The sequence below is a fragment of the Ovis aries genome, chromosome 14, assembly GCF_016772045.2.
Source record: "Ovis aries strain OAR_USU_Benz2616 breed Rambouillet chromosome 14, ARS-UI_Ramb_v3.0, whole genome shotgun sequence".
Classification (NCBI taxonomy): Eukaryota; Metazoa; Chordata; class Mammalia; order Artiodactyla; family Bovidae; genus Ovis; species Ovis aries.
The window spans coordinates 50,395,129-50,465,565 of record NC_056067.1 but is presented as its reverse complement, the minus strand read 5'-3'; the positions used below and the strand labels follow the sequence as shown (position 1 = coordinate 50,465,565).

The 70,437-nt window shown below is 47.8% G+C and overlaps 2 protein-coding genes and 1 long non-coding RNA gene across 26 annotated transcripts; 1 reads left to right on the top strand and 2 right to left on the bottom strand.

Moving 5' to 3' along the window:
- Nucleotides 1–135: 135 nt before the first annotated feature.
- Nucleotides 136–2,739, bottom strand: CXCL17 (C-X-C motif chemokine ligand 17). The gene is given in 3 exon segments (XM_060397851.1): nt 136–248; nt 1,315–1,458; nt 2,715–2,739. Coding segments are annotated over 3 exon segments (282 nt in total).
- A 28,514-nt stretch (nt 2,740–31,253) lies between these two features.
- LOC121816377 (uncharacterized) lies at nt 31,254–47,344 on the top strand. The gene is made up of 2 exons (XR_006055966.2): nt 31,254–32,360; nt 32,846–47,344. It is a non-coding gene; the product is annotated as an uncharacterized LOC121816377 (long non-coding RNA).
- Nucleotides 46,261–63,263, bottom strand: CEACAM1 (CEA cell adhesion molecule 1). 24 transcript variants are annotated; one of them, XR_009596348.1, is made up of 10 exons: nt 63,089–63,263; nt 61,840–62,199; nt 56,995–57,273; nt 55,428–55,706; nt 50,961–51,090; nt 50,197–50,249; nt 49,500–49,531; nt 48,912–49,396; nt 48,479–48,542; nt 48,257–48,389 (listed from the first exon to the last, which is right to left on the bottom strand). XR_009596348.1 is itself a non-coding variant. In XM_042230964.2 (9 exons), the coding sequence occupies exons 1-8, from the start codon at nt 63,150–63,152 to the stop codon at nt 49,022–49,024; spliced, it is 1,215 nt and encodes a 404-aa protein (XP_042086898.1). In that variant the 5' UTR covers nt 63,153–63,263; the 3' UTR covers nt 46,261–48,542; nt 49,008–49,021. The 24 variants fall into 24 exon arrangements, 12 of the variants coding, with proteins under 12 accessions (XP_042086898.1, XP_060254614.1, XP_027834179.1 ...); XR_006055959.2 differs by having other exon boundaries at nt 49,008–49,039; XR_009596347.1 differs by having other exon boundaries at nt 46,261–48,542.
- Between the last annotated feature and the right edge of the window lie 7,174 nt (nt 63,264–70,437).

The following is a 70,437-nucleotide window of genomic DNA, read 5'->3' as shown; positions in this document are numbered from 1 at the left end:
TCTGAGAATACTAGAATGGTTTAGGGACTAGGGACTGTGGTGGGGAACCTGAGGTGGAAGAAGAGCATCTTCTAGGTGCGCTCATGGCCTTGTTAACTGAGAATGTTTCATTGGGAGGGTGGGGTCTCAGAGCGCCTATAAAGGCAGAGCAAAGCTTGCCAGCTGACATTGTCTGAGAAATCGCTGTCAGGCTCTGGAGGGCTTGGTTGGCTTCCTGTGGTGTCTTTGGTGAAAAGAAAAGGGAGAGACTGCTTTTAACATTTTTAGAATTTAATTTTAATGACAGCTTTAAAAATGTTAAAAGTAAGACTTATCTAGTAGAAAAGTTAAAGTAAAGCTTATTTATTTTAAACAGAATAGTTTGTTCTCCATACCTTTTTGTATGTAAACATAATAGTTTAGTTAAATGAGCTTGTGCTATACATATTGTGCTTTGCAGCCCTGCCAGGCTTCCCTGTCCATGGGATTCTCCAGGTAAGAATACTGGAATGGGTTGCCATGCCCTCCTCCAGGGGGTCTTCCCCGCCCAGGGATCGAACCCACATCTCACGTCTCCTGCATTGGCAGGCAGGCTCTACTTCTGGAGCCACCTGGGAAGGCTGTTTTGCTCTGTGCCTTTAACGAATCTTATTACACTATGTTATATATCTATAGAAATCTATACAACTTATGTGTATAGTTTGGGACTTTCCTTGTGGTCCAGTGGATAAGAATCCTCCTTGCAAGGCAGGGGACTCTGTCTGATCCCTGCTTCGGGAACTAAGACCCCGCATGTTGCAGAGCAACTAAACCCATGCTGCAACTGCTGAAGCCCACCTGCTCTGGAGCCGGTGTGCACAACTAGAGAGTCCATTTGCCAAAATGAAAGTTCCCACGTGACGCAATGAAGATCCCGTGTGCTGCAACTAAGACCTGCTGCAGCCAAAAAAAAAAAAAAAAAAAAAAGAAGACCTAGGTGTCTGCCTTTTAGTGGCTGCTTTACTTCAAACTAAGCCGTTTTTCCTCTTTGTTTCAGTCTTGCCTGTGAGTAAAATTAGGCTGAGGATGGGGTCCAGGAACCTCTTGGAAGGCAGCGCTGGGTTGTCAGGGAAAAGGGTAAGGGAGAGGGGGCCAGCCAGACCTTCCGCCAGCTCCCCTGGACCCTGGAGGAGTCTGGCTCTTACATGAGACTCAGGAAGAAATGAGTGGCGGGCTGAGGGAGAGGGCAGGGGGCGAGGGCAGCTCAGGTAATATCTGCTTTGCTCTCAGAGGGATTCAGGGGAGTAGGTGGGGATCTCGATGGTGCACTCTCGTTGTCAATATTTTGTTACTGACTTTTGCACTCGCATTCTTGGCCTCCTTCTCGGAGCCACCTCCCAGAAGCCTGGTGTTGGTCCCTCTGGCCTCTGGCAACCCCTGTAGGAAGGAAACGGGTCACTTCCAGGCACTGGAAAGGGAAGGCGCCAAGAGACTTGGTTCCTGATCACTGTGCCTCTGGGTCAGCGCAGCTCCATTGCTCTTCCTTTTTACTCAGGGATCTAGGGTACTTCAAGAGAGGAGTATTTTATATGTATCTTATTTATTTAAGCCATAACATCTGGCTTGTAGGATCTTAGTTCCCCAATCTGGAATTGAACCCAGGCCCTTGGCAGTGAAAGTGCAGAGTCCTAGCCCCTGGACTGCCAGGAAATTCTCTATTTCAGTTTTAAAATTGTATAGTTCATTTACAGTGTTGTGTTAATTTCCAGCCTACAGCAAAGTGATACAGCTTTATACCTACACACACACAAATATATTCTTTTTCGTCTTCTTTTCCATTATGATGTATTACAGGCTATTGAATCTAACAGGTCCCTGTGCTATACTGCAGCACATTTTTGTCTGTCTGTTTTATATATAATGGTTTATGTCTTCTAATCCCCAACTCCTAATTTCTCCCCCCCACCGCCTTTTCCCTTTGGTGACCCTAAGTTTGCTTTCTATGTCTGTGAGCCTGTTTCTGGTTTGTAAATAAATTCACTGTGTCATTGGATTCCACATATAAGTGACATCATACCATGTCTGTCTTTCTCTTTATGACTTACTTCACTTAGTAAATGACAGTCTGTGGGTCCATCCATGTTGCTGCAAATGGCATTATTTCATTTCTTTTTAACGGGTGAGTAATATTCCTTTGTATATATGTATCACATCTTCTTTACCCATTCATCTGTGGAAGGGCATTTAGGTTGCTTCCATGTCCTGGCTATTATAAATAGCACATGTATCTTTTTAAATTCTAGTTTTGTCCAGATAGATGCCCAGGAGTGGGATTGCTAGATCATATGGCAACTCTATTTTTAGTGTTTTGAGGAACCTCCATACTGTTTTCCACTGTGGCTGTACCAATTAACATTCCCACCAACAGTGTAGGAGGGTACCATTTTCTTCACACCCAAGAGAGGAGTATTTTAAATGGATAAGGGATTGAAGTTTAAAATATGACTTAGAGAAAAGCTTACCTAGAAGTAGGTGGAAAAAGAATGATTTCTGGATGGAAAAATAGAGGTTAATCAAGACCTTACATTCTCCCCCTATTAAGATTCCCTCCTACATACTTTAAAATCCTGAAGACTTAAGGAATGAGAGCAAGAAGTAGATTATTCCATTAACCAGTCAGGAACTTCACCTGACCTCCATGTTTTGTTGTATTTGAATCCATAGTCCCAGTTCAACTGTTAGAAGTTGGTATTTACCTTTGTTCCTCTGGAACAAATCCATTCCTCCTTTTGTCTCTATTCAAGTCTGTCTTATCACCTGATGCTGTCTTAAATGCCCATCTTGTAAGACCTAAAATATTTTTTATGACAACCAAGGTGATGTTTTCTAGGTATTCTGGAGCTGCAATTGGGTCCAGATGATGCTTCCTCTGTCCAGGAGTTGTTCATATTTCCTGCCAGACTGAATTATACTTTCACATGGTTTTCTACTATATTTGAATATGGTAGCTGAAGCTGAAGCTCCAGTACTTTGGCCACCTGATGCAAAGAGCCAACTCAATGGAAAAGACCCTGATACTAGGAAAGATCGAAGGCAAAAGAAGATGATTAGGAGAAGATGAAGGCAGAGGATGAGATGGTTAGATAGCATCACCAACTCAATGGACATGCTGCTGCTGCTGCTGCTGCTAAGATGCTTCAGTCGTGTCCGACTCTGTGCGACCCCATAGACAGCAGCCCACCAGGCTCCTCCGTCCCTGGGATTCTCCAGGCAAGAATAGTGGAGTGGGTTGCCATTTCCTTCTCCAGTGCATGAAAGTGAAAAGTTAAAGTGAAGTTGCTCAGGCGTGTCCAACTCTTAGTGACCTCATGGACTCCAGCCTACCAGGCTCCTCCATCCATGGGATTTTCCAGGCAAGAGTACTGGAGTGGGGTGCCATGGCCTTCTCCCTCAGTGGACATAAATTTGAGCAAACCCTGGGAAATAGTGAAGGACAGGGAAGCCTGGTGTGTTGCAGTCCATGGGGTCGTAAAGAGCTGGACTCCACTTCACAACTAAACAACTATCATTGTACAATTACACTTAAAGTTTGTTGTTTGAAATGTGTTATGTATTGAATTCTGTCCCCCTAAAATTCATTGAAGCCATAACCCTTAGTAACTCAGAAAGTCTGTATTTGAGGATAGGGCCTTTTAAAGAGATGATTAAGTTAAAATGAGACCCTTATGGTGGGCTCTATTCCAATCTGACTGGAGTTCTTATAAGGAGAAGAGATTTGGGCACACAAAGAGACACCAGGCATGTCCATGCACAGAGGAACAACCAGTGAGGAAACAGCAAGGAGTTGGCTGTCTGTAAGCCAAGGAGAGTGTCCTCGGAAGAAACCAAAGTTGCTGACCCTTTGATCTTGAGCTTTCCAGTCTTCAGAATTGTGAGGAAATAAGTTGTTGTTTTAAGCCTGACAGTCTGTGGTATTTTGTTATGGGCAGGTCTAACAAACTAAAAATCTTTCTCCCTCACTAGATGCTGAACCAGTGACTCAGTAGTCACTCAGCTACATGGCTGCTGACACACGGTAGGCGTGTGGTAAATGTCTGATAAGCAGATGGACACGTTGTCCAGAGAGGGCCCTTAGAGTAGCCTCTGGTTCAGTCCAGCTCTGTTTTCCAGACTTGTGCCCTTTCTGCCACACAGATGGAGGGTGTTACATCATTTCTCCAAGTGCTGGTTTCCAAGTGTTTTCACGTGCTGTTTTGAGTGGTGTTAATTTCAACAGGCATGGCCCCTGCCATCTAAACTTTTCTAATATTTTATTCTTGCCTGACCTTTACTTCTGGTTCCAGAGACAACCCACAGAATATTAGAGTCAGAGGTAATCTTGGAGATCAGGAGTGGAACCCTTTCACTGAGGAGTTTTTCATTTTTAACGTGACGTAACTATATTAGAGAAAATTTGTAAAGTCCAAATAAAAATCTTTACTCTTGCCAACCATTGGAATTTTAGTTTGCATATGATTTTTTATTTTTATTTTTTAAATATAAAGAATGTGATAGCCGCACTATGTGAACATTTTCCTTTTTATTCACTTTGTAAGCTTGTTCCTGTGCTGTCTTACAACGTTGATCACAGACTTTCTAAAATAAAAAATTTCTTTTCATTTGGCTTCACTGGTTGGTCTTCGTTTCAGCATGGTGGGATCTTTGATCTTCGTTGTGGCACGTGGGATCTTTTTTTATTTACCAACTTTTAGTTGTGGGGTCTAGTTCTCTGACCAGGGATGGAATCCCAGCCCTCTGCATTGGGATTGTGGAGTGTTAGCCACTGGACCACCAGGGAAGTCCCCAAAACAAACATTTTAAATGACTACATAACACTCGCAAGTACATGCGCTTCAGATTACCCAGTTGCTCTCTCACTGCTGAATATTTAGATTGTTTTATCTTTAGATATTGATAAATTTCTTTGTAACTGTTTTCCGCATGTTGGATTTCTGTCTTAGGGAACACAAGTGGAATTACTGGGTCCAAAGTTAAGAACAGTTTTATTTTTCTAGATATCTTTACCAAGTTGCTTTTAAAAAAGTTATATTAACTAAACCACTGTCTCTTCTTTTCAGGTGAGGAAACTGAGACCTTGAGAGAGCAAATGAAATGCCCAAGTTCATAAAGGTAATGGTGACTCATCTGGTGCTAAAACCTAGATCCAAGGCTCTTAGTCTGTTGTTCTTTCTGCAGCCCTGTATGACCCTAATTTCATGGTGTAACTGAAAATGACACTGTTAGTACAGTATCATGTCCCCCAAAGTTCAGACATTATTACACCACCTTAATTTTTGCTATAGCTTAGACCACCTCTACTATTATTTATTTCATATTAATACTTTTTTCTTTAAATAAATTTAATTTACATCACATCTTCATTCTATGCAATATTTTCTATGAGATTCTGGGTTTGATACATGCTTAGATCTTTTTCTCAGATGTATTAAAAATAAACATATCACTATTAAAGTAGAAGTTTATTTATGTTTTACCTAAAATCAGTTTTGGAAAATATTGATATGGTGGAATAAGCATGGACCTTGTATCCAGACATTCCTGAGGTCAACTGCTTGCTCTGTCAGTTAGCTATGTGGTCTTGGAGAAGTCACTTAGCTTCTTTGATCATTGATTCTATGGTTTGTAGAGTGTCTATCAGTATCCACCTTGCAGTGATGTTAGGAATAAAGAAGCTACTGTGGGCCCAGTGCCCAAGTAGATGTTGAATACACTGTGGTTATTATAGTGGGCATTATTGCAGACTTCCAGTCATTTCCCAAAAGGAGTGTCTATACTGGCTTATTCCTGCTAACTTGTATGTATAAAGAAGTTGCTTCCACATGTTAGGTTTTGCAGTAGATCTGTTATTACTTTTACCTCTCTATCCTCTACTTATTAGCATTGTGATTTTGGACAAGTTTGCTTAACTTTTCTGTGATCTATTTACATAATTTGTAAAACCAGGCTAAAAAAGTACATTGGTGTGTGTATGCACACATCTGTCCACCAGAGGGCCTAGACCTAAGAGCCCTAGTGCGTGCGCTCAGGCATGTCTTGACTCTGCAATCCCATGGACTGTAGCCTGCCAGGCTCCTCTGTCCAGGAGACTTCCCAGGCAAGAATACTGGAGTGGGTTGCTATTTCCTTCTCCAGAAGATCTTTGTGACCTAGTGATCGAACCCACGTCTCCTGCATTGGCAGATTCTTTACCATCTGAACTACCAGGGAAGTCAATGGCTCTGGTCAGTTCAGTCGCTCAGTCGTGTCCGAGTCTTTGCGACCCCATGAACTGCAGCACACCAGGCCTCCCTGTCCATCACCAACTCCCGGAGTTCACCCAAGCTCACGTGCATCGAGTTGGTGATGCCATCCAGCAATCTCATCCTCTGTTGTCCCCTTCTCCTCCTGCCCCGAGTCCCTCCCAGCATCAGAGTCTTTTCCAGTGAGTCAATTCTTCACATGAGGTGGCCAAAGTATTGGAATTTCAGCTTTAGCATCAGTCCTTCCAAAGAACACCCAGGGCTGATCTTCAGAATAGACTGGTTGGACCTCCTTGCAGTCCAAGGGACTCTCAAGAATCTTCTCCAACACCACAGTTCAAAAGCATCAATTCTTCGGCCCTCAGCTTTCTTCACAGTCCGACTCTCACATCCATACATGACCACTGGAAAAACCATAGCCTTGGCTAGGCGGACCTTTGTTGGCAAAGTAATGTCTCTGCTTTTCAATATGCTATCTAGGTTGGTCATAACTTTCCTTCCAAGGAGTAAGCATCTTTTAATTTCATGACTGCAGTCACCATCTGCAGTGATTTTGGAGCCCCCCAAAATAAAGTCTGACACTATTTCCACATGTTTAGCCCTGGTAGCCATGGGCAATACCTAGTGCCCAAGATTTGTGAATATCATTCTCCCGTGAAAGGAACCAGGGCTCTGTGGAGAAATGGCTGACTCCAGGGCTGCAGAAGGGAAGTACAAGATGACACTGGAACATCTTGAGGTGTTACTGAAAGGTGTGGGGTCCAGCTGCTTGCCGCTCAAAAGGCCAATAAACAGGCCAGGTTGGTGGAAAGGAAAATTTGCTTTATTTCAGATGCTGGCAACTAAGGCGGAGGGTGGCAGACATCTGTCCAAAGGCTGACTCCCCACCCCCCGTCCTGGGAACCAGTGGGACAAGAAGTTTTATAGACAGAAAGTGGGGGGTACTACATGTAGAAAGAGCACAGTCATCTCTGACAGTCATCTTCAAACTGGTCATCAGTGGTCTGACCAGCATCATCTTGGTTGTTATAGGTATGGTTAATCTTCAGTTCCAGGGTTGGTTGGTTCTCATTTCTTTGAGGCCAGTTCTCAGAGTCGTGGCAGCTCATGTCATAGACCGGTCATCATGCCGTGAACTTCTCCACCTGATGTTCTGCTGTCTATAAGACAGCTCACAGGATATGGCGCAGGATATTATCTATAGCCCTTGAGAAAGAACTGAAGGTCCTTGACTCTGCTTAATGACTACATTATTATTAGTCTCCTTTGACTGTTTTCCTTTGTTTCCACATTTCTCACTTCTCTAATTAAACCTATTCTTTGACTAAAGTTTTCCACAGACAAAAGACAGGCAGAGGACACGGTGGGTGGTGTGGGGCAAGGACCATAGCGTCCTGCTCCATTTCAGTGTGAGAAAGTCAGGAACTGCTAAAGAAATGATATGTCCCGAAAGACCCCGAAGCCACCTGGATGGGGCTCAGTGGCCAGCTCTGGGACAATAGGAGCAACGTTGTATATAAGAATGGTAATGGATTATAATCCACAAATACCCCTGAGTCTTTACTTATATAAGTACATAATTTAATACCTAAATAAATGGGAGAGAAGCAATAGCTCTCTCTCTCTCTCTCTTGTATTCAACTCATGGTTTTAAAGCAACGATTTTTGAAAAGACCATAACGTAAGGGGTTGCCTACTACATCACTGACTACACATTATTTCTGCCAGGATGTAGAGACACTGGATAAAGAGATGCTGTGAAGGGATATGTGGTGCAGGAACAGCTCTTCCTCACAGGGGAATGTTAATTGATAAACATAGAAGGAATGATGGAAATGGAAAGTCGCTGATTTGCTAAAACCTGAGTAATACCTGTTGTAGGCAAGAATCACCCATGGATTTTAAAAATTAATGGGCATAAGTATGACGAGAAGAAACAGGTTATTTGGACAGTCTCAAACTATCTCTCCACAGGATACTTATTAACCATAGTGAGAAACACTGCCTTTATGGACACCACCTCAACCAGGCTCAGACTCAGCATCCCCATCACGAGAGGCATTGTTACCCTGGGCCTTCTGACGTGCTGCACCAAGAAGGCAAGCATCCTTTCTGCGGTGTCAGTGCCCAACACGCATACTCTGAACGTAGTCACGACGAAACGTCACATAAGCCCAAGTGGAGGCACATTCTACAAAATAACTGACAGTACTCTTCCAAAGTGTCAAGGTCTTGAAAGATAAGGGAGCCTGAGAAAGTGCCTTAGACAGGAGACCAGGAGAGATGACAACTTTCTTCACTGTGGGATCCAGGATTGGATTCTGAGCAGGAAAGGGACATCAGTGGATGATTAGCAAATTCTGAAAATGCGTCCGTTAGCTGATAGCATGTGTCACTGCTAATTTTCCAGTTTCCATAACTGTATTACGGTTATGTGTGGCGTTATTTGAAAACAACTGTGTAGAGTTTGGATCTATTGGAACTCTGATCGTTTTTACAACATTTTTTTTTTAAGTTTGAAAAGTGAAAAGATAAAAATAAAGAAGTACACTAGATATCTGTGCGGACACAATGAGTTAATATGTGTAAAGTGCTTAGGAGAAGCCTGCCACAAAGATTAACACATGGAAGCTACTATTATATGTAACACTACAATTAATAAGTAACCTTACAAAGAATTATTCTATTATTGTAAGTGATAATAACTGTCGTCATGTCTCAGCTATTTCTTTTTTCCCCTCTTCCCTGGGAAAAGCATATTAAGCATGTATGTGGTTATTTTGGGGCTTCCCTGGTGGCGCAGCAGTAAAGACTCTGCCAGCAATGCAGGAGGTGCAGATGACAAGGATTTGGTCCTGGTTCAGGATGATCCCCTGGAGGAATGCATGGCTACCCACTCTAGTATTCTTGCCTGGAGAATTCCATGGACAGAGGAGCCTGGTGGGCTACAGTCCAGAGCGTCACAAAGAGTCGGTCATGACTGAAAGGACTTGACACACGTATGCACGTGGTTACTTTAAGAGATAAAGCAAGATAAGATTTTATTCGGAGTATTTCTGAGCAGGAATATTGTGTACTGTTATTTCTTCTTGCCAGACTTGGTCCAGCATTGCAAACTACCCTTGTCTGAGAAACCAGTGAGCCCAGCCGCCAACCCCGGTTTCCTGTGGTTTATAATTGCGCCACCTGGCGGCTCAGTGTTGTTGTTCAGTCGATCAGTCCTATCCGACTCTTTGAGACCCCATGGACTGCAGCTCGCCAGGTTTCCCTGTCCTTCGCCATCTGGAGTTTGCTCAAACTCATGTTCACTGAGTCGGTGATGCCATCCAACCATCTCTTCCTCTGTCGTCCCCTTCTCCTGCCTTCAATCTTTTCTAGCATCAGGGTCTTTTCCAATGAACTGGCTCTTCTCCTCAGATTGCCAAAGTATTGGAGCTTCAGCATCAGCCCTTCCAGTGAATATTCAGGGTTGATTTCCTTTAGGATTGACTGGTTTGGACTGCAAGGACTCGGGGTGGCTCAGTGAGCTTTCCCCAACTCGTCGTTCTTGTGTCTTAGTGGCTGCTTTACTCAAGTCACAAAGTCATACAGGACTGAGTGACTAACACTTTTCTCAGTTTTGCTGAACCCTTAGTAAGTTCACATTATTGAGTGTTTACTTCTCACAACAGTTGTATAAGCCAAGTGCTATTTTATTCATTTTAAGATGCTAAAACTGAGGCTTAAAAATGTTAAGCATCCAGACTTCCCTGGTGGTCCACTGGTTAAGAATCCGCCTGCCAGTGCAGGGGATACTGGTTTGATCGCTGGTCAGGGAAGACCATACCACGAAGCAGCTAAGCCCGTGAGCCACAACTGCGGAGCCCACGCGCCCTAGAGCCCCTGCTCTGCAACAAGAGAAGCCACCATGATGAGAAGTGCACGCACCGCAACCAGAGAGTAGCGCCCCCCCCCCCACCCCCGGCAGTAAGAGAAAGCCCACGCGTAGCAACGAAGACCCAGTGCAGTCAAAAATAAATGACATAAATCATAAATAATTTTAAAATGTTAAGCATTTTGTCCAGGGTTGCAAGGTAAGTGATGGAGCCAGGAACTGGATCGTGGTGCCCCTGAATTCAAGCCTGAGTCTGAAGGTCCAGGTGAGTCTAAACGTGTCGCCGTGTTTGAGAATTATTGGTAGAGAGCAGTGGCTCCACTGGGGACTGGATCCCCCTGCAGGGAACATTTGGCCTTGTCTGGAGATATTTTTGGCTGTATTAACTGGGGGGTGGGCAGGGAGAGGCTGCTAATTGGCTTCTAGAGGGTAGAGGCCACTCAGATGTTGCTAAAAACATGTTACCAGACCACCCCACCACCTGACAACTGAGAATTATTAAGCTCTAATGTCAGCAGAGCTGCTATGAAACCAGGGTGTCCAGTCTCCTGAAAGTGAAAGTGTTAGTCGCTCAACGGTGTTTGACTCTTGCGACCCCATGGACTGTAGCCCACCAGGATTCTCTGTCCATGGGATTTCCCAGGCAAGAATACTGGAGTGGGTTACTATTGTGTTCTCCAGGGGATCTTCCTGACAGAGGGATCGAACCCAGGTGTCCCGCATTGGAAGCAGATTCTTTACTGTCTGAGCCACCAAAGTCTTGTAAAGAGAGGCCAGTCTCCTAAGAGCAAAATTTTGAACTTAGAAACCTGAGGATTTATTCTTCCACTTAGATATATTTACCTAGCACCTTGCCGGGTCATGGGAGTGATGTGGAAACAAGACACCAGGCTGTGCCAGTGGCGAGGTTATAGCACAGAAGGGAGCAGTTGGGTAGGAGACACACCGACACTCAACTCAAGGTGGAACGTGGACCGTGCAGAGAGTCCAGTCGGGGCCGAGCTTGTGCAGGGGGAGAGGGCTCACGTCTGCCTCTGGGTTGCATCAGGGCGGCTGTGGGAGCAGAACCGAGCTGGTAGGAAGACACAAGAGCAGCTGGGGAGCAGCCGAGGTTCTGAGATTCTGGCTGAGAGGAACACGGGCCCTTGTTAGCGTGGGGTGTGGGAGGGGGATGGCCGGGAAAGGCGGCTGTGACTGGAGCTTGGAGTCCAGGCTGAGGTCTCCAGCCTGGGGGCCCATCACAGCGGTGGAAAAGGCTTCCCTCCCAGAATGCTGGTCTAGGGCCTCCCCCGATGGGCCATGGGGCCCAGCAGCTTCCGCAGAACTCTATAAGAGAGAAGATGCTGGAAATGGGTGCAGGAGGGTAGACTCCTGATTTTAGGACCCACTCGATGCTGAGTATGTAACAAAGCTGCTTCACTTCAAAGTAGCGCTTGGGGAGATGGTCACTTAGAGTGGGAACATAGGTGGGGAGGGGGTCCCTTCTGCACAGTTGTTCTGCTAAGGGCTGGGCCACTCTGGCTGTAGGGAACAGTGGGGTGAATTTGGAGCTCCTAACCCACGATCTGCTTCCTAAAGGTGAGCTGTTCAAAGAGGGTTTGGTGTGGTCACAGCTTCGAACACAGGTACTACCTGGTGATATGATTTTTTGGTTTATCACCTTACCATGAAATAGCATTAAGAATTGTTGGGGCACGTCTGTTGTACTAGGAAGAATATAATCGAGGTTGACTGACTGATTGGACCCACACTTGCCTTCAACACCCTCTCTGCATGGCCTCCAGGCCCAGTCCCCAGGACAGTCAATACCCCTGAACAGGGACTAGGGGAGAGGTAAGGTCCTCTCCCGCCAGCTACCCTTGCAGACACTCCATACACACGGGCTCCTTTAACTTCACGACACTCTTAGGGTTTACATTCAGTTCATTCATTTTTGTAAACAAAGAAACAGGCGTCCAGACAGGCTAACTCACCGCTAATCCCCGTAGCCTGCAGGGGCTACATTTTACCGCGTGTGCGGTCATGCTCTTTCCTGTTTCGCCACGTTTCTCCCCCCTTTCTATCTTTCATAGAAAGTGGACTTTTTTTTTTTTTTTTTTAACCTGTGTGTGAGCTGCTGGAGCGGAGAAGGCAATGGCACCCCACTCCAGTACTCTTGCCTGGAAAATCCCATGGACAGAGGAGCCTGGTAGGCTGCAGTCCATGAGGTCGCTGAGAGTTGGACACGACTGGGTGACTTCACTTTGACTTTTCACTTTCATGCATTGGAGAAGGAAATGGCAACCCACTCCAGTATTCTTGCCTGGAGAATCACAGGGACAGGGGAGCCTGGTGGGCTGTTGTCTGTGAGGTCGCACAGAGTTGGACACGACTGAAGCAACTTAGCAGCAGCAGCAGAGCTGCTTGAGACTGCGGACATCAGCATTAGTGGCAACAACAGGAGGAGGGAAGAGATTAGAACCTTCATTTCACCTGTCAGTGCTGCTGCGCGTCATTTGAAGAGTGTGTGTCAGGTTACCAGTGAGAGGGTGTCCACCTCTCTTGGCCGCTCAGGCCGTGCGTGGTATGTGGCTGGGGGAGTGGGGTTGGGTCTGGGCTTTATTCCCAGGCCAGCATTTCCACTAAAGGGCTGGAAGGGCCGAGTGGTGCTGGCCTTGTTAGCTAACAGGTTGGACCTTGTGTTTTATGGGAATCCGGGAGGCAAAACTGGCCAAACAAAAGAATGAAGCCTTCCTAGGAACACAAGAGGGTGACTGGTAACCTGGCCGCTGTACTCGTCCCCTCCCTCCCACCCCCCCAACCCTGCAACGTGCTGGGATTTCTTCTGGCTTGCCTGAATTTCCTTATACGTTTGAGTGATGTTTTCTAGCTCAGTGTCTGGCAGGAAAAGTGAGACCTAAGGGTTGGCAAAGAGGGTGACACGGCCTGTCTCGCCTCTGTCCTCCCTGCACCCAGCCTCAGCACAGTTCCAGACATCGTGGTGTCTCTACTGTGGACAGCGTCCTCCAAGTCTGTGGCCGCATAAGGAGGGAAGCAGAGAGGATGGAGGAGAGGCTGGTATGGGAGCCAGGTCTCCTTCACTGCAGGCGAATTCTTTACCTTCTGGGCCACCAGGGAAGCCCCAGAGAAACTATGCTGTGCTGTGCTTAGTTGCTCAGTTGTGTCCGATTTTTTGTGACCCCATGGACTGTGGCCCACCAGGCTCCTCTGTCCATGGGATTCTCCAAGCAAGAATGCTGGAGTGGGTTGAAACTATATAGGATGAAAACCTGTGTGCATGTGCAGTTGGGGCAAATTCTGGACAAAAGATATGAAGAGACTGAAAAACCCAACTGCTGTTTTTGAAGACCCTGGAGCTTAAACGGTACTGTGAATACCCCCTGCACACGATACCGCCTGAAAGGTGGGCAAACCACTTCAGCCATCCCTCAGGCTGGACCCCTGGACATGCCTCTAACTTCACCTCATATAAGAAACCAGCTCACCCACCTCAGGCAGTGAGCAAGCAAGGGAACCTGTTGTTTGTTCTTGCTCCCTGCTGTTATAGCAAGGGTCCCGATAAAACCTTGCCTGAGTTTCTTGTCTGGCCTCTGCTCAATTTCCATTGATTAAGGAGGCCAAGAATCCTGGTTGGTAACAATACTACTTGGAACAAACACCAAGGGTGCGGAACATCAACACTTGCTAACCCTGACTACCGAGGACTCGATGGGAAACTAAATAAAGCACCCCCTCAGGCTCCACATGTGTGCGTGACCTTCTATCGAAAAGTGTTTTACTGGTAATGGACTGCACCCTCAGATGCTTTCTAACATAGCAGGCCTAGATAAAGGCTTACAAAAATATCATTCAATTCAAGAAACATTTGCAGAGTATCCACAAAGTGCCAGGCCCTGCATAAATTCAGGAACATAAAAATGAGCAATTCATGGCCCTGCCACAGAAATCCCTACCCAGTTAGCTCCATGCTCCTTCTCCGCCCTGCCCTCCATCAACACAAATCCTACCCCACCCTCCAGACCCAGCCCAAGTTCCCCTGAGTCCAGAGTCCCTTAAGCTACTCAGTCCACAGTGAATTGGTACCATCGCTGAAATTTGATTGCATGCTGTTTCATGGTGTGTGTCATCTTTCTGGTTAGACTTGAGCTTCCTGAAGACAGAGACCATTGTCAGAATTTCCCAGGGGGAGATACATCAGTGGTTTACATCAGACCAGACTCAGACTAAGTCTTCGACTCAAGCGTTCAACCTGAGGACAATCTCCACTGTGTAGCGCAGTGCCTGCCACCTACAGATGCTTTATGAACTTTGTAGCAAAGGCTACAATCAACTCTCCAACATGTTCATAGGCAGGAATAATCTGAAATTGAGAGGGTAAGGATGATTAAACAAAAACCATGCCTGGCCTCTTCCCTCCTCACACCAACTTTATTCACTCCTGCCTGGAGGAACAGGGAGGACTTCCTTGTTAACCTTCCCCTCAGCTCCACAGATGTCACCCAGCCCTTAAAGCCTGGCCTCTCCTCTGTCCTCGAGCCCATTTCCTTAAGTCTCTGGAATGAGTTATGTTTATTAAGTGCAGATGTTTGGGGGCAAGAAGAGCCAGCCCTCCCAGCTCCTTTCTTGTTGAGGTAATATGAAGTGCATTTACAAGTTTTGGCCGCACGGTGGCAGCACTGCCTAAGTGCTGCTTTTTCCCCTGGTTTCTACCCAGAATCCATCAAGTCCAAGTCTGAGATGAAGTTAGGGTTAGGGAAAGGGCACAAGTGACGTGAACTAGATAAGCTTTTTTTTTTTTTTTCCCTGTGAGGAATGATAGAGTTGAGGTGAATCTCAAACCCATTGCATTTGAGAAGTGGCAGACACTTTAGAGAAGTGTCTCAAATTTTAATGTGCTAACAAATCTCCTAAGTAGCTTTTTCAAATACAAATCTGATTCTTCTGGTGGGCCCTGAGGTTCTGCATTTTTAATATGCTTTTGAATAATGCTGTTGCTGCTGATTAGTGGACCACACTCTGAATGCCAAAGCACTGATGCTTTCAAATTGTGGTGCTGGAGAAGACTCTTTAGAGCCCCTGAGCAAGGAGATCAAACCAATCAATCCTAAGGGAAATCAACCCTGAATACTCATTGGAAGGACTGAAGCTGAAGCTCCAATAGTTTGGCCTCTGATGCAAACAGCTGACTCACTGGAAAATACCCTGATGCTGGGAAAGATTGAAGGCAAAAGGAGAAGATGGTGGCAGAGAATGAGATGACGGGAAAACATCACCGATTCAGTGAACTTGGAAGAGCTCTGGGAGATGGTGAGGGACAGGGAGGCCAAGCGTGCTGCAGAGATGGACGCAACTTAGTGACTGAACAACAACTGAATAGCAAAGCCCTAGAGGTCATTTAGGTTAGTTCCCCCCTTCCCCTGATTTATGGATGAAAAGAGATTAGTGTCTGGAGAGAGAAGATTTCTCGCCCGATGTGGCAGTGACTGCAGCACTTAGCTTTCTACATCTCAGCCCAAGCTTCTCACTCTTAGCGCACTTCTTGCTCCACGATACTGTGTGGCCCCGTTTGCTGTTGTTGTGCCTCTGTAGCCTAGAACTCCCATTTTTATCACCATCTGATTTCGTGTTAGATGGAGGCATCACTTCCGTTACTCCCTTATTCAAACCCTTCAGTGATTCTTCTGCAACTACCAGATCAAGCTCAAATGTCTGTCTCATTTTCATGGCTGTATAACATGTCCTGTTACCAAAAGATGGGGTCTGGCTGCTTGCTGCTTGAAAGCCGATAAATGGGCCAGATTGGTGGAAAGGAAAGTTTCAAATGTGTGCAACTAGGGTAGGGGGCAGACATCTGTCTAAAGGCCGACTCCCTCCCTGACAATCAGGGGGCAAGAGGTTTTATAGGCGGAGGGGGCTGCATGCAGAAACAGCACAGTCAGCTCTGGCAGTCATCTTGAAATTGGTCATCGGTGGTCTGACCAGCATCATCTTGGTTGTTCTAGGGACAGTTCATCTTTAGTCCCAGCGTCAGTTTATTTCCATTTCTTTGAGGCTAGTTCTCGCAATTGTGGCAGTTTAAGTTGTGGGTCCAGTCTGATCATCATGCAGTTAGCTTCTCCACCTGCCTATTAGACAGGTGCCTATAAGACAGCTCACAGGATATGGCTCAGAATATTGTCTATAGCTCTTGAAAAGGAATAAAGGTCCTTGACTCTGGTTAATGGAGTACATTGTTATTATTTGGTCTCCTTGGACTGTTTTCCTTTTTCTGCGCATTTTCTCATTTCTCTGATTAAACTTATGCATTGGCTAAAGTTTTTCCACAGACGAAAGGCAGGCAGAGAACATTGTGGGGCAAGAATTGTAGCGTTTTGCTCTGTTTCAGTCCCACTCTTGCAAACTTACATAAATTTCTTGTTTCTTAACCCTATCTTTGCTCTGTGGCTACCCCTGTTCCTTCCTGTTCCCTAAATATACTGTGTTCAGTATATTTCAGTCCTCTCTCAGTGGTAGTGGTATTGCCATGGGCTTGGAGTTAAATCTGCACTGCAGCCTGCCAAGCTCTTCTGTCCATGGGATTTCCCAGGCAAGAATACTGGAGTGGGTTGCTGTGCCCTCTCACAGGGGATCTTCCTGACCCAGGGAGACTCCTGCGTTGGCAGGCAGGCTCTTTACCTCTAGTGTCCCCTGAGAATCCCTGGAGTTAGGTGTCCCTGCTTTCCAATTCCAGATCCACCAATGACCTGGGCAAGTTACTTCACCTTTCTGAGGGTCAGCATCCTCCTCTGAAATAACCCCATACAGTGACTGAGTAAAGAAAAATAACACATGCAAACCCACTCTCATTTTTGAAATCCTTTTTAAAACTTGTGTCCACCGTGGTACCTGATGCTTGGTTCTCTGTGTTTGTATTTCTCTTTGTCTCTATTTCCCTAAGACCTAACCAGTCAAAGGTGTGTCTCTTTTGTTAGACCTTCCCCAGCCATTTTTGACCTAGTTGATCCCATGCTTCTATAACTTATTTCCGTTAACATTTTATTATTTGTCAGTCCTTTCAGTGAGACACCACAGAGAGGCTTCAGGGGTAACTGGCTGTGTATCTGAGGGATAATGAAATTAATTCTTGTTTTGGTATTCCCTGAGTTTTAAAGTACTTCCTGCCTTTTCTATTGTCGCTTATTCCTTAGCATAGGTTCCTCCTGCACCAGCAGCACCAGACCTAGTAGTTTTGTTTTTTTTTTCACTACATGTGATTTTACTTCTGTGTTTTTGGGTGTGAGGAGTCTTTGTCGCAGTGCAGACTTTTCTCTTCTTGGGGAGAGTAGGGGCTGCTCTCTAATTGTGGTACAAGGGCTTCTCATTGCTGTGACTTCTCTTGTAGAGCACAGGATCTAGGCACGTGGGCTACAGTAGTTGTGATTCCCGGGCTCTAGAGCGCAGGCTCAGTAGTTGTGGCACCTGGGCTTGCTTGCCCTGGGGCATGTGGGATCTTCTCGGATCAAGGAACTAACCCATATCTCCCACACTGGCAGGCAGATTCTTTACCACTGAGCCACCAGGGAAGCCCAGACCTGGTAATTTTCGAACACTTTAGGGATAGTTCTTATCAGGCACCTTCTAGATTCTCCATTTTTGGTAAACTGGTGTTCCCCTTCGTGTTCCCCATTATGAAATGGCCCCTCCAAGGAAGTGGTTGATGAAATCTCTTTCTAGAAACACCAGTAACGATAAAGAAGTTGAGCAGAGAATCATTGCTTCAACAATCCAGTGGCAAGAGATGTGTACACTTTCCTATTTCATGAAATTTATAGCAAGGTCCTCACTCTCTTGTTTCAGAAGAAACTAAGGACGAAACACCAGGTGGGGAGGGCCAAGGCCATTTAAGGGAGATCATGTACCTCTGACCTAGATTCTCTGAATTGTTCATTTGACTGTACCCAAAAGTGGTCATCTTTGCATGTGTGGTCATATATTCATATCCCATGATCCATAATTTCCTCCCTCAGTGGCACTTAGGAGCTTGCATCAGGCTCATGACCATATAATTATATGGTGTGTTCTTTCACTGTAGCAAAGGTTTCTTTGAAGTTTGGAGAGAAAATAGACCGGGAAGACCACTTTCCTTAGCGTCCTGCCTTCTCTTTGATTGGACAACAGTCTACTCACCCATCGCTTTCTCAATCAGGGGATTTTTTTTCTTCGGCCTTTCCTTTCCCCTACCATGGGTTTGTGCCAAAGTCCAGATATGTTTATCTGTGCCTGGAACTGGCTGTTCTTTTAAAAAGAGAAGCCCAGGAAATCACTTCCTTGCTCATTTCCAGAATGCTAATTTTCTCATCTCAGCTGGTGGTTTCTGACCCTGGCTGCTAGTTCGAATCACCCACAGGACACCTAAAGCTAGCAGTGCCTGTATCTTATTCCCAGAGAGGCTTTTTTGACTGATTTGTGGTGTGGCCCCAGCCTTGGTAGTTTAAAAAAGCTTCCAAGCAAAATAGTGGTCATTTCAGAGCAAAGGAACGTTGAAAGTTAACATCACCAGTGATGAGACATTGATATTATGGACCCAGAATGACAAACTGAGAAGGCATAGTGTTGCTTCTGTGGTATTCTTGCCAAAATTGCATAACCCAAGTCTAATCATGAAAAAATGTTAAATGATCTCAAACTGAGGGTCATTCTGCAAAATAACTGGCTAATACTGTTAAAAATGTGCAAGCCAAACCTATTTGCAGGGAAGTAATAGAGATGCATACCTGAATGGTCTAGTGTTTTTCCTACTTTCTTCAATTTCAGTCTGAATTTGGCAATAATGAGTTCATGATCTGAGCCACAGTCAGCTCCTGGTCTTGTTTTTGCTGACTGTATAGAGCTTCTCCATCTTTGGCTGCAAAGAATATAATCAATCTGATTTCGGTGTTGACCATCTGGTGATGTCCATGTGTAGAGTCTTCTCTTGTGTTGTTGGAAGAGGGTGTTTGCTATGACCAGTGCATTCTCTTGGCAAAACTCTATTAGTCTTTGCCCTGCTTCATTCTGCATTCCAAGGCCAAATTTACCTGTTACTCCAGGTGTTTCTTGACTTCCTACTTTTGCATTCCAGTCCCCTATAATGAAAAGGACATCTTTTTTGGGTGTTAGTTCTAAAAGGTCTTGTAGGTCTTCATAGAACTGTTCAACTTCAGCTTCTTCAGCGTTACTGGTTGGGGCATAGACTTGGATCACCGTGATATTGAATGGTTTGCCTTGGAAACAAACAGAGATCATTCTGTCGTTTTTGACATTGCATCCAAGTACTGCATTTTGGACTCTTTTGTTGACCATGATGGCTACTCCATTTCTTCTAAGGAATTCCTGCCCACAGTAGTAGATACAATGGTCATCTGAGTTAAATTCACCCATTCCAGTCTATTTTAGTTTGCTGATTCCTAGAATGTCGACGTTCACTCTTGCCATCTCCTGTATGACCACTTCCAACTTGCCTTGATTCATGGACCTGACATTCCAGGTTCCTATGCAACATTGCTCTTTACAGCATCAGACCTTGCTTCTATCACCAGTCACATCCACAACTGGGTATTGTTTTTGCTTTGGCTCCATCCCTTCATTCTTTCTGGAGTTATTTCTCCACTGATCTCCAGTAGCCTATTGGGCACCTACCGACCTGGAGAGTTCTTCTTTAAGTATCCTATCATTTTGCCTTTTCATACTGTCCATGGGGTTCTCTAGGCAAGAATACTGAAGTGGTTTGCCATTCCCTTCTCCAGTGGACCACATTGTGTCAGACCTCTCCACCATGACCTGTCCGTCTTGGGTGGCCCCACATGGCATGGCTTAGTTTCATTGAGTTAGACAAGGCTGTGGTCCGTGTGATCACATTGACTAGTTTTCTGTGATTATGGTTTCAGTGTGTCTGCCCTCTGATGCCTCTCGCAACACCTACTGTCTCACTTGGGTTTCTCTTACCTTGGACGTGGGGTATCTCTTCGCGGCTGCTCCAGCAAAGCACAGCCACTGCTCCTTACCTTGGACGAGGTTACCCCTCCTGACCTTGAACGTGGAGTAGCTCCTTTCAGCCCTCCTGCGTCCACGCAGCTGCCACTCCTTGGACATGGGGGTGCTCCTCTTGGCTGCTGCCTCTGACCTCGGGTGTGTGATAGCTCGTCTCTAGATCTGATAGACAGAGTACCTGATGAACTATGGATGGAAGTTCGTGGCATTGTACAGGAGACAGGGATCAAGACCATCCCCATGGAAAAGAAATGCAAAAAAGCAAAATGGCTGTCTGAGGAGGCCTTACAAATAGCTGTGAAAAGAAGAGAAGCAAAAAGCAAAGGAGAAAAGGAAAGATATTCCCATTTGAATGCAGAGTTTCAAAGAAGAGCAAGGAGAGATAAGAAAGCCTTCCTCAGCAATCAGTGCAAAGAAATAGAGGAAAACACACAGAATGGGAAAGACTAGAGATCTCTTCAAGAAAATCAGAGATACCAAGGGAACATTTCACGCAAAGATGGCCTTGATAAAGGACAGAAATGGTACGGACCTAACAGAAGCAGAAGATATTAAGAAGAGGTGGCAAGAATACACAGAAGAACTGTACAAAAAAGGTCTTCATGACCCAGATAATCACGATGGTATGATCACTCACCTACAGCCAGACATCCTGGAATGTGAAGTCAAGTGGGCCTTAGGAAGCATCACTACAAACAAAGCTAGTGGAGGTGATGGAATTCCAGTTGAGCTATTTCAAATCCTGAAAGATCATGCTGTGAAAGTGCTGCACTCAATATGCCAGCAAATTTGGAAACCTCAGCAGTGGCCACAGGACTGGAAAAGGTCAGTTTTCATTCCAGTCGCAGAGAAAGGCAATGCCAAGGGATACTCAAACTACTGCACAATTGCACTCATCTCATATGCTAGTAAAGTAATGCTCAAAATTCTCCAAGCCAGGCTTTAGCAATACGTGAACCGTGAACTTCCAGATGTTCAAGCTGGTTTTAGAAAAGGCAGAGGAACCAGAGATCAAATGGCCAACATCTGCTGGATCATGGAAAAAGCAAGAGAGTTCCAGAAAAACATTGATTTCTGCTTTATGGACTATGCCAAAGCCTTTGACTGTGTGGATCACAATAAACTGTGGAAAATCCTGAAAGAGATGGAAATACCAGACCACCTGACCTGCCTCTTGAGAAATTTGTATGCAGACCAGGAAGCAACAGTTAGAACTGGACATGGAACAACAGACTGGTTCCAAATAGGAAAAGGAGTCCGTCAAGGCTGTTTATTGTCACCCTGCTTATTTAACGTCTATGCAGAGTACATCATGAGAAACCCTGGACTGGAAGAAACACAAGCTGGAATCAAGATTGCCGGGAGAAATATCAATAACCTCAGATATGCAGATGACACCACCCTTATGGCAGAAAGTGAAGAGGAACTAAAAAGCCTCTTGATGAAAGTGAAAGAGGAGAGTGAAAAAGTTGGCTTAAAGCTCAACATTCAGAAAATGAAGATCATGGCATCTGGTCCCATCACTTCATGGGAAATAGATGGGGAACAGTGGAAACTGCGTCAGACTTTATTTTTGGGGGCTCCAAAATCACTGCAGATGGTGATTGCAGCCATGAAATTAAAAGATGCTTACTCCTTGGAAGGAAAGTTATGACCAACCTAGATAGCATATTGAAAAGCAGAGGCATTACTTTGCCAACAAAGGTCTGTCTAGTCAAGGCTATGGTTTTTCCAGTAGTCATGTGTGGATGTGAGAGTTGGACTGTGAAGAAAGCTGAGTGCCAAAGAATTGATGCTTTCAAACTGTGGCGTTGGAGAAGACTCTTGAGAGTCCCTTGGACTGCAAGGAGATCCAACCAGTCCATCCTAAAGGAGGTCAGTCCTGGGTGTTTATTGGAAGGACTGATGCTAAAGCTGAAACTCCAGTACTTTGGCCACCTCATGTGAAGAGTTGACTCATTGGAAAAGACTCTGATGCTGGGAGGGATTGGGGGCAAGAAGAGAAGGGGACAACAGAAGATGAGATTGCTGGATGGCATCACCGACTCGATGGATGTGAGTCTGAGTGAACTCCGGGAGTTGGTGATGGACAGGGAGGCCTGGTGTGCTGCGATTCATGAGGTCACATGAAGAGTCGGACACGACTGAGCGACTGAACTGAACTGAGCTGAGCTGAATAGAGACGCAGACAAGGAGAACGGACCTGTGGACACACGGTGCGAAGGAGAGGGAGGGATGAGTTGAGAGAGCAGCATGGAAACACGTACATCACCACACGTTAAACAGCTAGTAGGAAGTTGCTGTATAACACGGGGAGCTCAACCTGGTGCTCTGTGACAACCTTGAGCGGGGGATGGAGTGGGATGTGGGAGAGAGGTTTAAGAGGGAGGAGACGCATGTATACTGATGGCTGATTCACCCACCTTGTTGTGTGACAGAAATCAATCCAACATTGTAAAACAATTCTCCTGCAATTAAAAAAAAAGGTGATGGTCAGGAAGGAATTCTGAGGAACTGGTCCAGATTAAAGGGGCAGAGGAGATAAGACAAATAAATATCATGTGGGATCCTAGATTGTATCCTAATTCAGAAAAAGGGCATTAGTGGCAAAGTCGATGATATTTGTATAAACTCTGTAGATTTGTTAATGGATTGTATCAACAATAATTTATTGATTTTGATCATCTCTGTGGTTTTACCTATCACATTGATATTTGGGGAAGTTGAGTGAAGGGTCTATGGGCACTCTGACTATTTTGAAACTTTTCTGAATGTCTAAAATTAGGTTAAAATGGAAAGTTAAGAAAATAGAAGTGCAATAAGAAAGCTTCCAGATAATTAATGAGTCACCAGAGTTGAGAATCACTTTCCTAAGTCATCTTGCCTAATACTGTCAGAATAATCTTACTGAAAATTCTTTTTGTTGTGTTTATGACTTTCAAAAGTTTTCAGTGACTCCTATGGTCTGTAGGAGGAAGTTCAAAAATTTTTTAAACTTTTTACTTTATATTGGAGTGTAGCAAATTAGTTACACTAATAGTGTAACTAATAGTTACAGGTGAACATCCAAGGGGCTCAGCCATCCGTCTACATGTATCCATTCTCCCCCAAACGCCCCTCCCATCCACGCTGCCATATAACATTGAGCAGAGGTTCCCTGCGCTATTACAGTAGGTAAGCTGTCGTTCAAAAATCCCCAAAGCATGACCCTAGTCTGCTCCCTTGGTCTATGTAGTAAGATCTGAACCCACATTTTACATTCCTATGTCTGCCTTTATTCAAATTCTTTTCCTTCTTCCTGTAATACCCTTCCCTTCCTGCTCAGCCTCCTGAATTATTATTATTTTTTATCCTAAGACCCATTCCAGATCCTGTCCTTTCGCTGAAGTCTTTTATGAGTATTTCTGTTAGAAGCAGTCATCTTTCCTGTCCTTGGATTCTGGTAGGTAGGATGGCTTGGAGTGAAAATATGATCTTTAGATTCAGAAATATGTGCTTCTGAATCCCGGTTTTGCCTTTCACCAGTGCTTGAATAAGGGACAAGTTAATTGATCTTGTTGGAGTGTTGGTTTCTCATCTGCCAAATAGGGATGGTAGTACCTACGTCAAAGGGTCACTGTAGGCATTCGATGAGGTGCAGACCTGAAGACCCAGCACATAGGAGGTACCTTCCTCCTCTTGTCTGTGGCTCAGTTGACCCCATGGGGACGGTGGCTGGTGCAAAGGCTCTTGTCAAAATTTCCTTCAGAGTCTGTAAAAGATGTCTGTGTCTAGTCATTAAGATGACAGGCACACTTGAACTGAATTGAGTGCATGGGTCTTCAAGGATTTCAACTGAGATTTCCGCCCCCACCCAGGAAGCTAACTCAGTAAATAAGTGACCTGTAGATAGAGGAATGTAACCCAGTGGGGTAGGGGTGGGGAGAGAATGGGTTAGAAACATTGGGAGGAATCTGTCATGCCTCCCACACCCATCTTTGCTCTCACCAGGACAGCACTGAGGAAGCTGACTGTTTGGTAAGACTCCTTGAACCATGAGTCAAGCATGGCAAACTTCACTAATCCATGCCTTGCCTGAGTGATGGGTACACAGGTGTCAGGTTCCCTGTGAGGTGAGCACTTTCTCCCTTTCTGCTCCCTCCACCCACGCAGCTGTGTTGGGTGCTCTGGTTTGGCCCCAGGTGCCAACCCCCTTGAGTTTGAGCAAATTCCGAGAGATGGTGAAGGACAGGGAAGCCTGATGTGCTGCAGTCCATGGAGTTGCAAAGAGTTGGACACAACTTAGCGACTAGACAACAGCAACAACCCAAGCCCCTAGTACTGGTCTAAGATGTCAAAGCCGGGAGTAGGGAGACTGAGGAGGAAGTCAGAGGACAGTAGTCATGGAAAGAGTTGGGTGGGGCTGCCATTGCGGAAAGGCCACATGCTGGGTGTGTTTTATGACCATTTTTGCATTTGGAATCTCCTCCAGCTCCCCTGGAGAAGGAAATGGCAACCCACTCCACTATTCTTCCCTGGAGAATCCCCATGGACAGAGGAGCCTGGCGGGCTACAGTCCATGGGGTCGCGGAGAGTCAGACATGACAGAACGGCTAAGCAGCAGCAGCAGCCCCTTTCTGATCCTCCTGGGGACTGTCCATCTTTCCCTTGTGCACTCCTTCTATGGCTAGAGAATGGCTGTGCAAATGTTGCAGGAAGGGGGACCCCTTCCAGGGCTTGAGAGTGGGCTCTTGTCTAAAATACCGAAATGAATTGTCCAAGGAGACACTCATGCTGACAAAGCAAGAGACTATTGGGAAGGGGCACCCAGGTGGAGAACAGCAGGGTAAGGGAACTCAGAAGGACTTCTTTGCCCCGTGGCTCGAGTTTCATGGCAATGGATTTGGTTTCCAGGTTGTCTCTGGCTAATCATCTTGCTTGACCCATTGTCTGACTCGGGCCCTCCTTGAAGGTTCACTTGTAGGCTCATCACGGACCAGACTCTGTGGGTAGCGCCTCAGATATCTCACCTGCTCTTTTCTGTCATTTCCTAATGCAGAGAGAGTGACCCTTGTGTTACACGTGAGGAGGACGAGGCTGAGGGAGGTGAAGGGATGGGTCCAGGGTCATCCAGCCCTAATGGCACGGCCGCTGGGTTTGACCCGGAAGCTCATGCTCCTGCCTCTGCACCAGAAGCAAAGTGAAGGAGGAGGAAGCCCAAACAAGGGGTGGGTGTGGGTAATGTTCAGGCAGATCCTGGTCCTCCCCCACATCTGCCTTCTAACCCCTGGAGCTTGTGGATATCATGTTACTTGGGATGATGGACTTTGCAGGTGTGATGATGAAGTTCAGGGTCTTGAAATGATGAGAGTCTTCAGGATCATCCAGGTGGGCCTGACGTTATTACCGGTGCCCTCATTAGTGACAGAGGGAGGCAGGAGAGCCAAGGTCAGTGTGAGAGACTCCACCATCCATCGCTGGGTTGGTGGTTGCAGGGGGCTGAGCACCAAGGAGTGTGGGCGTCTCTGGAGCCTGAATCAGGAGAGGCAGCGGATTCACTCCTTGAATCTCCAGAAAGAACACTGTCTGCCAACCCCTTGATGTGAGCCTAGTGACATCGTGTTGGACTCCTAACCTCCAGAACTGTACAAACAGGGGCAAAGTATATTGTCATTGGGAATTCCCTGGTGATCCAGTGGTTAAGGCTCTGTGCTCCCACTGCAGGGGGCATGGGTTCAATCCCTGGCCTAGAAAGTAAGATCCCACATGTCATGTGGTGTTGCTTACCCCACCCCCCAAAAAATCATATCATCTTTGCATTCCAGGAGGTTACAGTTTGCCACCCAGAAAAGGAGCCTGAAAGAAAATGCCAAATTGTTAAACAACAATTAAGTCTAGATTCCCAGGTGGCAGTGTTGTAGCCACGCATTCTGGGAAACAAACTCACTCAGAAGGACAATGCAGATAGTGGAGTGCAGTTTATTACACTGGCGGGCCCAAGGCAGAGTCTCCTCTTAGCCAAGGACCCCGACCAGCATTTGTGAAAATCTTTTATACCCTAAGTGTACGTGCTCAAACCCACCTCCCCAAATTCCTTCAAACTAGTCTGGACAAGGTAAAAGAGAGATAGGATCCAAGTTAACCCATGATTCATGTCACAAGACTAGATAAACAGTGGGTATTTATCCAGAGGCTTGTGGTCATATCCAGATAAACATAATGGAATTTACCACTTTGTTCTGTTACAGAGATAATTAGCATATTCTTCTAGGCAACAGAAAGTCCAAGCACAAGTCCTGAGGCTCTTTTATCCAGGGGGGTTTTGTTTTCCCTTGGTCTGCCATTTCTATAGACACCGGGCACAAAGTTCAGAGTCCACTGGGAGGGTGACCACGCCTGTAGCCTGAGGTTCGCAGCCTGGCCTGGAGTCTGGCTCTGTTTCCTCCTTCAGCAGTAGTGGTAAAGAACCTGTCCGCCAGTGCAGGAGACCTAAAAGATGTGGGTTTGATCCCTGGGTCAGGAAGATCCCCTGGAGAAGGAAATGGCAACCCAATCCAGTATTCTTGTCTGGAGAATCCCCTGGACAGAGGAGCCAGGCGGGCTACAGTTCATAGGGTCACACAGAGTCGGACATCACTGAAGCAGCTTAGCACGCAGGCATGCATGGGTGGAAAGTGGGATATGGGTGATACTTTATCTTTTCATACTGTATCTTAGCTTTCAAAAATAAGAATTTAAATATCATTACTTCGTGATGTTATAAATAAGGGTATAATCAACAAACTGTGGGAGCATGTTTGGGGACCACTACTCGTCCTGTGGGCCCCTGAGAGAGCTCACCACTCGAATGTGCCGAGGGCAAGGGCAGGAGAAGGAAGGACTTTACAGTGGAGGAGAGGCTTGTGCCAGGGCAGGAAGCGGGGATGGTAGCCTTGTTTGGGGCTAAGCATGAGATTCTGTTCTTCAGTCTAAATGTTTAATCAGGGACTTCCCTGGTGGTCCAGTGGTTTGGACTCTGCGTTTCCACTTCAGGGGATACAGATTCAGTCCCTGGTCTGGGAACTAAGATCCTGTATGATGTACAATGCGGTTAAAAAAAAAAAGTCCAGTGACTTGAAGGATCAAACCCAGAGGAATGGGTCTCTAGGCATCAAGGAATATGATCAGAGATGTTTTATGGGGGCAAGACAAGGCATTCCGGCAACTTGCAATCATATCAAGTAGCTTGAGACTTGGTGGCTTGGGAGGATGTGCTTAGGGAAGTAGTTGCTTAAAGCTTGGACTTTTCTGCTTTTCCCTCCTGTTCCTTGTAGTACTGAGTGGGCAGAGCCCTGGTCCCCAAATACAGTCCTTGTATTTTGCAGGAGGATTTGTTTCCTTTGCTAGGGGTGGAGTGGTTTTTGTTTTGTTTTTTTTTTCTCTGACCAGCACTTGGGGAAATTACTGATAGAGTGACTTCTTTTTCTACTAACAGTACAGTCATAAAACAGAGCCATCAAATCTCATCCTGTGTCCTCCTCCCTCCAGGGAGCCACTCCTTTTCCTGGTCTTCCTAGATCCTGGGGGACTCAGAGGCCTATGTGAGGACTAAAAAAACAAAACAAAACAAAAAAACAATAAAAAACAAAAGCCAGGGGTGAGTAAGAACTGTTGTCATGCCCTTATTTCCTTCAAGTATGTGTTTCTTTCTCTTTTTCTCCCTTCTCCACTCATACTTTTGGGTCAAGTCCTGATCTCTGGGCATAGGACTGTTTTCCCTGATTCTGCTGTGGTTGGGTTCCACCCATGGGAACAATGGGTCTGTTTTTCTTTTGTTTTTTTCTTCTATAGTCAAAGGCCCTCATGTTTGTCCTCAGGAGTTGCCACCCTGAAACTGGTGCTGCGGTTTGAGCTTCCCTGTCTGTTTCTTCCAGATCACATTAGAATCTGTAGGCTTGTGGGGTGGTGTAGGGGGGGTCCTGAGTTTTGTGCAGGAGAAGGGGAGGGTTGTGGAAATCCCAGTCAGTTGCACTTGGGAGACTTTTCTAGGCCTGTTGGCAGAGGAAGCAGAATTGTGGACCAGGAAACCTGGGCCCTGGGGCTGGTGAATAAGCTCTGATCTTGAATTGGTAGCTTAACTTTTCTAGGCTTTATCTTTGCCTGGGGCTTCCCAGGTGGATCAGTGGTAAAGAATCTCCCTGCCATTGCAGGAGACACAGGAGGCGCAGATTCGGTCCCTGGGTCGGGAAGATCCCCTGGAGGAGGAAATGGCAATCCACTCCAGTATTCTTGCCTGGAGAGTCCCCCCAGGATATAGTCCATGGGGGTCTCAAAAGAGTTGAATAGGACTGGAGTGACTGAGCATGCATGCAAGCTGCAAAATGAGGAGATTTCGCTAGGTGCACTCAAAGCCTACAGCCTGAACGCCCCGCCAGGCCTTTTCTTTCCTGTTTCTTACTGAAATCTTCCAAGAATCTACTCTGAGATCAAATAAATCTGACTAATAATATCTGTATGGGAGGGGCCCACTCCCGGCTATTATGTTGGATGCTGGATTTTTAGAGTAGAGTGAAGGGGGTGGATATCTTGGGCCTGGTCTCGTCTGGCACCCCCTTTGATGGCAGGAGGGGTAGGGTCCTTTGAAACCGTGGACGTCTTGGCTGGCAGCCTAAGGAGTTTGGACTCTTGTGAGAGGGGAACTACACGCGGCCTAGTCAGATCTGGGTTTCAGGATGTGCTCTCTGCCAGCTGTTACGCTGGGAGAACTGTGGCCGTGGAGGGTCCCCATGAGAATCTGAACTGGGAGAGCAGAGGGCACAGACAGCAGGGGCCAGGAGGGTGTTCTGAAGCACTGGCAGGCCTGGGGAGTGGCCAGAAAGGAAAGGGTGGTGAGGCGGAGGCCTGAAGGCAAGTGGGAGCCACGTCCTGTTTGGGCTCTTGGGTGATCAGCTGTCATGAGCCCCGAGAGAAGGATGAGGGCTGGTTGCCTAGGGACCGAGACGCTAGCTCAGAGTTGGGTGTGTTTATCTCTTATTTTTAAACTCACCTTATTTATGTATTTTTAGTTGTGCTGGGTTCGCGTTGCTGCTTAGGCTTTTCTCTAGGGAGCAGGGGCGCCTCTCTAGTTGTGCGTGGGCTTCTCACTGCGGTGGCTTCTCTTGTTGCCGAGTACGGCTGCAGAGCACACGGGCTTCAGTAGTCGGGGCACGCAGGCTCTAGAGCACAGGCTCAGTAGTTGTGGCGCGGGGGTTTAGTTGCTCTTAGGCATGTGGGATCTTCCCAGACCAGGGATAAAACTTGTGTCCCCTGCACTGGCAGGGAGATTCTTTACTGAGCCACCAGGGGAGCCCAATTCCGATACGTTTAGATGAGATGCCTGAGGCTCGTGCAGGTGGAGATCCCCTATAGGCAGTCGGAAGAAGCTCCCCAGGGAGGTGGGGGCTGCAGCGGGTGGGTGAGGCCAGGGTGGAGGAAAGGGAGCCAGGCCAGAGGCTGGCCTGTGTAGTACAGCTCTCCTGGTCTCCTCGTCACAAGTTCCAGGGCTGCGTTCTACTCTTCATCACCCTTCTTTACTCTGGTCAGGGTGACTTTTCAGAGTTTTGCTTAGATAGTTTTTTTTCCTAGGCCGACTCATATGGATGTGTGGCAGTTAGATAGGTATTCTTAACCTGGGGGTCACGTACTAGCCGCCTGAAAGTCTTTCGGAAGATGCGAGCTGTTAGTTGATGAGGGGGGAGGCGGAGAGGAGGGGGGAAAGGAAGGCCTTCTGGAGAGGATGCGGGAGAGGGCAGCACTCAGAACGCGCCATGGAGCACTTTATCGTTGGTGATGAAGCACAGGGCACAGTGTGACTGTCAGGTTTTGTGAGAGCACCATGTCCGGGGACAGAAGCGAGAGGGGTGAGACTACGGCGGGGATGGGGGTGGTGCCTCAGAAGGATGAAGCTGGTAACTGGGCTACAGGGTCTAGAAACCTCCTTGGAAAGCTCCTTTTTGCTTAAAGATTCCTTGACCTGTCAGTTCCTTGGGAGCAGTGAGTTCTATGTGCACACGTTGCATTATGAACTCCTATCAGTCAATAAATTCTGCAATTTATTATCGCTTGCTAATAATTACAGTACAGTTGACAACTAGTACTGCTAGTCAGGTATGAAGAGAACAGCTAATCATCAACAAACATTGTGTGCTTAATGCAGGCCAGGCATGTGCTAAATACTTTAATAATCAGACGAGCTCCCTTGATCCTCACAAGGGCACATGCAGTGGGCACTTTATTAGCCCTTTTTTAACAACGAGGGGATTAAGGTGTGGTCTGTTGTGCAGGGTACTGCAGGTACAGGACCTGAGCCAGAACTTGAAGGAAGACTTGTCACCAGGGGTTGGGCGGGGCGGGGGAGGGGGGAACTTTCTATTGTAGTTCACTCACTAAGTTGCGTGTGACTCTTTGCGACCCCATGAACTGCAGCACACCAGGCTTCCCTGTCCTTCACTGTCTCCCAGAGTTTGCTCAAACTCATGTCCATTGAGTCAGTGATGCCATCCAACCATCTCATCCTCTGTTGCTGCCTTCTCCTCCTGCCCTCAATCTTTCCCAGCATCAGGATCTTTTCCAATGAGTCGGTTCTTCGCATCAGGTGGGATTTTCTACTCGTGCTCTTCACCTCTCAGCCATCCTGTGGGGAAGTGATGAGGTGGGACTTCTCTTAGGGTGGTCCTCAGACCATCTGCGTCAGAGTTACCTGGGATGTTTGTCAAAAACTGAGATGTTCAAGTCTCATCTTGGAGCAAACGGAAACAGAATCTCAAACATGGATATTTGCAACTGAGCTGGGGTTGGATGTCTGATTCTGGACAGTATGGACTCCTGCCTCCTCCAGCTGGCTGCATCCTGGGGTCTTGCTCCTCTTTGAGGTGGACAGGGCAGGCTCTGCTTTCTTTCCTTCTCTGGGCTGCAGGAGGGTGTGTTTTGTTTGAGAGTGGAGGAAATTGTGCTAACATCTATGCTAGAAGAGGCGCTTCCAGACAGTGGCTTTTTTCTTGTTTTCCCTTCACCGTTCATTCGCTTCTCTCCTCTCTGACAGCCCCTCCCCACACTCCCTCTCCGGGATGGGTCTCGCTTCTCTGCCTGTCCCTGGGTGGCTTGCCACCTGAGTGGGACAGGACAGGGGGCGGGCGCGGGTGTCTGTGTGGTTCAGGGCTCAGGGGGATGAGCAGGGGGACGGGAGCAGTGGACCCACGGGTCCTTTCAGGCCCAGCCCCACTGGAGGTGGAGGCAGAGGTAGCCCTTTCCACAAGGCGCAGCTGTTTCGCTCCGTGAAGGGCGGGGACGTCTGAGAGCAGTGGCAGGCATGGTGGAGCTGCAGCCTGGCATGTGAAGTGGAAATCCTGTCACCCACACACAGGGCTGCGGCTCTCCCCATCTCTTCTGAAATGGAGGGTTAATCTCCCTTCGGGCTCCCAGCCAGTCAGTGCAGATGAACAGGAGGAGGTATGAACCTTCCACTACACGTTTGGAGGGCTGATCCAGTTCCACTCCCTGTCTTGAGTGAGGACTCTAGAGTTCAGCTGAGGGGATGTTCACACACTGGGTCCCTGGCTACATCCAGAGGTGGGGCAGGGCCCTGGGCTGGGAGAGAGGAGTTCTTTTTTTTGTAATTTGAAATTTTTAACTGGAGGATAATTGCTCTACAGGACTTTCCTGGTGGCTCAGCAGTAAAGAATCTGCCTGCAATGCAGGAGATGTGGGTTCAATCCCTGAGTCAGGAAGATCCCCTGGAAAAGGAAATGGCAACCCACTCCAGCATTCTTGCCTGGGAAATCCCATGGTCGGAAGAGTCTGGCGGGCTACAGTCCATGGGGTTGCAGAGTCGGCCACAGCTTAGCTCTACAACTGCTCTACAATGTTGTGCTGGTTTCTCCCAAACAACAATGCAAATCAGTCATCGTTTTATATATATATATATATATATATCTCCCCTCCCCTCCCCCCTCATCTCACAGAGTGCCAAGCTGGGCTGCCTGTGCTGCACAGCAGCTTCCCACTTGTCACGTTATATATGGTAGTGTGCGCTGAAGCGCACGCGGTTGCAAAGACTTGGACATGACTTGGCGCCTGAACGACAAGTGTACATGTGTCAGTGCCGCTTTCTCGATTCATCCTACGGGAGAGCTGGCTCTGAGTCAGCTGAGGAACCAGCTCCATTTAGTCACATGCTCATTCTGGACGTGAGTTTGTTGTATGGAAATTGCTGGGTTTGATCTCAGGTCAGCCGCAGGGGAGTCAGGGCAGGGGTGGAAGGGACCTGCATTCTCCTTTCCTGGGGTCTCACATGCCTGCCTCCCGCCTCGCCCCACAAGTGAGCAGGTGGTGAGTTCTGTCTGTGCCTCTCCCTCCCCAGCTCTGTGTCTCGGTGCCCTGAAGGTGTCATCCACTGAGGGTGTGGGGAGGAGGGTCTGTGGAGCCCGGAACCCCTGAGGCTCCTGGGGAAGCAGGTTAGGTTCCCGGCCCTCTCGGAGAGTTTTCCTGTTTGGGGGGGTGATACGACTTCCTCTTCTGTTCTCCCACCTCCCCCTCAACCTACCCTGCTCCACTCCCCCTCTCCAGAGTCTCACATTCAGTTTCCAGAGTGGGCTATGATCGTAGATAACCTTCCTGGCTGTTTCCTGCCTGCGGCTTCCTGTAGCAAATAGCAGGAAGTTCATTTCATGGTCCCCCATCCTCTGCTTCATGTTTTCCTTTTCGCTCGTAGGGCCTGACGGAACACACAGAGGGCGCACAGGCACAGGCCTGCTCCAGCTGTCTGAATTCCTGTATGCTGAAGGGCGGGGTTACGTTCTTAATGTTGTCCGGGGGCCTGCGTAACACTATGTGCAGCCGTGTCCTAATCTCTTCTATGTTGCTGCCACTTAAGAGTGGAGTGTGGGTGCTGTATTTGAGCAGGAGTGTATTACATTACCTATGTCTGGGGCTGTGCATGTGGGTCAGAGTCAGGGGATGGGGGGCAATGGCAGTTGATGGGGAGAGGAAGTGATTCAGGAGCTGGGTTTGCTCTGTTTATGTTTCTGCTTTTTATGCAAAGTACTGGTAACTTATATTGTCAGAGGACTGATTAAAAAGGTATACGAAATTTCCTTAATATGGTCTGAAATTCACTTTGTTTTATTTATTTATTTTTGGCCATGCCACATGGCATGTGAAATCTTAGTTCCCCAACCAGGGATCAGACCTGCACCCCTCTGCATTGGTAGGTGAAATCTTAACTGCTGGACCTCCCCACTTTGTTCTATTCTTTGATGTGTAAGATGTGAGAGTATGGAGAGCGGAAGATGAAATGCCAGGCCATCTTGAACAGCCTGAGGTCAGCTCTCAGAAATTAGATGTTGAGTATTCAGCCATCACCACCCATGTCATGACTGAGCGACTGAACTGAACTGAACCCATGTATTTGTGGGCTTCCCAGGTTACGCTGGTGGTAAAGAACACCTGCCAATGCTGCAGACATACGAGACTTGAGTTCAGTCCCTGGGTCGGAAAGATCCCCTGGAGAAGGGCACAGCAGCCCACTCCAGTATTCTTGCCTGGAGAATCCCATGGAGGGAGGAGCCTGGTGGGCTACAGTCCATGGGGTTGCAAAGAGTCGAACAGGACTGAAGTGACTTAGCATGCATGCCTGCTGCATGGTGTGGCCAAATTTTTTTTTTTAAAGAAAAGACCACCATAATATTGTAAAGTAATTATCCTCCGATTAAAATAAATTAATTAATTAAAAAAAGAAATTGTAGTTCCCTAGAGACAATTCCAGGTGTATTAATACAAACTGGGTTTCAAAGAGGCAGTGGAACCAGAAATCAAATTGCCAACTTTCATTGGATCATGGAGAAAGCAAGGGAGTTCCAGAAAAACATCTGCTTCATTGACTACGCTAAAGCCTTTGACGGTGTGGATCACAACAAGCTGTGAAAAATACTTAAAGAGATGGGAATACCAGACCACCTTACCTGTCTTCTGAGAAACCTGTATGCGGGCCAAGAAGCAACAGTTAGAACCAAACATGGAACAACTGACTGGTTCAAAATTGGGAAAGGAGCATACCAAGGCTCTATATTTCCACCCTGCTTATGTAATTTATATGCATAGTCGTTGCTGTTGAGACCACTCCCTGGTGGCTCAAAGGTTAAAGCGTCTGCCTGGAATGCGGGAGACCCGGGTTCAATCCCTCGGTCGGGAAGATCCCCTGGAGAAGGAAATGGCAACCCACTCCAGTACTCTTGCCTGGAGAATCCCATGGAGGGAGGAGCCTGGTAGGCTACAGTCCATGGGGTCACAAAGAGTCGGACACAACAACCAAACATGGAACATAGAACCAAACATGGAACAACTGACTGGTTCAAACTTGGGAAAGGAGCATGCCAAGGCTCTATATTTCCACCCTGCTATGTGACTTATATGCATAGTCGTTGTTGAGTGGCTCAGTCGTGTCTGATTCTTTGTAACTCCATGGACTGCAGCACTCCAGGCTCCCCTGTCCTCCACCATCTCTCGGAGTTTGCTTAAATTCATGTCCATTGAGTCGGGGATGCTATCCAACCATCTCATCCTCTGGACTACCACGAAAGTCCCATGAACTACAATTTCTTTACCTGTTCTGAGCAGGCGTTTGGGCAGTAAGTAGTTAAGGGTGGAGTGGAGAGAAAGATGCACAAACACGCTCAGAGCCAACTGTGCCAGTTTTTTCCCCCTGAGGCTCCCATACTAAGCTCGGACCCCCTCGACCATACCAAAACACCAAGCCAACTCAGTGGGACTCCATTCTGCTAAGGCTTCGTGGTGTGCCATGTGACTTCTCTTCCCCTCCAACACTGCCTTTGATGTTAGCCTGAAGCACTTGTGTAAGATCACCGGGGTTAGGGTGTGTGAAGATTTTCCAGACCCCACATTCCTAGGGTTGGCTCTGGGCCTTGCACATTTCTGCTTCTCCAGGACGACTCCAGTAACTTAGCCAAAACCTGGGCTCTACTGTATCTCTTTCACCACCCAGATGCTCCCTGAGGACAGTTTACCAAGAGACAAGAGACAGACGGAGGCTTCAGGCACTGAGATATGTCAGGTGTCCATGTGCTCCTGGAATCAGGTAGATCAGATCTGGATTTAAATCCATGCTTCGTCTTCCCAGGTGACTCAGATGGTAAAGAATCTCCCTGCAAGGCAGGAGACCCAGCTTTGATCCCTGGCTCAGGAAGATCCCCTGGAGAAGGGAATGGCTACCCACTCCAGTATCCTTGCCTGGAGAATTCCATGGACAGAGAAGCCTGGTGGGCTATAGTCCATGGGGTCGCAAAGAGTCAGACACGACTGAGTAGCTAACACACATTGTCCTTCATTAACCGTGTGACCTTGGCTAGTGACTTAAACACTCTCCAAGACTCAATTGCTACATCTGTCAAGCGCAGATGATGCCCACATAATAGTTATCATTGTAGGCAACATGTATTGAGCACTTTATACTTATTGAGTTAATCCTTATATGTTTCTAGGATCTAATTAGGGTAGCCATCATTTGTCAGATGAGAAACTGAGGTACAGAAAATTTAAGTAGCAGGTCCAAGGTAATGTAACGCATAAGTAATGGAGCTGGGGTTCTGAGTTTGGACTGTCTGACCCCAGGGCCTGTGTTTAACTACTGCAGTGGACTGTGTAGTTCACAAAATGTTAATAAGAATTAATTCAGAAGAACATTTAAAGCCCCAGGTAGGGACTTCCCTGGTTGGTCAAGTGGTTAAGAATCTGCCTTCCAATGCAGGGGACTCCGTTTTGATTCCTGGTCAGGGAACAAAGATCCCACATGCCACACAGCAACTAAACCCGCGGGCCGCCACTAGAGAGAAGCCGCATGCTGCAACTAAGACCTGACACAGCCAAAAAGAATAAATAAATATTTTTTTAAAGTTTAATTACCTCTAATTAAAAAAAAATAAAGCCCTGGGTATAGTGCTTGGCAAGGCTCCCCTGGTGGCTCAAAGAATCCACCTGCCAATGCAGGAGACACAAGAGACTCTGGTTCAATCCCAGGTCGGGAAGATCCCCTGGAAGAGGAAATGGCAACTCCATTTTCCTTGCCTGGAAAATCCCATGGACAGAGGAGCCTGGCAGGCCACAGTCCACGGGGCCCGCAAAAGAGTCAGACAAGGACAGCAGCACAATGGTTGGCACACAGTAGACACTCAGTTAATGATAGCTGTTGCCAGCAGAGCAGGGAAGTCCGCCTGCACCTGGGCACGTGGAGGACACGGCCCTGGGTGAGGCAGAGAGACACAGGCCCTCCTGCCAACTCAAGGTTTGCACAGTGTCAGGGCCTCTTCCAACGTGCTCTATTACGGCTTTTGGGCACAGTTTGTCTCTGTGCAAAGAAATCCCAAAGTTGTCGGACGGGCCCCGAAAGGAAAACACAGGAGCTGAAACTGGGTGGCCATAGGGAGGGGCTCCTGGTGGGGCTCCCTCCCAGGGAACCAGCTGCTGGAGAATCACCTTTCTGACTCTGCTTCAGAGGAATGTGGCTCTTCATTTCCGGCCGTCTCACCATTTGGTCAGAGCTCCTAGGTGAGCCACCTCTGAAACAGAGCAGCGCTGCTGCCTGGCTTGGCCCCAGGTGAGGCGTTAATGCCAGGAAGCTCAGAGGACCCCGCAAGGACCCTGGGAAACCTGACTGTGGCCTCAGCAGAGGGTGTGTCACACTTGCTCTGTTTCTTTTCATGTGTGTTTGTCTTGGCTTCCTGCCTGACCCAGGACTGGCTCTGTTGGCAGCAAGCTGTTGCGGCCCACCCATCCTCTCAAGGCGCCGGCTGGGTTGGGGGCAATGTGGTTTATGACGGTGCATGCACGTGTTTGGGGCTTCCTGGATGGCTCAGTGGTAAATAACCCACCTGCAATGCAGGAGGGACAGGAGATGCAGGTTCAGTCCCTGGCTTGGGACGAGCCCCTGGAGGAGGAAATGGTAACCCACTCCAGTATTCTTGTCTGAAGAATCCCATGGACAAAGGAGCCTGTCAGGCTGCAATCCATGGGGCTGCAAAGAGTCAGACAAGATTGAGCACAGCACACACACACACAGACACACACCATGTTCATCACAGAAACTTTGTAAAGTTTAAGATTTTCCTGTGTGGGAATGAATGTAAATTGATACAGCCACTATGGAGAACAGTATGACAATCCCTTAAAAAACTAGGAATAAAACCACCAGGCTTGCATGCTCAGTTGTTCAGTCGTATCCGACTCTTTGTGACCCCATGGACTGTAGCCTGCCAGGGTCCTCTGTTCATGGAATTTTCCAGGCAAGACTACTGGAGTGGGTTGCCATTGCCTTCTCTAGGCGATCTTCCCCACCCGTGGATCAAACCCACGTCTCCTTCACTGTCAGGTGGATTCTTTACCATTCCGACACCTGGGAAGCCCAAAACTATCATATGACCCAGCAATCCCACTACCGGGCGTATACCCTGAGAAAACCACAGTTCAAAAAGACACATGTACCCTAATGTTCATTGTAGCAGTATTTGCAATAGCCAAGACATGAAGCCAACCTAGAAGTCCATCAACAGATGAGTGGATGAAGAAGCTGCAGTACATGTATACAGTGGAATATTACTCAGCCATAAAAAGGAATGAATATGAGTCTGTTGAACTGAGGTGGGTACACCGAGAGCCTGTTATACAGAGTGACGTGAGTCAGAAAGAGAAAAACAAATATCATATATTAATGCATATATGTGGAATCTAGAAAAATGGTACTGGTGAAGCTATCTGCAGACATAGAGAACGGACTTGTGGACGCAGTGGGGGAAGGAGAGGGTGGAGGGAATTGAGAGAGCAGAACCGACATGTCCGTGTGCAAAGTAGATAGCTAGTAGGAAGCTGCTGTTTAGCATAGGAAGCCCAGCTGGGCACACTGCGACCACCCAGAGGAGTGTGACGGGTGGGTGCGAGGGAGGTTCAAAAGGGAGGGGATATATATATATACTACTTATGGCTGATTCACCTTGTGGTATGGCAGAAATCAACATGACATTGTAAAGGAATTATCCTCCAATAAAAAAATAAAAAGATTTTCCTCATCATACCCCCTGGAGAGACATGGTTGTGTTTAGACTTTCCTTTGCCCGTGTTTCTACTTACTGAGATCACACTATGTATGCAACTTGGAATACTGACTTTTTTCAGTAAATATGAATGTTTTCATGTTATTTAAATTTTAACGAACAGTTAAAAGAGTGTATATTATATTAATGAATAATTTACAACATACTTAACAGTCTCCCTATGGTTGGACATTTGGGTTATTTCCAGTTTTTTTCTGTTTTAAATATTTCTGCCATAAATGTGATTTCATTGTTTTACATTCTAGTTATTTCCCTGGGCTTTATTTTTGAATGTGAACAGAGAATTTGGACAAAAAAGTTACTTGAGTTCTTGACAGATATTGCCACATCATTTCCCAAAACTTGTTAGAATTATCTGTCATCGCATGGGCATTGTATGAGTGCAGCTTAGGGGTTCTGAAATAGGAAAAGAAGCTGTTTTCTATTGTTTTGGCAAGGGTGGCCATAATGAAGGCCTCTGAAAGCTGAGCCTGTCATTGGAGCCTGGCCCTGATCTTGGTGAAAATAGTAAAACACCCTAAAGTGGTGTCCTTGACAAAGATCAGGCTAAGGCATATATTCCCCAGAGGATTTAAAATATATTTATTTAATTGGAGGATAATTACTTTACAGTACTATGATGGCCTCTGCCATACATCAACGTGAATCAGCCATAGGTACACGTGTCCCCTCCCTCCTGAACCCCTCTCCCATCTCCCTCCCTACCCTGTCCCTCCAGGTTGTCACAGAGCACCAGCCTTGGGTTCCCTGAGTCACACATCAAACTCCCACTGGCTATCTATTTTACATACGGTAATGTGTATGTTTCAATCCTACTCTCTCAAATCATCCCACCCCTTCTCCCACTGTGTGCAAAAGTCTCTTTACGTCCCACTGAGTTGTTGTTGTTGTTGTTTTTTTATTAAAAAAGAGAAAAGGTGTGTTTCAGGCAGCAGAAGACATTCCAGGGCCTCAAAATTTGAGTGATTTAGAGGTAGAGCAAAGGAAGCTGCTGCCAAGTAGGTTCTGTTGTTCAGTCACTGAGTCACGTCCAACTCTTTGTGACCCCATGGACTGCAGCATGCCAGGCTCCTCTGTTCTCCGCTATCTCCAGGAGTTTGCTCAAATTCATGTCAGTTGCCAGGTGGGTTCAGATGAGGCTAAAGTTTAGGAGAGGAGTGCAGAATACAGAGAGGGTGGCTGTCCTCCCAGAGCTATCAGGACCTGCAAGTTTATGTTCAGCATCACCCGGGATTAATGAAAGGGAGGGCAAAGTAAGTTGTGCTAATCCCTCAGAACTAGTCGGGAGCCAGATTTGTTTTCCAAGGAAGTTCAGACAAGGCCAGAGGCATCCAGTGAGAAATCTCTGGCTAGGCTTCAGTTATACTTGGCTGACCGCTTTTATCTTAAAAAAAAAAAAAAAAAATCTTGTACTTGTCCTGTTCCTGTTGTTAGCTCCTACTGAAAGGTTAGTCCAGACTTGGCTGAACTAAGTAGAAATGATTCATTCTTGCCCAGACACCATAACTGTGCATGTGTGTGCTTAGCTGCCTCAGTTGTGTCTGCATCTTTGCGATCCCAAGGACTGTAGCCCACTAGGCTCCTCTGTCCATGGGATTCTCCAGGCAAGAATACTGGAGTGGGCTGCCACGCCCTCCTCCAGGGAATCTTTCCAACCCAGGGATCCAACCTGCGTCTTCCTCACTCGCAGGCGGATTCTTTACCACAGAGTCACCAGGGAAGCCCGAGACCATAACTAGAGTGGTTGAAACAGCAACTCTAGAAAACAGGCGGTGGTCCTGCGGGCATCCCGTAGCCTTGTTTTTTTAAACTTTAATGGCACCTGTTGCATTGTCATTATGCCTTGTTCTTTATCTGAGTACATATTTACCCACTCTCTTCTAAAAGCAGCTTAAGGATAAAAACTACATCTTTGTTTCTGATTTTTTTTTTTTTTGAGATTTATTTACTTTTGTGCTCGGTCTTTGTTGCTACATGGGCTTTTTCTAGTTGCGGGGAGCAGGAGCTACTCCCTAGTTGCAATCAGTGGGCTTCTCATTGTGGTGGCCTCTCTTGTTGGGCAGTACAGGCTCTAGGGCACAGGCTCAATAGTTGTGGCACACAGGCTTGCTTGCTCCTCAGCATGTGGAATCTTCCTGGACCAGGGATTGAACCCATGTCCCCTGCATTGGCACGCAGATTCCCAGCCACTGGACCAACAGGGAATTCCTTAGCAACCGAAGAATTGATGTAAGCAAATTTCTTTGCTAATGTAAACTATCCCCCTAAATGCACAAAGTCTAACCTCTCAGTGTAGGGTAATAAAGCCCTTCTTGGGTTTAAATGGAAGTGGGCGCCTTTTGTGTCTGTTTCTGCCCATTTCCACTCCCATTTCACTTCACTGTGGACCACAGTGACAGAGCTGGGGGACAATATTACCCAGAAAAGCTCCAGCTGGGAAAGGGGGCAATTTGCTGATTTTAGTTGCAATTAGCACAGTGCTTTCATCTCTGAATTTTACTGTTCCCTTTGTATTCCTCTTTCCTTTGGGGCTTCTTTTTTCTTATCCACACATCTCTGCCACCATCTGTACTTCTTCCCTCCCCACTCCACCCCAGTTTTTCTTTCCTCCTCAAACTCCTGGTTGCATCAAACTGTTTTTTTCAGTCCTGTGCATAACAAGTTAAAGACAAAGTTATGAGACTCAAATGAGTTTTAGGATTCCTTTTACAAGTATATCAAATCTCAGGAAGTATGGGCACCTTATAAGTAGTTGTCCTAATATCATATATTAAGGCATATGTATGTAATCTAGAAAAAGGTACTGATAAAGCTGTTTGCAGGGCAGGAATAGAGACACAGATGCTGAGAACGGACTTGTGGGCACAGTGGGGGAAAGAGAGGGTGGGACAAATTGAGAGAGTAGTATTGATATATACGCACCACCACGTGTGAAATAGACAGCCGGTGGGAAGCTGCTGTAGAGCATCGGGAACTAGCTCTGTGATGACCTAGAGAAGTGGGAGGATGCGGAGCGGGTGGGAGGGAGGCTCAAAAAGGGAGGGAATTTATGTATACCTGTGACTGATTTGTGGTGTTGTATGGCAGAAACCAACACAACATTGTTAAGCAGCCATCCTCCAATTAAAAACAAAGAAAACAAAAGCAGAAAAAGAAAAGTAGCTTTCCTAGCTGACAACCTATTTATTCCAGAAGTTCTGTCATTACTCAAATATTTCAGTCACTTATGTTGAGCTGCTCTCAAAACTAGTCTGAGCCCTACCAAAAAGACCAGTTTCACTTCCTTATAACCACACTGACTATTTCAAGAGTCTTACCACTCTGCTTTTCTCATTTGTCTTCCTCTTTCCAGTTCTCTTTTTAATGCGTTGCTCTAGTCCCCAAGCAAGAAGAGTTCTGGGTTCAGTTGGGCTCAAAGTACAGGGCAAGGCTAATGGTCACAGAGAGCCCAGCAGGGAAGGGAAGTTGGCCTGGCTCAAAAAGCCTTGACCTTTAAACAAAGCATGCTTAAACAGCTCTTTTTAGTCTGTCTTTTCCTGTGTCCCATTTCTGCTCTGTGATTCCTCACCCACCTTTATAACAGAAAAGAACCATCAAATCCTAGGGCTGGGTCATAACCTTGAATTGCCTAACTCTCAGGCATAATGGTGAGAACCGTAGAGAGAGGCCCTTCTGAGGCTCCCTTTCCTTCTGCCCCTGGGTGGTTAGTTAATGTCCTACCAGCACTTCCTACTTGTTGGGGACCAGGACTATGCTCCAGCCCCACATCACTGCTCAGGGCAGAGGGCACTTTGTCCAGACAGCTTTGATTCCAGAGAGACCTGCCTCTGAGCTTCACACTTCACCTTAGAGTCTGTGTCCTTTGTGGTCTTGTATCTTCTCAGGTCTCCGGCTCCGGCTCTTCACATTCTCTTCTCGTCTTCCTCACTGTTCTTGGCAGGTGAAAATGAGGATGTCTGCTAATGGAGGAAAAAGAAATCAGTTTGCACAGCAAATAACAACCTAAAGCTGGGCTCCCTGCCCATTGTGACTCCCTCTTCTCCCCAGAAGTTTCTGAGCACCAAACCCCAGTGAGATGTGAGCTGATTGTACAAATCTGTCTACAGGGTCTCCTCGGTGATGAGACTATGTTTGAAGAGTTTATGTTCTGGGTATCCTCAGAACTGGACTAGCACTTTTTGTATATTTTGTTAAATTACTTACCAATATATTTGTTGGAATATCTGCTCTTGTGTTACAAGCTTCTGGAGAGCAAGGGCTTTTTTGTCTTAAAAATGTCAAATACTTGCAAAAGTAAAACTAATAATACAGTGAATCTACATGTACTCATCACGCAATTTCAGCAAATCATTTCGTGGCCAATCTTGTTGCTTCTATACTCCCCTCTCCAACCTGGAGTACTTTATTTTTTAAAATTTATTTTTAATTGGAGGGTAATTGCTTTACACGGTTATGTTGGCTTCTGCCACATGGCAGCGTGAATCAGCTGTGTGCGCGTGCCTGTGTGCTCTTAGCCACTCCGTCCTTTTGGGACCCCATCCACTGTAGCCTAGCTGGCTCCTCTGTCCATGGGATTACCCCAGCAAGAATCCCGGAGCAGGTTGCTATTTCCTCCTCCAGGGGGTCTTCCCAACCCAGGGATTGAACTTGAACTTGCATCTCTTGTGGCTCCTGAATTGACAGTCGGATTCTATACCCCTGAGCCACCTAAGTATACATATATCCCCTCCCTATTGAGCCTCTCTCCCAACTTGCCCCCACCCCACCCACCCTTCTTGGTCATCAAAGAGCACCAGACTAAGCTCCCTGTGTGATACAGCAACTTCCCACTAGCTTCCAAGTCTGGATTGTTTTGAAGCAGATCCCAGATATCAAATCATTGCATCTGTGAATATTTCAGTTGTATTACTAAAATGTAAGGGCTCTTTGAAAAACACAATCACAATACCATTGTCACAGTAAGAAGTCATGCTTCCTCAGTGCCATGAAGTTTTCAGTATTCAAATTTCTACAATTACCTCATTTGTCTCCCCTGCTTTTTCTTTTTCTTTTCTTCAGTAGAATTTTTTAAATAACTATCCAAATAAGGGCTTTATTTTGTAATCATCACATTGTTCTCAGCAAGTGACTTCGTGCTTGTCATATAGTAAATCCTCAGTAAATGACGATGAATGAATGAATCATCGGAAGTCTGTAACATCTCGTGGTTGAATTAGTGCAGCCTTACTGTTGCTTTTGGTTGGTTTGTCAGGGTGGCTTTTGGTTTCTGATGACTTTAGCTAGGAGTTAACTTTGGTGCTCGGAGAAGGCAATGGCAACCCATTCTGGTATTCTTGCCTGGAAAATCCCATGGATGGAGGAGCCTGGTAGGCTGCAGTCCACGGGATTGCAGAGTCGGGCACGACTGAGTGACTTCACTTTGACTTTTCACTTTCATGCATTGGAGAAGGAAATGGCAACCCACTCCAGTGTTCTTGCCTGGAGAATCCCAGGGACGGGGGAGCCTGGTGGGCTGCTGTCTCTGGGGTCGCACAGAGTCGGATACGACTGAAGCGACTTAGCAGCAGCAGCAGGAAAGGGGCCCTTGCTTTCTTATCTCTGTTTTTTGTCTTCAGTGTCTCATAATATCAGCTTGACTTTGGACCAAACACATTTGGCTTTTTTGTTGTTTCTATAGAACAGAGACCCTGAAGGAGCTCTCTGAGAACAAGAACAGCTTCCTATGGTGCTGTTGTAAGCAACATTCTAGGATGGAACCTCAAGACTTACTCCTAATCCCTGGACTGTGAATATGTGATGCATAATCGTGTGGGTGATTGTGTTACATTATGTGGCAAAAGGGGTTTTGCAGACATACAGTAAATATGGTTACTCATCAGTTGACTTTGAGTTTAACAAAAAGAGATGATATAAGTGGGCTTAATGTAATCACAGGAGCACTTTGAAAAACAACTGTTTTTTTTTTTTTTTCTAGCTGGTCTCAGAATCGGAAATATAAGAGGGATTAGAGGGTCTTCCCTAGTGACTCAGTGATAAAGAATCTGCCTGCCAATGCAGGAGACACGTGTTTGACCCCTGGTCTGGGAAAAATCCCACGTGCCCACATGTGGGGCAGCTAAACCCGTGTGCCACAAGTGTTGAACCTGCACTTTAGAGCCAGGAAACCGCAACTACTGAGCCTACGCACCTCAACTGCTGAGGCCCAAGTGCTCTAGAGCCTGTGCCCTGCAAAAAGAGAAGCTGCGCTGCGACTGGGGAGTAGCCCCCCTTGCCGCAACTAGAGAAAAGCCTCCACAGCAGTGAAGACCCAGTTGCAGCCAAATAAATAAAAAGTTTTTAAAAAGAGAAATTGAATTTAAGGGATATTCTCCATTGCTGAGATAGAGAGAACCTCATGCCTAGGACCTGAGAAGGTCCTCTAGGAGCTGCAAGTGTTTGTACTAGGACGATGGGGACCTCAGGCTTATAACTTCAAGGACCTGAATTTTGTGAGCTTTAAGAATGGGTGTTGTTTTAAGTCACTAAATTTGTCATAGTTTGGCAAAAGTAGAAAATGAATACAGATGCTTTGTACCTGATAGGTTGAATAAACCGCTCCTTTGTTTCTTTTTAAAAATTCAAATAAAATTAAAATCCATGAGAAAGCACACAGATCTTAAGTATCTAATTTGATTTTTGGTAGCTGTACACGCCCATGTGACCGTCACCTGAACTGAGACGTAGAATGTCTCCATTACCCCCAAGAGCCCTCCTGTGCACCCTTGTGGTTGAGTCTACCCTCTAAGGCGAATTCTCACGCCACTGAGTGCACGCGTGCATGTGCGCTAAGCCGCTTCAGTCGTGTCCGCCTCTTTGGGACCCTATGAACAGTAGCCCACCAGGCTCCTCTGTCCATGGGATTCTCTAGGCAAGAACACTGGAGTGGGTTGTCATGTCCTCCTCCAGGGGATCTTCCCGACCCAGGGATCGAACCCTTGTCTCTCACATATCCTGCATTGGTGGTTGGGTTCTTTATACCACTAGCACCATCTGGGAAGTCCAAGGCCATCAGTTACTACTGCCAATTAAAAAAATAATAAAGTGTTTATTTATTTATGTTAATTTTGGCTGATCTTCATTGCTTCATGGGCTTTTCTCTAGTTGTGGAGAGTGAGGGCTGTCTCTCTAGTTGCGGAGAGTGAGGGCTGTCTCTCTAGTTGCGGTGGGTGGGCTTCTCATTGCGGTGGCTTCTCTTGTTGCAGAGCACAGGCTCAGTAGTTGTGGTGGATGGCCTTAGTTGCTCCACAGCATGTGGGATATCTTGGACCAGAGAATCAGCCAGTGGCCCCTGCAGTGGAAGGTGGATTCTTTACCGCCAAGGAACCCCCCTGGGTACTGATTTTAGTGCTGCTTCCAGTGGTCTTGGGAACAAGGCACCACAGCAGAGGGCCAGAGGAAATCAGGGGTTGAGGAGGGGAAAGACAGCACATGTTCCAATTGCTTGGAAGTGAAGGAGATGAGATGATAGGCTAATTTTTGGTGGAATTAATAAAGGAAGGTTATCCTGACTGGAAGAGCTCTGACTCTCTGAGGGGCAGAAAAAGGGACAAGGAACAAGGAGGTGAGACGTGCTGGAGGGATTTCTATACACCTGAGCCCATGGAGACTGTGGGAGTGAACGCTGGATCAGGCATGGGTGCACTGGAGCCATCCGCGTGGGCAGTGCGGTGTGTCCCTAATGAAGAGCCCAGCAGACCTTTCACTCATGAAATCATCTTCTCTCCTTCTCTCCTCAGAGGAAGACAGGCAGGTCCTTCCAGGCAGGTTGCAGCAGTGACCTGTGGCTCTAGGTGGACACACTTTGTCAGCAGGAGTGTGCATGAATTTATCGAGCTCTCTCTTGGATCCCAGGATCAAATACCTCTGGACTTAGAAACAGGCTCACTGTGACTCCCTGTTGAGCAGTTTCTGTTTCTTCTGCCTGTAAAGAAGGCAATGCAGAAAGCAGTACCAACTGCGAGGCAGCATGTTGGTGTCTGATACACAATATTTATTATAAATATAGAGCAATTTTTACAAATCATTCAGAAGTGGCCTTAGCCAGGCAAAATTAAATTATGCAGAAGTGCTTGCATGAGGGAAGGTGTACACAGTCTGTGTCAGGGTGAGAAAACCCTGAAAGAGGTACCTGAGTACAGAGCGCTCCCAGCCACCCCTCTCTGGGGGGCCAGTTCCGCACAGCAGGAGGTCCATTATGAAGGTGGAATAAAGCCCTTCTCTCAGCAGCCCAAGGAGGCCCCATCTGTGCAGAAGGCTGGTGGAAGCAGGCACGCCTCTCCTCCTCCCGTCGTCCCTTTCTGTGCTGACACACTGGGTCCCGTGCACCCCATGGGGGAAGAATTCCAGAGGCTCTTCAAGAAGCCCAGGGCTGAATCATAATCTGCACCTTATGTCCTAAGGAGCATGCGCACCAGTGCGGCTTCCTGGACTGTAAACAATGCTAACAGTGCAAGGGGCCATGCTCCCTTCAGGGTGCTCCTGCTTCTCAAGAAGGCATCCTGAGAAGGTAAGCGGGGCAGACGGACTGAACAGGCACAGGCGGGAACACGGACGAGAAGGGGGTTGATGACTGGCCTGAGATGTAGAAACGGAGTGAGACCCATTTCTGGCTGTGAAGGTAGAAAACTGCTACTTCTTATTTTCTGTGCGGAGCCCCTGACACAAAAGGCTTGGGGAGCTCATGGCCAGAGCGACATGGGGGGCTTTGGTAGGTTCTTTCCCCTAAAGTGGTCAGATTGGCTTATGCAGCAAATTAAACAGAACCCCTTTCACATAAACAAGCAGTTACAAAAATTAAAATGGCAGAATGTCTCAGAAGGAAGGGAAAAAACAGCCAATACCCCCAAATTGTACATTCTTTGACCATTATTTAAATAATCTCTGCAGTGTAATTTTCTGAGTCCTTTCCCCAATCCCAGCAGATTGTATCTGGTAAGAGCTGACTGCCCCATAAACCGATGACCCCTCAATCTCCGGGCATTGCCTTGAATAAAGCCCACAGCATTATTAAAACATTATGTGCTTTTTTTTTTTTTTTTTGCAGTTTCCATCAAGATACATTTATGAACGCTGAGAAGTTGTTTTCTAGTTGCATCTAGTACATTCTCTGAAGGCAGGCTTTCAAAGGTTTAGATGGTATTCTAGCTAAGTAGTAAGTTGCTTAGTCCCTGATCCTGCAGGTAGACAACCCTGAAAGTGGACAAAGGTGTAGAACTTCCCAGCTCAGAGCTGGTCATGTATGTGTCTTCCTGTGAATGGTGGGTTCACACTGGGCTTCAGAGTGCAGAAGCTCTTCCTTTTCCTTCTCCTTGCTCTTCTTTTCTGGCACAGGCATTTCAGTGGATAAGAAATAATTCTCCAGGTTATGGCAAATTCAAGTTAGACTCCAATAGGACAGGACTGAGGTGGGAAGGAATGAATGTGTTCTGAATACACAAATTTACAACTGATCTAGGTCAGCAAATGGGGAGCGGCAGGGGTTCTGGCAACTTTCTTCCAAGGTCTGCTTTGCTAGATTTCAATGACCAGGAAGTTTTGGTTTCCTACAGACCTCCTGGCACTTCCCTGGTGGCTCAGATGGTAAAGCGTCTGTCTACAATGCGGGAGACCTGGGTTCGATCCCTGGGTCGGGAAGATTCCCTGGAGAAGGAAACAGCAACCCACTCCAGTACTCTTGCCTAGAAAATCCCATAGATGGAGGAGCTTGGTGCAGGCTACTGTCCATGGGGTCGCAAAGAGTCGGGCATGACTGAGCTACTTCACTTCACTTCACAGACCTCTTCGTGGGTGTGCCTTTTCAGCTACTGACACTGAAGGAAGGGGCTGTGACCAGGCAGCCTGGAGGAGCCTCATTAAGGGTCGAAGGGGCCGGGGGAAGACTCTCTTCTCATTTTCCCTGAGGGCAGAGGGATCTCCTAGGGATGGGGATGAGGAGCTTGGAATAAGTCAACAGTGCAACAAGCAGGACAGGTTCCATTACTGTTTTTTCACTTCTGAATAAATTGTTTCTGTATCTGTTGGAGTTGGGGAGGCTGAAGTTGCTTTTTTTTTTAATTCCTGGGCATTGAAGTTCAGGGAGGAATATTCAACTTCATCAACCTGAAAGGCATGAGCAGCAGTCAGTTAAATCAGCATCATAGGCCAGACCCTCACCTTGTCCAGGGTGACTCAGCACCCCATGCTCTTACCGCTTTGAAACTTTTAGCTTCAGAGAAGGGCTGCTATTACCTATTTTCTCTGCTTAGTAACATCCTATTGAATAATCATTAGAACATTATGGATGATTATGAAATTCTACAATGGAATACGATGGCATCGCAATAAGAATAAATAGACAATAAAGGCACACAACCATATGAATGAATCTTGCAAAACAATTTTGAATGAAAGAAGCCAGACGCACGTACACAGTGTGTTTTTCAGTTATATAAGCACATAATCAGGTAAAAGTAATCTAATGCCTTGGAAGTGAAGATAGTCCTTACTCTTCAGAGGGAAGCAACTGGGGCATTGTGTGTGTGTGTGTGTGTGTGTGTGTGTGTGTGTGTGTTGAGGGGGGTTGATTTTTAAAAAATGATTGGGTACTGTTTACATAGATATGAACAACTTGTGGAAACTTACTGTTAAAATTATTAAGTTGGTCGAAAAGCTCACTCAGGTTTTTCCATAAGATCTAACGAAAAAACTCAAACAAACTTTGGTCAACCCAATACTTACGATTGAAGCATTTTTCAGTTTATATGTGTATTCTGTTGAAGATTAAGATGAGAAAAATTCAGTAAAAGTATTAGAAGGTAAAGGAATCAAGCCCTCAGGTCGATAAGATTGGGAATGATCATTTGTCAGTAAGAGCAGAGTCAGACTGGAGGCAGAAGAGGGAGGATGAGCTAGTGTCTTTCTTGCTCTGGCCTCTGTGCTGAGTGCTTTACCTTGGTTATGTCATTTAATTCCTTGACCTCCTCTGCGAAGTAGGCAGCACACCCATTTTACAGAGGACTCAGCTGAGGCTCTGTGAGGTTAAGTTACTTGTCCATGGTCCCAGCCAGGATCAAGCCCAGTGAGGTGGACTCATGGGAGTAATGCTTCTTTGTTGCTGCAGTGAGAAACTTTGACCCAAACTTGATGTCACATTTGTGTCTACAAGACTAACCCATTCTACAGAGAGATATTTCCATGAGAAAAGGAGCCAGTGAAACTGGCTGTGCTTACCTTTGCAGGTAAACTGTCAGAATAACCTTGACCTGGGGAAATAAAGGAGAGTCATCAACCCATGAAAATGCAGAGTTGCCTTATGGTCTCAGAACAGGCTGTTCCTAAGCTGATGTGACTTCTAGCTGAAGGAGGTGGCAGGTGGTGGCAGGGTTGGGGGCCCATGATTAAGACAAGGATTTCGCTTCCCTTAGTCTGTGGTCCAGAACCCAGTGCGTTAGACCGAGGTGGTGGTGGGGCAGGGTGGGGGTTGAGGGGAGGCCTCAGTGCACTTCTGAAGATTTCTGCCAGTTCACAAGGCCTGAGTTTTGCCCAGGTGTGTCTCACAGGTGTGTGTCTCGGCAGCAGGCTCCAGAGGCAGGAGGGGCTGAGGCCCACAACACCCAGGGCACCAGAGGCAGGGAAAGTCTCACCATAGGAGATGCCCGCATCCATGACAGAGGCAGGAGGGGGAAGGAGGCAGGATGAGGAAAGGGCTCCTGGAAGCTCGGCCATCCCACGGCTGCCTGGCTGGTGTGGCCTCAGAGGGGCCATGTCTCTGGGACTCTTACATGACTAGGAAGGGTGTGAGGACCTGTGCCAGACTGAGGGTGGGGACTGAGATCACCTCTCATATTTCAGAAGGTAGGGATTCCCTGGTCGGTCAGGGCACGTGGTGGAACAAACCAGCTCTCACTGAGTGAGTGGCTCTACTTACTGTGGTTGTGATCTGAGGATTTGTGCTCTGTGAGATCGCGCTGGTCACTTGCCCTAAATAAATATCAGACACAGTGACTACTATTCCCAGGCACAGGATCTTTGCGCCTTGAATTAGGAAGCACAATGCTGGCATGATTCCCTGGGGCTCCTCCATGTTCATTTTTACCTTGGTTGGTCCTCTTTCCTCCTAGGACCTCCGTCTTCGATCTACCCATTACCCCTTCTCATGGTTACTCCTCTCTGGTTTACTGGTTCTTCAGAACATTTACGGCCATTCATCTCAACTGCTTCTATTTCTACCCGGACATCTGTTCCCTTTTGTAGGTAGATGCTGGTTATTTCTCACTTTATTGCCCAGGAGGCCTTGGGTTGTTCCTGCTTTTCTTAGGTTCTCTTCCAGTCCTGTCCCTCCCTCCTCCTGCTCTTGCGGTTGACACAGCACAGGACTCCCTTCCTCCTGCTCCTCCTTTCATGTCCTCATTAGTTTTCCTTCTTGGACCTTGGTTTCCCTGCCTGGGACAGAGGAACACAATTGGCTCTGCCTCCTCTAAACCAGATGGAGGTGGGAATAGCCATGTCCAAGAGAGAGGAGGGTACAGGAAACATGAAGACCAGGGAAGAGGAGACCCATAAGAATCAGTGCCGAGAAGCAGGAAGATTGAGAAGCAGACCTAGGCCAGGGACAGAGACGAAGTCTCCTCCCCTCTCCCAAGCAGGGCAGTCAGGCTCGGAGGAAGCAGAGCAAGGGGAAAGGCGGCATACCCGCGTATAGTCTTGGTGTACACAAAATACCCCAGGGCTGCTATCAGAGCCACCCCAGCCACGGCGCCAATCACGATGCCGACAATGGCGCCCACTGAGAGGTCAGAGGAGCTTTCTGGTGTCGATTGATCTGTTGTGGAAAGAAAAGAGAAGAATGAATGAAGGTGACATTATTTTACAGTGGGAGGGGCTCTGGGAAATAACTCAATATGAAATAGTCTCTACTTGTTCCTTCAAGGTATAAACTTTCTGTGGAAGGTTGCTGTGAGGTGACTAACCGACTATATCCTTGTGATTTTTTCCTCTCTGATTGTGTTTCTAGGTTGGTGACCATGTTCCTCAATTCCAACCTGGCTTTCCTGCACTCATATATTTGAAGTCTTTGGAAATGTGAGAAGGACTGATGATGGTTGTTTTAGTATGTTATAACTTCCCATCTTTTCATGGTTCCATCTTTATCTGGGTACCAGGTATGGCTGCCATGAATATGCACCTGTTAGGTATCTTATGAAAGTGTTAGTTCCTCAGTCATGTCTGACTCATTGTGACCCCACGTAGTCCACCAGGCTCCTCTGTCCATGGGATTTCCCAGGCAAGAATACTGGAGTGGGTTGCCATTTCTTTCTCCTGGGGATCTTCCCGACCCAGGGATCGAAACCAGGTCTCCTACATTGCAGGCAGATTCTTTACCATCTGAGCCATAGGAGGTGTCTTATGGTGGGGACTTAATTGATGGAAGGCCCTCTGAATTCACTACCCCTTTGCACAGAGACTATCCTTCACACAGGTTTCCAGCAGGAATATTGAACTCAATCCCAGTTCTGTGAGAAATAAATTTTTTTGTGTGATGGGTGACTTTTAATTCAAGGGCTCCTTGCCAGCTTTGCAGATATTCTCTTAGAACTGCACTGCAGCCTGAAACTTCCTCCTTCCTAGGGATCCAGTGTGCATCCTGGTCTGAGGACCCTCCCAGGCTCCTCCCACTCCTGCCTCACTTTCTTTCACAGGCATTTGCCGCAATGAATGTCTTAGATGTCTAATCCTATCTTGGCTGCATCTCACGGAGTGAAAACTATCATACTAGACATGAAACCTTGTACTCAAACCCCCTGTTTCCTCTCTTCCATATTTAGTAAGTAACGTGTTCCTGTGGATCTTTATGCTTTCCTTCCCCAAATATATAAAACACCTTTTGTCTCCTTCCTTTTTACTTCAGTGGTCCTCACCGTTCAACTCAAGACTGAAAATTAATGCTAATGTTAGCTATTGTTATGATGTACATACTCTGTGCAAGGCTCTGTGCTATATATTTCCCAAATATCTCATTTAATTCATATAATAACCCTGTCAGATAGACATTATTTCCATTTTATAGATGGAAAATCTGAGGTTTACAGTGGTGGAAACCCTAAAGCCATATGGCTAATGAGATGTGGGTCTGGAGTCAAGTAGTCCTAGAAATACCGGGCTTTATGTAGCCTAACGAAGCTGGGAAGATCCCCTGGAGAAGGAAATGGCAACCCACTCTAGTCTTCTTGCCTGGGAAATCCCATGGATAGTGGAGCCTGGCTAGCTATAGTCCATGGGGTTTCAAAGAGTTGGACAGGACTTAGTAACTAAACAGCAGCAACAACAGTGATAATAGTAATAATTATAGCAGCTAAATTTGTGTGGGTATTTTGCTAAGGGTTTAATTGAATATTACATTAAATCTGTGAAAAAATGCCATAAAGAAGGTTCTTTTATTGCAGTTCTCACTTGAGGAATCTGAGACTCAGAGAAGTTAAGAATCTCGTGCTAGAATTTATAAGTGTAAATGCTTATATTTAAAAAAAAATCTCAAATCAACAACCTAAATTTACAACTTAAGGGACAAGAAGAAAGCTAAACCCGAAGCTAGCGGAAGGAAGGAAATAATTATAATTAGAATGGAGATAAATAAATTAGAGGATGGAGAAACAGTAGATAGAATTAGTAAAACCTGTATTTTGTTCTTCAGAAAGATTAACAAAATTGACAAATCTTTAACTAGATTCACTAAGAAAAAAAGAGAAAATTCAAATTTTAAAAATCAGAAATGAATGTGGAATCATTACTACTAACTCTACAAAAATAATATGAAGTATAAGAGTACTAGGAATAATCCTATGCCAACAAATTGGATAACTTCTGTGAAATGAACAAATTCCTGGAAACATGAGAGCTACCAAGATGTAATCATAAAGAAATAGAATATATGACTAGACATATAAAGTAAGGAGGTTAAATAAATACAATCAATTGACAAAAACCCACTAACCTTTTATGATAAAACACTCAAAACTGGGAAAAAAAGGAAACCATCTCAACATGATAAAGGCCATATATAAAAACCCCACAGCTAACATCATCCTAAATGGTGAAAGAATGAACATTTATTTTCTGAGATCAGGGTCATGACAACAATGGCTGCTTTTTCCAATTCTATTCAAAATAGTATCAGACATACTAGCCACAGCCAAGAAAAAGAACTAAAAGACATCCAAATTGCAAAAGAAGAATGAAATTATTTCTGTTTGGAGATGACATGACCTTATATGTAGAAAATGATAAAGATTTCCCAGAAAACTATTAGAACTAATACACAAGTTCATCAAATTTGAAGGATACTAAATTAACACATAAAGATCAGTTGCTGTTACATACAATAAAATATTCAAAAAAGAAGTTAAGAAAATTTTATTCTATTTTGATATTAAAAATAATATCAAAAAGAACAAAATACTTAGGAATTAACAAGATTGATACATTTAGGAATTATAAATAAACACTACTGGAAGACATTAAAGAAGATGTAAACAAGAGGAATGGATAAAGATGCGGTACATACACGTACCCTGGAATACTACTCAGATATTAGGAGAATGAAATAATTCCATTTGCAAAAACATGGATGGACCTAGAGAGTCTCATACGAAGTGAACTAAGTTGGACAGAGAAAGACAAATATCATATGCTATCACTCACAAATGGAATCTAATTTTAAAAAGTGATACAAATGAACTTATTTACAAAACTCAGGCAGACGCAACATATTTACAAGACAAACCTATGGCTCCCAAAGGGGAAATGTGTGTATGTGGGAATAAATGAGGAGCATGGGGTTATCATACACATACTGCTGCTGCTGCTGCTGCGTCGCTTCAGTCGTGTCCGACTCTGTGCGACCCCATAGACGGCAGCCCACCAGGCTCCCCCGTCCCTGGGATTCTCCAGGCAAGAACACTGGAGTGGGTTGCCATTTCCTTCTCCAGTGCATGAAAGTGAAAAGTCAAAGTGAAGTCGCTGTTGTGTCCGACTCTGAGCGACCCCATGGACTGCAGCATGGCACAGTAGCATATTCACAACAGCCAAAAGGTGGAAACAATTTAAAAGACAATCAACTTATGAATGATAAAATGTTGTATATACATACAAGGGAATATACTTCAGCCTTTCAAAGGAATGAAATTCAGATATATGCTATAATATGGATGGGACCTGGAAGACATAATGCTAATAAGTGAAATAAATCAGACCCAAAGAGATAATTATAATATTACATGATTCTACTACTTTGGCCATCTGATGCAAAGAGCCAACTCATTGGAAAAGACCCTGATGCTCTCAGGAGGGCAGGAGGAGAAGGGGATGACAGAGGATGAAATGGATGGATGGCATCATCGAACTCAATGGACATGAGTTTAAGCAATCTCTGGGAGATGGTGAAGGACAGGGAAGCCTGGTGTGCTACAATCCATGAGGTTGCAAAGAGCTGGACACGACTGAGCGACTGAACTATAACATGATTCCTCTTATACAATATAACTATCATAATCAAATTCATAGAGACAAAGAAAGTAGAATGGTGTTTGCCAGGGTTTGAGGTGGGGGACTTCTAGAAGTTATTGTTTAAGGAGTACAGAGTTTTAAATAAGATGAAAAAGTTCTAAATGGATAGTGGCAATGTGAATGTACTTAATGCTACTGAGCTGCAGTCTTAAAAATGGCTAAAATTACATAGTTTATATATTCTTCACATTAAAAAAAATGGTAACAGGAGAATAAAAAACAACGAATCTTGTGAAAGTTACACGAAAATGCTAAACCCAGGAGAAGAAACTATTTGATTTAGAGATTGAACTGTTACTCATGTCTGACCCTTTGCAACCCCATGGGCTGTAGCCCACCAGGCTCCTCTGTCCATGGGATTTCCCAGGCAAGAATACTAGAGTGGGCTGCCGTTTCCTCCTCCAGGGGATCTTCCCGACCCAGGAATCAAACCTTTGTCTCCTGCATTGCAGGCGGATTCTTTACCACTGAGCCATCTCGGAAGACCTGTAGTGGTCTCATTTGATATTCTGCCCACCATGACCTCTCTCCATTTTGCACACGATCGTTAGAATAATCCGCCCAGAAAGATATAGCATGAGGCAAATGGTCACTTACATTTCACATGCAGCCTGAGGGGGTTGCTTCTATTGGAGTTGCCCCTGTCGAAGGCCTCACACTGATAATCCCCAGTGTCCTCTCTGCTGACAGGGTCTATGGTGAGGGTGCTGTTGTCTGAGGACAGTGTCATCCTCTGTGCGAGGAGGAGGCTCTGGCCTTTGAAGAACCAGCGTATGGAGACCCCAGTCTCATCTGTGAGGCAGGTCAGGACCACGGGGCCCTCGTGTTCTGTGACTGTGGTGTTGCTGGCTTGGAGGGAGGGCTTTGCCACTGGGTCTGTGGAGAGAGAGAGGGGTGACTGCTGAGAGTGGGTGAGGGGGACTGGGCCTTGCTCCCTCTCAGAGATCTCAGCCAGCCCCAGGCCCCAGTGACCTCTGTAAAGGTGACCCAGAGGATGGCCCTGAGTCTGTGATCAAGGTATGGAGTCTCTCTTCCCTGATGATCTGTAAGGAGAGGACGGTGCCTCCTCTCTGACCCCCAGGTACCCGGGGACGACCCCTGACCGATCTCCCTGGACATCTCTGTAGTATCAGCACCGGGATCCTCTTCTCAGCCCATATGTCTAACATCCTCATCATCAAGTGGAGTTTTTTGATTAACTTTCCTGGACTTTTCCCCACAATTTTCTTTGACTATAAAAAATTTCAGGGACTTCCCTGGTGGTCCAGTGGCTAAGACATCACACTCCCAATGCAAGGGGCCTGGGTTTGATCCTTGGTCCGGGAACTAGATCCCACATCCTGAAACTTAAGAGTTTTCGTGCCACAACTAGAAGATCTCACATGCTGCAACTAAGACCCAGTGCAGCCAAATAAGTAAATAAAAATACATAAGTTGAAAAAAATTCAGTCCCCAGTATGTAAAATAGCTAGCTAGTGGGAAGCTGCCGTATAACACAGGGAGCTCAGCCTGGTGCTCTGACAGCCTGGGTGGGGGATTGGGGTCGGCAGGGAGCCTGAAGAAAGAGGGGACCTTATGTATACTCATGGCCGATTCACACTGTTGTATGGCAGAAACCAGCACAACACTGTAAAGCAATTATCCTCCAGTTTAAAAAAAAAAAAAATCAAGTCCCATTCCTTATTTACACTTCCGTGAAGGCAGGCCTGCCAGCTCTGTGTATCTCTGGGGCCAAGGGGACTTTCCAGAAAGTGGGGGAGGCATTCAGTTTCTGTTACGTAAGTTCTTATGGCCCAGCTCAGTGTTCCTGGACTGTGCAGAAGAGTTAAATATCTCTCTGAGCCAGGGACAGCCTTGTTTTACAGTTTCCCAACAATAACTACCCCTTCATTTTCACTCGTCCTGAGTCTGAGACATTAGCCTGTTTCTCCTATCACATGCTGGTGACCCTGAGCCTCTCAAGACAGAGCAGTCCATCCCCTCCCAGTCTTGGCTCAAGGCTGGGCCTGCCTGGGCTTGCCTGGGACAGGAAGTCAATTCCAGCCTGGGTGTTCAAAGGTAAGGGTCCACGCACTTGGACCTGAGAGGGATGGGTACGGCCTGGCTTCTGGCACTGTAGAGTCAGCCAGGAGGCCTGGACCACGTAGGAACAGAGGTTACTCACAGAGGACATTCAGGGTGAATGGGTCACTGCGGCTGACACTCACTGGGTTCCGGGCTTCGCACACATAGGGTCCTGTGTCATTCCTTGTCACATTGAACACAGTGAGACTCCTCTTGTCCTCGGACAGTTCCAGCCTGGTGCTGTTGGGGAGGCTCTGATTGTTGATCCACCACATGTAGGAGGTGTTCTGGGTCTCAGATCCACATGTTAACACCACAGTGTCCTCGTGCTCCCTGGGGTTGGAGTTGTTGCTGATGATGACGGGTGTGGATAGCACCGCTGTGCAGATAACAGAGAGAACATTGCCCCTTTTATATACTGGGTTCCTCTAAAAGCATTTTCAATCAGGGTTGCAATCTCTCCTTTCAGCCAGACTGCGCCCTTAAAGAATAAGGCAGGTCTGTGTATCATGAGACAAATGCGTGAACATCTGAGCTCAGAGAGTGTGAGGCCATCTGCTCTTGTGTCTGGAAGAAGCACAGACTTCCTCAAGTATCAGTCAAGTATCAGAGTTTGATAGCAGAATCCCAGGCCTGCAAGTCTGAGACCACTTGCTTCCTCTTTTAGTTTTTCACTGACCAGGTGACTGCCTGCCTGGCCCTGGGGTGCTCACCTGGACTGTGCAGGTCCTGAGTCCCTTCAAGCTGCACAGACCTACATTGCCTGATGGAGACATGTCTTCACCATCTCCTCAGTTCCCAAGGTTTCCTAAAGATGGGTAACGATGGGCTTTCCCCTAGTCCTTAAACCCCAAGAGGACTGGGCAGCACAGCCTGGAACTGGGTGTTTGAGCAGGAATAACACACAGGGACGTCCCTGGTGGCTCAGTGGTAAAGAATCCGCCTGCCAGTGCAGGAGACATGGGTTTGATCCCTGATACGGGAAGATCCCCCGTGCCATGGGGTAACTAAGTCCGTGCTCCACAACTACTGAGCCTGGATTGTAGTTCCTGGGTGCTGCAGTCACTGAGGCCCGTGCACCCTAGAGCCCATGCCCCGCAACAAGGGAGGCCGCCACAGTGAGAAGCCTGTGCACTGCAACGAAGCATAGCCCCCACCCCCTGCAGCTAGAGAGAGCTCATGTGCGGCAACGAAGACCCAGCAGAGCCACAAATAAATAAATAAATGGACATTGAAGTTTAAAGAAAAAGAGGACAGAATGAATCAGAGGGCAAGTCTGAGTCTCTGTCTCATAAAGGGAGGAATGATCTAAATGAGCAGAAGTGATATGTGCTTAGTCGTTCATTCTTGTCTGACTCTTTGCGACCCCATGGACTGCAGCCCCCCAGGCTCCTCTGTCCATGGGATTCTCTAGGCAATAACACTGGAGTGGGTTGCTGTGCCCTCCTCCAGAGGACCTTCCCAACCGAGGGAATGAACCCAGGTCTCCTATTGTAGGCAGATTCTTTACCGTCTGAGCCAGCAAGGAAGCCCAGAAATGATATGTGTTCTATTAATAAAGTTAGAGGAAGAAGTCCCTCTCACCAAATCAGGCAAATGAGAAGGGGGCCCACCACAGGCGTGTGGCATGCTTTTTTTTTTTTTTTTTCTGCCTCAGAAAACACAACTAAGTGTTTGATCAAATTTGTCTGAATCGGGCCAAGGCTAAGGGAAAAGACGGTGGCTCGGGCCCCTCATCGTCGGAGAGCATCCCATCCTATGATAAAGGTGGCACCCTGAGGACACATGGGCGATGAAGTAGGCAGCAAAGCAATCAGAGGCACAGGCCTGCCAGTCCCATCCTGGGAAGGCCTCGGGAACCCCTGAGAGGAGCGGGAGGCCACATCAGGACAAGGTTGTGAGTCACAAGTGAAAGAGGTGAAGTGAGCCCGTGAGCCCCTGGGGACTGCACACCTGCCTTTCTGCCTTTGGCTTCCTGCTTGAGTCACATTAGGGAATCGATCGGTGAGGGGGGCCACGTATCCTTGTCATGTGGCATGATTCCACTGGCTGACACCATGGGGAGAAGGACCCCAGGACCAAGGCAAAGCTGAAGCTCATTCTCCTGGTGACCTGGGGAAAGTGGCTTGTGTTGGAGCCCCACAGAGGCTGCTGCTCCCAGATTTCTGAGTCCTTTACTATCGCCTGGGAGGGTGCTCCTGGCCACAGGCCAGGATGGGAACAGGGAAGTCAGTTATTTGGGGAAATACCTGTGGAAGTCTTAAGGGTTTGGGGTGGAGGTGCTTCCCCAATGGCTCAGCTGGTAAAGAACCTGTCTGCCGATGCAGGAAGCATGAGAAACACGAGTTCGGGAAGATTCCCTGGAGAAGGAAATGGCAACCTGCTCCAGTATTCTTGCCTGGAGAGTTTCACGGACAGAGGAGCCTGGCAGGCTACAGTCCATAGGGTCACAAAGAGTCAGATATGACTGAGCAGCTAACACTTTCACTTTCACTGCCAGTATTGTTGCCTGAAAAAATTCTATGGACAGAAGAGCCTGGCGAGCTCCCACAGTCCACAAGGTTGCAGTCAGACATGACTAAGGGAATGAACAAGCGTGGGGTGCAGGGGCTTCCTCAGCAGCTCAGCTGGGAAAGAACCTGACTGCCAGTGCAGGAGATGCAAGCAACGTGAGTTTGATCCCCGAGTTGGGAAGATTCCCTGGAGAAGGAAATGGCAACTGGCTCCAGTATTCTTGTCTGGAAAATTCCATGGACAGAGGGCAAACAGTCAAACATGACTGAGAGTGCACGCATGAATCTAAGGGCGGGGTGCTGTGCAAAGCAGGGCCAGTCCCGGCTGAAATGAAGGAGGAAGGTGAGAGACATGGGAAGAGCAGGGAGTGAGAAATGTCCATTTACAAGCGATTTCAAAGCAGGGGTTTCAAGTGACTTCAAACATCCAGAGGTCCAAGAGCCCCACCACTGCCCAGAAGCAGGACCCCTGCCCCCGACTCCTGGAAACCCTCCCACGGCGGAGCAGCCCCACAGTCACCATGAGACTCGGCTCCCAGTGCGCTTTAGGGGCAGGTGATCAGGGTATAAAACACGGCTCCCCTCCCTGGAGAGACAGGAGGCAGGCGTGGCCAGAGCCTCCTAGGACTCTGCATCCAGATTCCAGCGCCTGAAGAGATCACAGATCATTCATCCGTCCTTATTCCTTCCACCCTTCCCTCCCCAAGGAGACACTGAGAGCCCGTTGCCTGTCAGGCCCTGCGCTGGCTGCAGGTATAGACTGGGGAGTGAGGAACTGAGTCCTTTCCATTTTACTCCAGTGGGAGTGACACCCAGCACCTCCAGTAACCAGCAGGTACATGATCTCTGGTTCACTCAGTGCAAGGAGCTTGTCCATCGGCTACCTAAGGAGGGGAGGCCTGGACATTCCTGTCCCTGACTTGAGTGTTGATGCAGGTAATTTGCAAGAATACTGGACTGGGTTGCCAGGCCCTCCTCCAGGGCATTTTCCTAACCCAGTGATTGAACCCGTGTCTCTTACATCTCCTGTATTGGCAGGTGGGTTCTTTACCACCAGAGGCCACCTGGGAAGCTCTAGTTCCAGAGTAAATGGGATTAATTGTCCATTTCCCTTGACTTTTCACACTAGAATCTCCCTCTACTTGAGGATGCCCAAGAAGAAAGGATCTGAACCAACACTTGGTTTCTGGGTTCCTAGATAAGGCCCCTGGGAGGGAGGAGAGAGTGGGGCTGTGATGTTGGCCCGACCCTTCAACACATATTTCCCCTGACTGGCCACTCATGGTCTGTGTGACTCTGATCCACTGACTGTAGCTCCCTGTATTTTACTGAGCTTGTTTTCAGTAAGACAGAATAAATGGTAAATGGTGTCAGGAGCATCATGTTGTCTGTGTATTAACCTTAAATCATTAATAATTAGCTGGTCTAAAGCTGGACACAGAAACTGTGTCTAGGGACTTCCTGGTAGTCCAGTGCTGAAGAATCTGCCCTGCAATGCTAGAGATGCGGGTTCCGCTGGTTTTGGAACTAAGATCCCACAGGCCTTGGAGTAACTTAACTGGAGCAACAAAGCCTACAAACCACAGTGAAAGATCCTGTATGATGTAATGAAGACCCGATGCAACCTAATAAATAAATAAGTATTTTTTAAAAAGAAAACCCTGCCTCAACTATTATTTGCGTCCATAGGAGAGGGCTCCCTGGGCTGCCCGCTACGGGGTGAGGAGCTGCCGGAGCGTCTTCTCTCCTCTGGTCCTTCTTGGGGACGCTGACCTTCCTCTGGAGTCTCCTCTGACCCCCAGGGGGTCGGCTAACGGCGCGGGGACCCAGCCTAGCCTGCTCTCCATGCTGAGTCTCAGGGGAAGGACTGGACTCCACCTGTGCTCAGACGAGGCTCTTGGGGCTGAGCCCTGGCCAGTGACCTGCTGAGAAACCTTGGCCTCAGGGATCTGGGGAATCATCTGCCCCAGTCAGCCCCGCCTGGGAGGCCAACACCCACCAGCGGCACAGGTTCCCCACGGTCGCTGGAGCCGGGACCCTGGGACGGGGTCTGGGAGGGGCTTCCCCGTGGGCCTGAGCTGCTCTGTCAGGGTCCCTCAGGCCAGGGCCCTGCTGGTCCTGCAGGGTTTTCCTCAGGGTCATGGTCGCAGGGAGGGAGCCGGGGGGCTGGACTGAGAGTGCTCTCCCTCTGCTGAGCCCCTCCCGTCAGACCAGCTTCCTTTCTGCAGTGTCTGCAGGGTCCAGATCCCCAGAGTGGAAGTCGGACCCTTTGGAGTTTGTCTCCACAGTGTGTGCCCTGCACTGAACGTTCAAACCCCAACACGGGACATAACGTAGAGGGAGATGGAGGCGCCATCCGGGTCTGTCAGTCCTGCGAGTGTGAACAGAATTCACCTCACCCTACACCCCGAGGTCAGAGAGGAAGCACTCACGGTATATGTGGAGGTGTCCAGTCTGTATTTCTGTCTGTAAATCATTCTTTGTAACGAGCAGCGTGTAGGGTCCTGTGTCTCTCTGGGTGACGTTCCGGATCAGCAGGGTTCCGTTGGGGTAAACTGTCTCCCGTCCGCTGTATACAGACCCATTGGTAGTTGCATTATTATCTACCCTATACGATGCAATTAGCTGGGCGTTGTCTACCCTTTCTCCTCTGTGCCAGGCATAGCCTAGAGGATTCTCTGACACGTTGTGGGCAAGTAGAAGAACATCCGACCCTTCTGCAGCAAGGGGGGGCACCGTTTCAATAGTGAGCTGGGCAGTGGTGGGCGGGGTCCAGAAAGTTAAGAGTGAGACTAGGAGGGAAGAGAGAGAAATCGGTTACTATTGTGACCTGCGTGGGGGATGGGAAAATGGTGCTCTGGGTCCTGAGCCGGTCTCTTCATCCCTCAGCCTTAGTGTGGGTGTGTGTGCATGTATGTGTGTGTGTGGTTCAAGGTCAGCGGCATGACCCCTGTCACTTCAGCCCCTCTGGGCTCGTTTTTTCCTCTGCTTCCCCAACTGTCCCTAGCTCACCCCTTCGCTGCCCTCACACGCCTGCTCACACTCAGGGCCTCTCAGGAGATGCCCCTCCCTCCGACCAGCAGCTGTAAAGGCCCTGTGTGCTCACTGCTGACCCTTCCCCGCTCCGGTTCCTGCGTGACGCCTGGAGCACCTGCCAGCACACTCTCCATCTCTCTGCTTGTCTGTCTTCCTCCTCACAGAGCGTGGGCTCCGTGAGGGCAGGGGCTTGTCTGATCCTGCTTGAAACCCAGGGCCTGGACCAGGCTCCAGACATTAGTACCTGGGGATGAAGGAAGGAGAGTTCCTAGCAATTCCACAGCCTGGTTTTATTTGTCAGTTTCTAAGGGTGCCGCTTAAGGACAGTGTTTACTGTCCTGGTTATGTGTTTTTCTGTAGTGACACCCAGACATAAATTATTATTATCGTCATCAGTTTTCAACAATTACTGCTCAGTGAAGAATAACTGATAAAACCTACAGTAGTTGGGTCCTCCCGCCCCTCACCGGCTCTAGCTCATGCAGAGTCTCCTGTGGCTGAGCCCCTCCCTCCCCGGTCCACTGCCCTCTGCCCTCAGGTCTGAACAGAAGCCCCCTGTCCCCTCTCAGAGCCCCGTCTCCCCCAGAGACCAGCCAGTCTCTCGTTCTCCAGTCTCTGCCCACTCCCTGAAAACTCCCCTCTCACCTGCCAGCAGGAGCCTCTTCCAGGGCACATGCCGCCTGCTTGCAGGGCCTGACGGGGACTCCATGGTGCCTGCGTCTGCTGTGTCCCTCTCTCTGTGAGGAGAACTTCTGCTCCAGAAACGCTCACAAGCCCTGCAGTCCTTGTGTGAGCTCTGCTATCCTTCCCTCTGTGTGCTGGGCCTGCCCCGGGGCAGGAGCACTTCGCTGGGTCATGTGGCCCAGCCCCATGGGGCGGGGTCTCTACCCGGAGCCCACACTCTCCCCTCCCCTCTCATTCCTGCCTGCCTTCTCTCTTCTTCCCTCTTCCCTTTCTGTTACATTTCATTTGCCTGCAAACCGCGGCTGTTTCTGCCTTTTGCAGCTTGACTTCTCACCCTAAACATGCACACACATACACAATTTCCCCCGCTGTTGGGGAGAGCACCACCCCAGGGCTCAGTGTCCTGGGCATTCCCCCATAGGTCTCAGTTGGGGGTGCACAGTCAGCCTCCCCACTTCCACAGTCTCCAGTCTCATCTTCCCCTTCTGGCTTTCTTTCCCCTTCAGAGCAGGAGCCTGGGGGGTGGGGAGGAGGTGCATCAGGAACTCTTGTCACAGCGACGATATCCCCACGGTGCATGGGAATCACCTGTGGAGCTTCATGAAGACTTTGAACCCAGGAGGCACCTAAGAAAAGCTGCTTCAGCAGCCACACAGGTTACGTGGTTGCCCAGCGTGGCTGAGACTCCAGAATGTGGGGTGGGAGCAGCCTCTCCCGAAATTCTATGCACAGGGAGAGTCTGCAGATACTATTAAAATGCAGAGCCTGACTCAGCAGGTGTGGGGTGGACCTAAGAGTCTGCATCTAACAAGCTCTCTGGTGATGCTGGCCATACTGGACGGTGGGGCACACTTTGAACAGGAAGGCTGATGGTGACAAGTCAACCAAGAGGTGCCCCCCCCCCCCGCCAGTGCCAGCCTCTGCCGTGTTCTGGTCTGGGGTCTGTCAGCACGACACAGACACCTTGGGGTCTCCAAACCAGGATATTATTTCCCATTGTAACACTGGGGGCTTCCCTGGTGGCTCCGCTGGTAAAGAATCTGCCTGCAATACAGGAGACCAGGGTTCATTCCCTGGGTGGGGAAGATCCCCTGGAGGAGGGCATAGCAACCCACTCCAGTATTCTCGCCTGGAGAATCCCATGGACAGAGGAGCCTGGCCGGCCACAGTCCATGGGGTTGCGCAGAGTCAGATGCGACTGTCACGTTGAGGGTCTTCCCAGGGTTCTCAAAGGCTGTGAGAAGGTTGTGTTCTATTCCCACCGGAAGGCTCCAGAAAAGGACTGAGGGGCTGGAAAGGGGGCGTGAATAATGCCTGGTGAGAGGGATCCTTCTTTCCCCTTGGGGGTCTAGTGGGGCCACCACTTCCAGGGACACACACTGAAGACCTGAAGGAATGGTAGTTCCTAATGGTGTGAAGTGGGCCCCCTCCTGGCTGGATGGAGGAGGTGATGGAGTCCAGTGTGGGCGGCTAGGAGGACTGTGAACTGAAGTGACACCGGTGAGGGTCCAACTCTGCTGGGCGGAGGGAGATCTGAGGCCCTTGGGGAGACTCGAGGCTGTGGAGTAACTCTGCTGCCCTCTGGTGGACAAGGGAGGAAATGCAGCAGTCCCCACACCACGCTGTTGTGCCTAACATCGTGCGCACGGCCTTTCTCTAGTTGTCGTGCGTGGGCTTCTCATTGTGGTGGCCTCTCTTGTTGCGGAGTTCCCTGCCTGAAGTTCCTTATTATTATTATTAAAAACCGATAAGTGTTTTTCTACTTCTGGTAGCGCTGGGTCTTTGTGGCCGCACTCAGGTTTTCTCTAGTGGCGGTGAGCAGGGCTGCCCTTCCGTGAGTGCGGTGCCTTCTCTTGTTGCGGGCACAGGCTCTGGAGTGTGCGGGCTTTAGGGCTCAGCAGCTGTAACACATGAGCTTAGTTGCTCTAAGGCGTGTGGGAGCTTCCCGGGGCCAGGTATCAAACCCGTGTCTCCTGCATTGGTGGGTGGATTCCCAACCTCTGGACCACCAAGGCAGCCATGGATGGTAGTTTGGGCCGAGACATTTGCTTGCAGAGAAGGCAGATCTGTATCCAGAGTACCTGCCTGTCCCAGTAAGAACAGATTGCTGCCTTTTTATCACGGAGATGGTTCACTGTAATCAGCCTGCCACCAGGTAACTGGCTGATCACCCTGGGGAGCAGTGCCCTACCTAAGGCCCGGCGGGCCCGGCGGGTCTGGGGGCTGACAGACTGGGCCCTGAGCGGCGGCTGTAGTCAGGTCAGCCTTGGTGAGTGGAAGTCCGTGTTGCTGAGCCCATGTATGACTTCCATCCTCGCCGCCGTGGCCACTACGTTCAAGAGCCTACCAGTCGAAGGCAGGGGTAGCTGGGGAAAGAGGCTGACTGGGGCTTCCCTGGTGGCCCTCCCGTTGAAAATCCGCCTGCCAGCGCAGGGGATGTGGGTTCAATCCCTGGTCTGGGGAGATCCCACATGCCACAGGGGCAACTAAGCCCGTGTGCCACAGCTACTGACCCGGGGCTCTAGAGCCCATGGGCTGCAACTACTGGAGACTGCCCACCCTAGAGCTTGTGCTCTGCAATAAGAGAAGCCACTGCAACGAAGAGTAGCCCCCACTCACTGCAACTAGAGAAAGCCTGCGCACAGCAGTGAAGACCCAGTGCGGCCAAAAATAAGTAAATAAATGTTAAAAAAAAAAAAAAAAGAGGCTGACGGATGTCCACAGAACAGGTCATTCTATCCACTTGATTATTTAAATCTCCTTCTGCTGAGGTGAATGGTGAGCATTCAGAGAGGTTTACCCATGTATTTCTTCCCCAGATCTCCTTGACACCAATTTTCCAGTCATGTTCTCAACCAAATCCCTGACGGCCCAGCCAAGCCATTGGCTACAGCCCATGAATCAGTGTATAATCACACCTCTGGCCATTTCTCTTTACAAGTGAAATGGACAGTCAGGTGCCCTGCCTGAAGTTCCTTCTTCTGCCCCCGGCCCCCGCAGAGGATTTCTCTTCACTCGGGCTTTCAGGGAAGTTTCAGAAAGGGTCTAGCATGCTGCAGTTTTTCCCTTTCACATGGTGTCTGCATATCAAGCAGAACTCTCTGTAAACTAGCCGCAAGTTTTCTCTTTCCATTTATTGATTAGCGGGAATTCCCTGGTAGGGGGGCACAGGTGTGGCTCAGAGAGAGAGCCCATGCAACAGGAGAGGGATCAATGGTATCTGGGCTACCACTTCTCTGTTAATTGATTTTTGCCTGTGCTGGGCCTTTGTTGCAGTGCACAGCCTCTCTCTAGTTGTGGTGTGCGGACTTCTCACTGTGGCGGCTTCTCTTGTTGCGGAGTACAGGTTCCAGGCACTCGGGCTTCGGGACTTGAGGCACACAGGTCTAATTGCTCTGAGGCATGCGGGATCTTCTCATATCAGGGATTGAACTCATGTTCAACTCATTCTTAACCACTGGACCACCAGGGACGTCTTCGGATTCTTATTGAAAGATATAACTCAGGAACAGGCTTTCCAGGTGGTGCTAGTGGTAAGAACCCACCTGCCAATGCAGGAGACATTAAGAGATGCAGGTTCGATCCCTGGGTCAGGAAGATCCCCTGGAGGAGGGCATGGCAACCCATCCCAGTATTCTTGCCTGGAGAATCCCGTGGATGGACAGAGGAACTCAGCGGGCCACAGTCCATAGGGTCACAAAGAGTCAGACACAACTGAAGTGACTTTGCATGCATGCATGGATAATTTGGGAACAGCCAGATGGAAAGAGGCATGGGGACAAGAGGACGAGTATGGGGAAAAGAGTCAGACACGACTTAGTGACTAAACAACAAAAATATTCCATTCTATATATCTTCTACACCTTCTTTATCCATTCTGCTGTTGATGGACACTGAGGTTGCTTCCATGTCCTGGCTATTGTGAGCAGTGCTGAAAAAGATACATACACCCCAAGGATTCTGGGTCTTTAAGCTCGGAACTGACTGAGGGATACTGACTCTGTTTTTTTCTTGATTTTGTTAGACTTTTGTTTACTTGATTTTGAACTGTTTCATGTATACGGATCAAGTAAGAATTTGTCAGACTTCCCGTTTCTTTCATTTCTAGGAACACCATGATCAGTTAGCCAGTGCTCATCTCTATTGAGTCAGACTGTTCTGATTGCAGCATTGACTTTACTGTCCATTACGGTGAGCATGGCCCACCTTGTCTTTGGTGATTAAGTTCCTACTCAATAGACATGAGTTTGAGCAAACTTCAGGAAATAGTGGAAGACAGAGGAGCCAGGCGTGCTGCAGTCCATGGGGTCACAAAGACGTGGACACAACTTAGCAACTGAACGACAGAAGCCTCTTAGGCCTGCTGCCCCTTGCTCCAGCTACCGCACTGCATTGAGGTTTCCCGCTTCCGTGGCAGCGGCTTCCACTGTAACCTCCGAACTTCAGAGGAGAACCATCGCAGAGCTGGCTCTTCAAGGCTGCTGAGGCTTCCTTACAAAGTCGCATCTCACAGTCATGGCGGAAGGTGTGTGTTCTGAACTCTCCCAGGGTATTGGTGAGCAGGTCTCAAATGATAAATCCATACAGCATTCCAATGTAAGTCTTTGAGTCCCTTTCTCTGAGTAAATGGTCTCTTCTCTGGTGCAGAGAGCTCCTTGTGTTTCTGTCGAGATAAACACAGACAGGTGGAAAACTTAGCAGTGACCTAGTGAGCGGAGTGGGAAAAACTCAGAGATATTCTTCTCTGAGAAGGCCTTCAAGTGTCTCAACCTATGGAGCCTCAGAGGAGGGAGAAAATCCCTCACACAGAGTCCCAGGTGCTCCTGGAATCACTGTAGGGAGTAAGCCAGATAAGGAGATGCTCTTGGACCTCTGGTTGGGCCTGACACAGTCTGGAGGGTCCCCCTCTGGGGTGTCTGTTTTCCTTAGGAATAGCCTCAGCCATGAGGTCTTGTGTGTGTGTTAAACCAAGTATGTCCTGTTTATTTGTTCACTTTTGGCTGTGCTGGGCCTTCGTGGCTCCGGCTCTTCTCTAGCTGCGGTCCTCGGCTCGTCTGCAGTAGCTCCTCTGGCTGCAGACCATGGGCTCTGGGGCGCTTGGGCTCAGTTGTGACTCCCGGGCTCCAGAGCGCAGGCTCAGTAGTTGTGCAGCGCATGCTCGGTTGCCCCATGGCATGTGGGATCTTTCCTGATCAGGGATCAAACCCATGTCTCCTGCAATGGCAGGTGGATTCTTTACTACTGACCCATCAGGGAGGCCCAGGATCATTTTAAAGCAAAGGCACATCTATCATTCTGTCTAAGGATGGCGGTTACTCTCCTCCCCAAAACATTCTGTCTCCACGCCTGGAAAATTCCATGGTGGGTGATCCATGGGATCACAGAGAATCAGACATGACCAAGCGACTCAGCACACCATGCTCACGGTGCTACTGCTTCTAAGTTACTTCCGTCCTGCTTGACTCTTTGTGACCCCATGGACTGTGGCCCACCAGGCTCCCCCGTCTGTGGGATTCTCCCGGCAAGAATACTGGAGTGGGTTGCCATTTCACTCTCCAGGGGATCGTCCTGACCCAGGGATCGAAGCCCCACCTCCTGTGTCTCCTGCATGGCAGGTGGATTCTTTACCGCTGAGCCATCGGGGAAGCCCCCCGCCCAGGGTCCTTGAGGACACTTTTGGGCAGAGTGAGTCTGGCAGCTCCCACAGTGGGGGTGTGGTGTGAGAGACACCGTTATGTGTCCTGATGTCACCATCTGGCTCAGATTAGTGCTCTGGACACCAACTCCTAGGCAAAGATGGGCTCTGACCTGCCTGCTGGGCAGTCAGTGCAGGGCCTGCCGCCCAGGAGAACTCTGGGAGGACGGGATGGGCCACATTCCCTTGGTCCCACATTTCCAAGGGGTTAAAATGGCAAATGTCAGCATATGTGAATTTTATCTCAAAAACAAAAAATTTAGGAGAGGATCCTACCCCTTACCTTGTGTAAAGCTGGCACCAAAATATCGCTGGGAGCGCACGTGAATGTCCATTTCTTCACGCCCTAAGCACTCTCGTAGCAATTACACAGGGGCCGAAGCAGGCGTCCACCCATCTACCCGTCGTTCTTTCCTTTGCTCCTACTATGAGCACTTTCAGGGGCAATTCCTCGAGGAGCGGCGGCACCACTGGCAAGCCCAGCTGGACCCGTCCTGCCTGCCTGTCAGCTACTCAGGGATCCACAGGACGCACGACGTGAGCGCAGGAACCGGTCCAGGGCATGTGGTTACAGCAGAAGGAGGAGAGTGTCAGGGGTGGAGCTTCAGAGGGGGACCCTGGGTTCACCTGCGGAGGGTGGGACGGACTGTGGCAGATGGCCAGTGAGTCTGGCTGTAAGAGGGGACGGAGCAGGTTGATGGGGAAAGGGGAAGAGGCCATCCCATGCAGGGACTGCGTAGGCAGATACAGGGAGGCTCGAGCAAGTCCCAGTGGACCAAGAGTGATGAGGGGACAAGCGTGGAAATGAGACAACAAGGAGCGGGGGAGAGGGAGCTCTTGGGGGAAGGTGAGACAAAAGAGACGGTAGCTTTTCTGAAGACTTGGTGTGTTCTGTGGTATCTTTTCGGGTTCCCACGTGGCGCTCATGGTAAAGAACCCATCTGCCAATGCAGGAGACATAAGAGATGCGGGTTCGATCCCTGGGTGGGGAAGATCCCCTGGAGGAGGGCATGGCAACCCACTCAGTATTCTTGCCTGGAGAATTCCCATGGACAGAGGAGCCTGGCAGGCTACAGTCGATGGGGTCACAGAGTCGGATACAACTGAAGCGACTTAGTAAGCCTGGACAGACGGACATGGCGTCTTTCCCCCCAGAGTCTGGACTGAAGAGGCCAGGAGGGCTCAGGGCACTGGAAGGGAACAAGCAGTAACTGTTCATGACATGTCTACCACCTGTGCTTGCTTCTTCCTGCTCATATTTGTGTGGACATCAGCCAGCCCCATTTTCCCACGTCCCTTCCTGCGTTTGCAAAGGAAAAAAGTTTGAGAGCTAGCCATGATCCCTCGGTCCTCAGGGCAGCATGAGCGCAGCCCAGAGCCATCTTGGTTGCACAAGGGCTTTTTTCCCCCCTCCTTTTTTAAAGCTCTCCTGTAATATTCTACTCTTAAACTTTTACTTATTTAATTTGGCTGTGCCAAGTCTTAGGTGCAGCACCAGGATCTTCCACCTTCACTGAGGCTTTCAAGATCTTTAGCTGGAGCACGCAAACTCTTAGCTGTGGTGTGAGGGATCTAGTTCCCCGACCAAGGTTGGAACCCAGGTCCCCTACACTGG

Bases quoted from the DNA above. Each gene is read 5' to 3' on its own strand.
- CEACAM1 (XM_004015280.6), bottom strand. From the start codon at position 63,152: ATGGAGTCCCCGTCAGGCCCTGCAAGCAGGCGGCATGTGCCCTGGAAG. The intron at 55,707-56,994 runs GTGAGTAACCTC...CTCTCTCCACAG, and splicing joins ATTCACCCTGAATGTCCTCT to ACCCAGTGGCAAAGCCCTCC. The intron at 48,390-49,499 runs GTAAGCACAGCC...CATGCCTTTCAG, and splicing joins CTGACAGTTTACCTGCAAAG to GTTGATGAAGTTGAATATTC.